Genomic DNA, 72,089 nt, shown 5'->3' on the forward strand with positions numbered 1-72,089 from the left:
CAAATAAAATGAAAAGGGACTCTTGGCCATTCCACCAGTAGGGTTATCTCTTATGTGAAGGCTCGTCGTATGGTCGAGAAGGGTTGTCTAGTTTATTTGGTTCATATTCGCAATTCTAGTGTGGATGTTCCTTCTATGGATTCAGTTCCAGTTGTCCGTGAGTTTCTAGATGTATTTCCAACAGATTTGCTGGGGATGCCACCCGATAGAGATATTGACTTCTGTATTGATTTGGTTCTGGGCACCCAACCCATTTCTATTCTACCATACCGTATGTCCTCACTGGAGTTTAAGGAATTAAGAGAATAATTATAGGAATTGCTTAATAAGGGCTTCATTAGACCCAGTATCTCACCCTGAGGTGCGCCGTGTTGTTCGTGAAGAAGAAAGATGGGTCGATGAGAATGTGTATAGATTATTGGCAGTTTAACAAGGTCACTATCAAGAACAAGTATCCGTTGCCAAGAATTGATGACTTATTCGATCAGCTTCAGGGTGCCAAGGTGTTTTTAAAGACCTACTTGAGTTATGGTTACCATCAATTGAAGATTAGGGCATCTGATGTTCCCAAGACAACTTTTCGGACTCGGTACGAGCATTATGAATTTCTAGTGATGTCATCAAATGCCCCATCAACATTTATGGGTTTGATGAATCAGGTGTTCAAGCCTTATTTGGACTCTTTTGTGGTTGTGTTCATTGATGATATCTTGATTTACTCCAGCAGTCAAGAGGATCATGAGCAGCACCTTCAGATTGTGCTTCAGACTTTGAAGAATAATCAATCATATGCTAAATTTTCAAAATGTGAATTTTAGTTAGACTCACTTGCCTTTTGGGGCATGTAGTATCTTCTGAAGGCATACAAGTGGATCCTAAGAAGATTGAGGCAGTTCAGAATTGGCCTAGACCTACTTCAACTACAGAGATCCGAAATTTCCTAGCTCTGGCAGGTTATTATCGTCGGTTTGTGGAAGGGTTTTCATCTATAGAATCTCCATTGACCAAATTGACCCAGAAGGGTGCCCCATTCAGATGGTCAAACGAGTATGAATTGAGCTTTCAGAAGATCAAGACTACTTTGACTACGACGCCAGTGTTGGTATTACCCACTGGTTTAGAATCTTATACGGTGTATTGTGATGCATCTCGCGTTGGGCTTGGTGCACTATTGATCCAAGATGGTAGGCTGATTGTATATGCGTTACGACAGTTGAAAGTTTACGAGAAGAATTATCCTATTCATGACTTAGAATTGGCAGCCATTGTTCATGCGCTAAAGATTTGGAGGCATTACCTTTATGGGGTCTTGTGTGAGGTATTTACTGATCATCGTATCCTTCAGTATCTGTTCAAACAAAAAGATCTCAATTTGAGGCATAGAAGATGGCTGGAGCTATTGAAAGATTATGATATCACCATTTTGTATCACTCCGGAAAGGCTAATGTGGTGGCCGATGCTTTGTGTAGAAAGGTTGTGAGTATGGGCAGCCTTGCTTATATTCCGGTTGGTGAGAGACCATTAGTTACAGATGTTCAGACTTTGGCTAATCAGTTCGTGAGGTTAGATATTTCAGAACCCAGTCGAGTTCTAGCTTGCACAGTCGCTCGATCTTCTTTATATGAGCACATCAGAGAGCGACAATATGATGATCCTCATTTGATTGTCCTTAAGGACACAGTGCGGCACGGTGACGCCAAACATGTTACTGTGGGGAAAGATGGAGTTCTGCAGATGCATGGTCGTATTTGTGTGCCTAATGTGGATTGTCTTCGTGAATTAATTCTTGAAGAGGCACATAGTTCCAAATATTCTATTTATCCGGGTGTCGCCAAAATGTATCAAGATTTGAGGCAACATTATTGGTGTAGGAGAATGAAAAAGGATATAGTGGCATATGTAACTCGGTGTCTAAATTGTCAACAAGTCAAGTACGAGCATCAGAGACCTGGTGGTTTGCTTCAAAAGTTAGAAATTTCTGAGTGGAAGTGGGAGTGTATCACTATGGATTTTGTTGTTGGGATCCTACGGACTCAGAGAAAATTCGACGCAGTTTCGGTCATTGTGGACAGGTTGACCAAGTCGGCATATTTCATTCGAGTGGCAGTTACCTATTCTTCAAAGCGATTAGTTGAAATTTACATTTGTGAGATTGTCCGCCTTCACGGTGTGCCTGTGTCTATTATTTCAGATCGAGGTACGCAATTTACCTCACACTTTTGGAGGGCTATACAACGTGATTTAGGAACGTGAGTTGAATTGAGTACAATATTTCATCCCTAGATAGACGAACAGTTAGAGCACACTATCCAGATATTGGAAGATGTGCTTCACGCTTGTGTTATAGACTTTGGAGGTTCTTGGGATACGTTCCTACCACTCGCGGAGTTTGCCTATAATAACAACTATCAGTCGAGCATTCGAATGGCTCCATATGAAGCATTATATGGGAGACGTCGTCGTTCGCTAGTTGGCTGGTTTGAACTGGGAGAGGCTCGGTTGTTGGGTACCGATTTGGTGCAGGATGCCTTGCATAAGGTCAAGATTATTCAGGATTGACTTCGCACAACTCAGTCTAGTAAAAAGGGTTATGTCGACCGTAAAGTTTGTGATGTTGCATTCATGGTTGGAAAAAGAGTATTGCTCCGGGTTTCACCCATGAAGGGTGTAATGAGATTCAAAAAGAAGGGCAAGTTGAGCCCTAGGTATATAACACCCTTTTAAAGTACTGAAAGGGATGGTGAAGTAGCTTACAGGATTGCATTACCACCTAGTTAATCAACAATTCATCCGGTGTTCTATGTGTCTATGCTTCTGAAATATCACGGTGATACGTCCCATGTGTTAGATTTCAGCTCAGTCCAATTGGACAATGATTTGACTTATGAGGAGCACCCGATAGCTATTCTAGACCAGCAGGTCCGACAGTTGAGAAAAAAGAGTTATCCTTTATTTTGGGTACAATGGAGAGGTCAGCCGATGAAGGTAGCTACCTGGGAGTCCGAGTGAGACATGCGGAGTAGATATCCACACATTTTCACCATCTCAGGTACTATTCTAATTTCGTTCGAGGACGAACGTTTGTTTTAGAGGTGGAGAATCTAATTACTCGATAGGTCATTTAAATTTAATCACTTATTTTTATTTTCTAAGACCTTAAATAGAACTATTCATCATTCCTTGACTTATGTGTGCAGTCCGTATAATTTTTTGAAAAGGTTTTATGTGAAAAATGGTTTAAAATGTGAAATAGTACTTTAAATCTCACTTAAGTTGACATCGGTCAATATTTTTAGCAAACGGACCCGGATTAGTATTTTGACAGCTCCGGTAGGTCCGTATCGTGACTTAGGACTTGGGCGTATGCCCGGAATTGAATTTGGAGGTCCCTAGCTCATATTGTCGCCATTCAACGAAACGCTAGAAATATAAAGGCTAAAGATTTCCAAAGTTTGACCACGGAGTTGACTTTATTGAATTTGAAATCGGATTGAGATTCCGAAAATTGAAATAGCTCTGTTATGTCATTTATGACTTGTCTGTCAAATTTAAAGTCATTCCGGATTCATTTAGCATGTTTCGACACAAGTTTTGTAAATTGAAAAGTTTGAAACTCATAAGTTTGAATCGAGGTGTGAATTATAATTTCGATATTGTTTGACGTGATTTGAAACCCCGAGTAAGTTCGTATTATGTTTTGGGACTTGTTGGGATATTCAGACGGGGTCCCGAGGGGCTCGGGTGAGTTTCGGGGTGGTTTCAGACTATTTCTAGGCCATTTTTAACTGCTGGGTTTTGGCTACAGCAGTGTACTATGGGATAGCAGGTGATTGGCCTCGATCACGATGAGTAAAATGGGAGAAATCGCGTAGAGGTAATTTCTGTTGCACTGATCCGACTTTGGAAGCTTATATCTCGCAATCTATAAGGAATTTATAGATGATCCAAAAATGAAAGTTGTAGCCCTTTGTGTCTAGTTTTAAGAAAAGCAAACCATTTGGAATTTGGGGTTGTGTACAAAAGGTCCCGGAAAAATATTGGGGTAATTGTTCCTTATCCTATATTATATTTCATGATTTCATACTCATTTACATCAAGAATCCGTGAAATTATGGAAGAAAATCAGATTTTTTTAAAAGCTTCCAAAAATGTAAAATTGAGATATGAAGGTCAATCCAATGTCGGAATTTGATAATTTTTGTATGGTTGAACTCGTATCAGAACTCCTGTTCAGATTTCGTGTGTTTTTCTGGGATTCGAGATGTGGGTCCCACAGTCAATTTTTAAAATGAATTTCGAATTTAATCTAAAAAATTAGTAAAATTCATATGAAATTAATTCCTACAATTTGTGTTGAGTATATTGAATTATTTGTGACTAGATTTGAAGCTTTCGGACACTAATTCGCGAGACAAGGGTGTATTGGAATCTTGAGTTGGTTGTAAATCGAGGTAAGTGTCGTGGTTAACCTTGACTTGAGGGAATAGAACCCTTGAATTATTTGTTATGTGAAATTCATGTGAACGACGTATAGGCGAGGTGACGAGTGTCTATACGTCGTCAAATTAATTATTTGCATAATTATTTGAAAATCATAATTTATTTTAAATCATGAATTAATTATTTTATTAAATGTTTCTATCATATTCCTTGCACAATATTATGCCTTGAATCCATGCTATAATTGCTACATGCTTATTTAATTTATGTGACTTAATTGCTACTTGATATTTAGTATATTAATTATTAAATTGCCTATTTCCTCCTTTATTTCTATAATTAATTGCTACATGTCACCACTTATTTTTAAATAGATCATAATTATTGTATGCTTTCTGTCTAATAATATTTTACTGAATGTGGTATTTATTGGAGTATTTTAATTATATTTAAGAATTGTTAAATCATATTGGTGGAGCGGGTTGTACACCGCAACGGAAATAAAAGGCAATATATTGGGGGATCGGGTTGCACGCCGCAACGGGATTATATTTTAAGTTTATATTGTTGGAGCGGGTTGTACGCCGCAACGGAAATTTATTGAAGAATTATATTGTTGGAACTGATTGCACGCCATAACAGAAATTGATTGAAATAATAGTTGGTTATGACTGCCGAGTTGGCTTCAACTGTTGAAATGAGTTACTTGTTTTATTTCTATTATTGTTGTTATTACTATTATTGCGTACATGTTAATGTAAGTGACCTGCCTTAGCCTCGTCACTACTTCGTTGAGGTTAGGCTCAACACTTACAGAATACATGAGGTCGGTTGTACTTATACTACACTCTGCACTTCTTGTGCCGATTCCGGAGTTGGTCTCAGCGGCGTACTGTAGATTGTGCTCGGATTCAGCTACCAGTGGATACTTGAGGTATAGCTGCACGACGTTCGTAGTTCTGAAGTCCCCTTCTACTTTATTTTAGTTGTGTGCTTTCTTTCAGACAACTTTACTTTATTCAGACCCTAGTTTGTATTATTCTAGAAGCTCGTGCACTTGTGACCCCAGTTCTGGGATGGTATTTAGACATCGCTATTATTATGGATTATTCACTTTATTTCAGACTTTATTTCCGCACTTGTTTCTTTGTTATTAAGAAATCTAATATTGTTAAAAAATGGTTTAAATTATTCTAACGTTGGCTTGCCTAACAAGTGAAGTGTTAGGCGGCATCACGGTACCGAAGGTGGGAATTTCGGGTCGTGACAGATTGGGGTAAGTGATTCTTACTTAGTTTTGGTTAAATTTCGTATTTATGTCTTCGATTTCATCATTTAATTAGTGATTTGGGTGGAAAAATTGGGGGGAAATGAGGAAAAGTCCTTAGGCCGAAATTTGGTGATTTGAGCGAGATTTTGGTATCGAATTTGTGCAATTCTTGTATGCTTGGACTTGATATCGAATGGGTGTTCGGTTTTTGTAATTGACCGGGTTCCAAGACGTGAGCCCGGGTCGACTTTTTTGCGAAAATTTTCAATTCTTAGCTAAGATCATTATTTCATTATTTAAATTAGTTTCCAATAGTTATATTTATAATATAAAATTGTTTTGGCTAGATTCCAGCTTTTCGGAGTTGGAAATCGAGGGAAAGGCCTTCTAATTGATTTATTGAGCATGGTCTGAGGTAAGTGATTTGTCTAACCTTGTGCGAGAGAAATTCCCCTTAGGATTTGGTTCTGTGACGATAATTTGTGATATGTGAAGGCTAAATGTTGGAATTCTGGTTTTAGCTACGTAGTTTCCTTTTTATGCCTTAATAGAGTTACTTTAGCATGTTGTAGTCATCATGTTTAGCCTTTTTTCACATATCTACTTGACTTATATCCTATTTGCAACTTGTATCACATGTTTAGTTGAATTACTTGCTTTTCTTGATTTCTGTAGTCATTACTTAACTATGGAATTCTTTACTTGAAATTGCTATCCTTGAAATATCTTGCAGTTGAGTTTGGTGTTGAATTGCAAGGCCGTGGTTCTTTTTAGGCAAGGTGTAAGTTGTGAAATACATTTATTTAGTTGTTGTATTTTGGATTTCGTATTACTGTTGAGGTGATTACTTGGTTGTTTGCACGAGATTTCTGTCGTGTTGTTATTATTATTGCACGAGGTTTCTGCTTTGTACGAGGTTTCTGCCGTGCCATTGTGATTATTGATATGCATGTGGTGGCATAAGGTTTGGGTGTTGAAACACATGCATTGAGAAAAAGATGGTCTTGATATGCGTGGCTAGTAGAGGAACTACTAGGAGCAGTGTGATAAGGTGGGCTAAAATGTTGGACGCTATTTCGGGAAAATGATTTTCAAAACCACATAAAAATGGCTCCCACGGTGATATAAGGAAATACTGTGAGTTATTTTATAATTCGGGACTACGAGGCAGTACCTCGGGAGTGCCCCTATTGATCTTCTTTATTTTTTATATTGTTTGATTGTTGTTATCTTAACATGTAAAATTCTTGTTTTCCTTTCGTGTTGTATTAGCTTTCCTTGATTCAGTGTTGTTCCTTCCCATAAATTCTTGATTGTTCACATCCCTGTCATTTTATTATATCATTATATCTTCTGTTTTCTTCTTATTATCTCCAGTAGGGCCTTGACCTCACCTCGACACTACTCTAACTAGGTTAGGCTTGACAATTACTAGGTACCATTGTGGTGTACTCATACTACGCTTCTGCACATGTTTTGTACAGATCCAGGTACATCATATCAACCTCGGTGTTAGCGCGTTGCGTGGCTTGCTATGTGGAGACTTCTAGGTACACCTGCATGCATCCGTATGCCTTGGAGTCTCCTTCTATCCTGTTCTTTTCTTATTTCCTTACATCTTTGTAGATAGTTATGTATATGTGTGTTCACTACTGTATCTAGAGCTTGTGACTTGTATTTACACTGGATTTTGGGAGATGTACATGTTGAGTTACAGATTTCATTTCATATAGTTGTTGATGTTTTGTGACTTAAATTATTATTCAGTTATTCTACATGTTTTGTTAGGCTTACCTAGTCTTAGAGACTAGGTGCCATCACAACATCTTGTAGTGGGGATTTGGGGTCGTGACAAGTTAGTATCAGAGCTCTAGGTTCATAGGTGTTATGAGTCACAAGGAGGTTTAGTAGAGTCTCGCGGATCGGTATGGAGACGTCTGTACTTATCTTCAGGAGGTTATGGAACTGTTAGGAAAAACTTCACTTCTTTGATTCCTTATCATGCGAAATCTTTGACTTCGGATTCTAAATTTCTGTCTTTCTATTCTCCCATAGATGGTGAGGACACGTACAACTGAATCAGATGTCCAGACACCCGCGCCCCCTTCTAGAGCCGCGAGAGTTCGGGGCCAGGGTAGAGGTCGAGGACGTCCACGCGGTGCAGCCAGAGAATTCGCACGAGCTACTATAGAGGAGCCACAGGTAGTTCCAATTGGAGGACAGGCACCTGAGACGCCAGTTACTATACTAGCCCTCCAGGAGACTCCCGCCTAGTTCCTGAGCATGTTCGGCACTTTAGCTCAGGCAGGGTTGATCCCACTTGCTCCTGCCACATCTCAGGCCAGGGGAAGAGCACAGACTCCCGCCGCCCGTACCCCAGAGCAACAGGTTCAGGTTTATCATGTCCAAGAGGTAATACCAGTAGAGCTGGTAGTACCAGTTCAGCCCACATTTAGGGCAACAACTTCTGAGGGGGAGCAACTCAGGCTCGAGAGGTACAAGAAGTACCACCTCCTACTTTTAGTGGCTTGGCGTCAGAGGATGCCCAGGGTTTTCTCGAGGAGTGCCATTGTATCCTCTGTACTATGGGTATTGCGGTGTCTAGTAGGGTTGCTTTCACTACATTAGAGCTTAAAGGAGCGGCCTATAAGTGGCGGCGAGCATATGAGTTGGGTAGTCCGGCCGAGGTAACTTCACTCACTTGGACTCAATTCTCAGATATATTCTTGAGGGAGTATGTTCCCCAGAGTCTCAGAGATGCTAGGCTCACAAAGTTTGAGTAGTTGCGCTAGGGTTCTATGACTGTGTCAGAGTATGCGGTCCGGTTCAGTGAATTGGCTAGGCATGCACCATCCTTGGTTGCTACTACTAGAGAGCGGGTCCGTCGATTTATCAAGGGACTTAACCCCAATAACAGACTTAGCATAGCCCGAGATTTGGAGATGGACATCACATACCAGCAGTTAGTGGGGATCGCTAGGAGATTGGAAGGTATGCTGACTTGGGAGAGAGATGAGAGGGAGGCCAAGAGGTCTCGAGAGTTTGGCACATATAGTGGTACTCGTGTCCTAGTTGCAGCTCATCATGGTAGGGGCTATGCGAGTCGCCCTATTCATTCAGCACTTCCAGCTTCCAGCGGTATTTAGGCAACTCCTAGGCCTCAGGCTCCTTATTATGCACCACCATTATCTAGTACACCTCCTGTACGGGATGCTTTCAGCGGTCAGTCCAGTCGATCAAGACCGCGCTAGCCACAACAACCATGTCCTCCGAGAATTTGTTTTGATTATGGTGAAACTCGCCATATTGTGAGGGATTGCCCTAGATTCAGGAGGGGAACACCTCCACAGACTACTCAAGCTCCGCGTATTCCCCCAGGTCCTCAGGCTTCTCAGTCCATGGCCGCCATGGCAGTTGCCACCCCACCTGCACAACCAGCTAGAGGTGGAGGTCGGGCAGGCAGAGGTCGCCCTAGAGGGGGAGGCCATGCTAGATATTATGCTCTTCCTGCTAGGATGGAGGCAGTTTCTTCTAACTCAGTCATCACATGTATTGTTTCGGTCTGTCATAGAGATGCATAATTCTTATTTGATCCAAGATCTACTATTCTTATGTGTCATCTTATTTTTCTCCGTATTTTGGTGTATCCCGTGATTCTTTGAGTTCTCTTATCTATGTGTCCACATCTGTGGGAGATTCTATTATTGTTGACCGTGTGTATCGGTCGTGTTTGGTTGTTCTTAGTGGTTTTGAGACGAGGGCCGATTTATTATTGCTTAGTATGATATAGATTTTGATGTTATTTCGTGCATGGACTAGTTGCCACCCTATCATGCTATCCTTGATTGTCAAGCCAAGTTTGTGGCGTTGGCTATGCGAGGTCTGCCACGGTTAGAGTGGAGAAGTACTTCAGATTATATTCCTAGCATGGTTATTTCATTTCTAAAGGCTTAATGGATGGTTGGGAAGGGGTGTGATGCATATCTGACATATGTGAGAGATCTTAGTGTTGATACTCCTACCGTTAATTCAGTTCCAGTAGTGAGGGATTATCCAGATGTATTCCCGACAGATCTTCCGGGCATGCCGCCCGATAGAGATATCGACTTTGGTATTGATTTGTTACTGCGCACTCAGCCCATTTCTATTATACCATATTGTATGGCCCAAGCAGAGTTGAAAGATTTAAAAGAACAGTTGCAAAAGTTGCTCGATAAGGGCTTCATTCGGCCCAGTGTGTCACCATGGGGTGCTCATATCTTGTTTGTGAAGAATAAGGATGGTTCTATGCAAATGTGTATTGATTATCGCCAGTTGAGCAAGGTTCCAGTGAAGAACAGGTATCCATTACCATGTATTGATGATTTATTTGATCATCTTAAGGGTGCCAGAGTGTTCTTTAAGATCGACTTGCATTCAGGCTATCATCAGTTGAAGATTCGAGAGCCGGATATCCCGAAGACTGCTTTCAGGATTCGGTATGGCCATTACGAGTTCCTTGTGATGTCTTTCTGGCTAACCAACACCCAACAACATTCATGCACTTGATGAACAGTGTATTTCAGCCTTATCTTGACTAATTCGTCATTGTATTTATTGACGATATTCTGGTGTACTCCCGGAGCTGGGAGGATCATGAGCAACACCTGAGGAGTGTGCTTCAGACCTTGAAAGAAAAGAAGTTATATGCAAAGTTTTTGAAGTGTGAATTCTAGATATATTCAGTGGCATTTTTGGGTCTTGTAGTATTGAGTGAGGGGATTAAGGTAGATCCGAAGAATATTGAAGTAGCGCTGAGTTGGCCCAAATCATCTTTAGCTACGGAGATCCGGAGTTTTATATGTTTGGTGGGGTATGACTGTCAATTTGTAGAGGATTTCTCATCTATTGCAGCACCTATGATGAGCCTAACCCAGAAGGGTGCTCCGTTCAGGTGGATTGAGGAGTGTGAGGAGAGATTTCAAAAGCTCAAGACAGTTTTAACCACATCCCTAGTTTTGGTGTTGCCTTCTGGTTCGGGGCCTTGAACTGTGTATTTTTATGCGTCGTGCATTGGTCTCGATGCGGTGTTTATGCAGAACGGTAGGGTGATTGCCTTCGCGTCTAGACAGTTGAATGTGCACAAAAATAACTATCATGTCCACGACCTTGAGTTAGCAGCTATTGTTCACGCCTTGAAGATTTGGCGGCATTATTTGTATGGTGTCCCTTGTGAGGTCTACACTGACCACCGGAGTTTACAATACCTATTCAAATAGAAGGATCTTAACTTGCGGCAGTGGAGGGGTGGTTAGAGTTTCTTAAGGACTATGATATCACCATTCTATATCATCCTGGGAAGGCCAATGTGGTGGTTAATGCCTTGAGTCACAAGGCGGAGAGTTTGGGAAGTTTAGCATATCTACCGGTAGCAGAGAGGCCATTAGCCTTGGATGTTCATTCCTTGGCCAACTAGTTTGTTAGATTGGATGTTTCTGATCCGAGCCGAGTTTTAGCTTGTGTGGTTTCTCAGTCTTCTCTTTATGATCGTATCAGAGAGCGTCAGTATGACGAACCCCATTTATTTGTTCTCAAGGACACAGTTCAGCATGACGATGCCAAAGAGGTCACTATTGGAGATGTCGGTATGCAAGGAAGGATATGTGTGCCCAATGTATATGGCTTGCATAAGTTGATTCTCCAGGAGGCTCACAATTCAAGGTACTCCATTCATCCAGGAACCGCAAAGATGTATCAGGACCCGATGTAGAATTGGTGGAGGAGAATGAATAAGGACATATTGGATTATGTAGTTCGGTGCTTAAATTGTCAGCAGGTGAAGTATGAACATCAACGGCCAGGTGTATTGCTTAAGAAGCTAGAGATCCCATAGTGGAAATAGGAGCGAATTACTATGAATTTTGTTGTTGAGCTCCCACGGACTTAGAGGAAGTTCGATGCACTTTTGGTGATTATGTATAGATTGACCGAGTCAGATCATTTCATTCCAGTAGTGACTACTTACTCTTCGGAGCAGCTGGGTTAGGTTTATATTCGCGAGATTGTCAGGCTTCATGGTGTGCCGGTGTCTATCATCTCTGACTGAGATACGCAGTTAACATCGCGGTTCTGGAGAGTCGTACAACAGGAGTTAGGAACTCGGGTGGAGTTGAGTACAACATTTCACCCTCAGGAGGACGGACAATTCGAGCACACTATTCAGATATTAGAGGATATGCTTCATGCACGTGTGATGGAGTTTGGGGGTTCTTGGGATCAGTTCTTGCCGCTTGTAGAGTTTGTCTACAACAACAGTTATCAATCGAGCATTCATATGGCCCTGCATGAGGCTTTGTATGGTAGAAGGTACTAATCTCCAATGGGTTGGTTTGAGCCGGGTAAGGCTAGGTTATTGGGTACAGACATGGTTTAGGTTTCTTTGGCAAAGATTAAATAGATTTAGGATTGACTTCATACAGCCCAATCCAGATAAAAGAGTCATGCAAATTGAAAGGTTCGCGACGTTGCATTCATGGTTGGGGAGCGGGTCTTGCTTCCGGTTTTTCCCATGAAGGGCGTTACGAGATTCGAGAAGAAGGGCAAGTTGAGCACTAGGTATATTGGACCTTTTGAGATTCTTGAGAGGGTTGGAGAGGTGGCCTACAAACTTGCACTACCACCTAGTTCTGTTGTAGTTCATCCAGTGTTCCATGTTTCTATGCTCTGAAAGTATCACTGTAATTTGTCTCATGTGTTATACTTCAGCTCTGTCCAGTTAGACAAGGATTTGTCTTATATTGAGGAGTCGGTGGCCATTTTGGACAGGCAGGTTCAAAATTTGAGGTCGAATAACATTGCTTTAGTTATGATCTAGTGGAGGGGTCAGCCAGTCTAGGAAGCGACTTAGGAGATCGAGCATCATATGCGTAGCCGTTATCCTCATTTTCTTACCACTTCAGGTATGTCTCTATACTCGTTCGAGTATGAACGTTTGTTTTAAGAGGGGGAGAATGTAACGACCCGGCCGGTCGTTTTGAGAGTATTTGCCACGATCCCCTAATAATTGCTCCCTCTATTTCATTTTATAGTTATGTGACTTGCCATGGTGTTTTGGCGGTTCTAATAGCTTTGTGGAGTTATTTTAGTCTTAGGAGCGTGTTCGAATGTTGATTTGGAGGTTCGTAGGTCATTTCGGTGTTAATTGGCGAAATTTAGAAGATTTTGGAAAGTTTGACCAGGAGTGGACTTTTTGATATCAAAGTCGTATTCTGATTCCAGAAGTTGGAGTAAGTCCGTAATGTCATTTATGGCTTATGTGCAAATTTTGATGTCAAACAGACTTGATTTGATAGGGTTCGACATCGAATGTAGAAGTTAAAAATTTATCAGTTCATTAGACTTGAATTGGGGTGCAATTCGTATTTTGATATTGTTGGATGTGATTTAAGGCCCCGACTAAGTTCATATCGTGTTTTAGGACTTGTTGGTATATTTGGTTGAGGTCCCGGGGGCCTCGGGTTAGTTTCGGATGGTTGACATATCAATTTTTAGACTTAGAGATATGCTGAAGTTTTCTAGTGTCTATGTCTAGTTTCATTGTATGCGATCGCGTGGGAAGGTTCACGATCGCGTAGGCTAATTGAGGCGGCTGAGGTATTTTTTTCTATGTTATCGCCAATTGTGTTATGCGATCACGTAAGCTGGAGGAGTCAGTGTATCGGGAACGCGTGGGCTAGGCCGCGTTCGCGAAGAGGAAGTGAAGCAGCAGCTGAGGTCACGCGATGTTCTTCGCGATCGAGTGAAGAGGGACGCGATCGTGTATGTTGAGGAGGTAGTTCACTGCGTTTGCGTGGACATGTCCGCGTTCACGTAGGGTTAATTTTTTGTACTGTTGAGTTGTGCTTTGCGATCGTGAAGGTATTTCCGTGATCGTGATTGAGTACTTCTGGGCAGAATATTAAATCTATAAAATGAGGGTTTGAGATCATAACGCAAATTGATTTTGGGAGCTCAGTGGGAGGCGATTCTTGGAGAGATTTTCAAGGGGGTGATTGGGGTAAGTAATTCTTACTTAGTTTTAGTTAGGTTCCGTGTTTATGTCTTTGATTTCACCATTTAATTAGTGATTTGGGTGGGGAAATTGGGGGGGGGGGAATGGAGGAAAGTCCTTAGGCCGAATTTTGGGGATTTGAGCGAGATTTTGCATCGGATATGTGTAATTCTTGTATGGTCGGACTCGATATCGAATGGGTGTTCGGTTTTTATAATTTTGGTCGGGTTCCGAGACGTGGGCTTGGGTCGATTTTCTGGAGAGATTTTTAAGTTCTTAGCTAAGATCATTATTTTATTATTTAAATTAGTTTCCTATAGTTATATTTATAGAATGAAATTATTTTGGCTAGATTTGAGCCGTTCGGAGTTGGATAATCTAGGGAAAGGCCTTCTAGTTGATTGATTTAGTGTGGTTTGAGGTAAGTGACTTGCCTAACCTTGTGGGGGGGGAGGGGGGAGGGAGGGGGAATTTCCCTTAGGATTGGGTTCTGTGGCGATAATTTGTGATACGTGAATACCGTGTACGCAAGGTGACGAGTGCGTACATGGGATAAATGCTGAAATTCCGATTTTAGCTACATTGTTTCCTTTTTATGCGTTAATTGAGTTATTTTAGCATGTTGTAGTCATCATGTTTAGCCTAATTTCACATGTCTATTTGTCTTATCTTCTATTTGCAACTTGTATCACATGTTTAGTTGAATTTCTTGCTTTGCTTGATTTTCATATTCATCACTTCTTATATATATATATATATATACACCATCTTGTAATGACGGGGGGTTTGACATCGACCCCTACAGATTAATAACAAAAGTTGAAGACATGAAGGAGTGGGAGATAAAACTTAACCTCCTCATAATATGGATAAGAGTTGGACATGCCCAACTCTTTACGATAAGCTTGCAAAAAATCGATGCTATAAAATGTAAAACAAGGTGGATAGTATACATTAAACATCCAAAAAGTTCTCTCCATAATGCATGTTAAAACTACGCCTAGGAAAACAATCAACAACATAGTTAACTTAGGCATTAGCATCATATACAAAAGTAGTCTTGGAGGCTCTTATTCTGAAGCTTGCTAATTGATCCTTGCACCATTTAAGACCAACACATAAAGTTAGTGATTCTGCAACATTATTAGTCTGGATACCAAAAGGAGTTGCAAATGCATCTATCACCTCCCCTTGGTGTCCCCTAATAACTCCTCCACCATCACTTTTACCTGGATTACCTTTAGAGTATCCATCAGTATTAAGTTTAAACATACCAGGCTGAGGGAGTTTCCAAGTGGCACGGATGATATTCAGCTTTGGCTTAGCTGTTTCACAAATGAACAAAAGTTTCTTCCAATTGGAGGCTACATCAATCTGTCTAAACTGTTTGTGAATGATTATAGTGGTATCATGGCAAATGGAATGTGCTACCTTAGGGATGTAGAATCTTTCTTGATCATACTTTTTCCTGCATCTCGCCTTCCAGATATGCCAATTAATTAGAAGGGGAATAACCTGTAACATAAGTTTTTGGATAGGATTCTGAAAGTTAGAAAACCACCATTCTAGCATGGTAGGTATAATTCCCCCTTCAGAGTCAATAATTCCAAATTGATTTCTAAAGGCATTCCAAATATTCTTGCTGAGATTGCTTTTTTTGAAAATATATTCCACATCCTCGCTCATAGGATTATCACAACAGTCACATCTAGAGGGATAAAGGTAACCAAGCTTCTTGATATTATCATCAGTAGGGAGTCTATTCTTTAATAGCTTACAATTGAAGAAAGAAAATTTAAAAGGAATAGCATTGCGCCAGAGGTTTCTGTTAACAAAAGTAATGCCTTGTTTCTGTCTCAAAATATTCTAAGCAGATGAGCACGCAAATTCTCCATCAGCGGACTCAGTCCATATTGCATGATCAGATTCATGTGATATGTCAAATTTGATCCCTTTGATATATTTGGTTAGATGATGTGGCAAGTACTAGGATAACTTAGCAATGTCCCATTTATTGTCAGATATGAACTCCGCTACTGTGACTTTATGGGGTACATCACAATTATAAATATTAGTAATGGCTCCGAAACCCGTCCAGTTATCCCAAAGGAAAGAAAAATTGCCCCTTTGGATCCTCCATAGAATGTTATGCTCTATATCTTTCTTAATATCCATCAAACTTCTCCAAGGTCCATATTTCTTGGCTTTACCTTTTCAAGCCACTGGATGTAATCTACTACAATATTTAACCTTAAGAAAAGAAGACCACAGAGAATTTGTAGTCCTGAATAGCCACCACAATTTAGCTATGAAAGATCTGGAGATGTCGTATAACTTCCTGAAGCCGACTCCTCTCTCCTAAGTAGGGTAGCATAACTTATTCCATGTTACCCAATGATATTTTGTATTACATTCCTGTTGTCCCCAAAAGTAATTTGCAAAGTATTACTCAAGAGTTTTAAATACAGCCTTTGGGGGTTGGCAAATAGAAAAAAGATGCATAGGAATAGATGAGAGAACATGTTTGATAAATATGGCTTTGCCTCCAGCAGAGAAGAATTGTCCCTTCCAATTTGTGATTCTTTGAATAATTTTGGAAATTATCTCAGAGAAATATTAGATTTTTTTCCTTCCATAATAAATTGGGCAACCTAAATATTCAAAAGGAAAATATTCCCTTCTAAATCTTAGGTGTCGTTCAATAATTCTAATCCTTTCCTAAGTACAATTCTGTCTCACAAGATAACAACTTTTCTTTAGATTCACCTTTTGTCCCGATGATTTTTCATAATCTGCTAAAATATTCTTGATCATTTTCAGGGACCTAATATTACCAGAGGTGAAAATGATTAGATCATCTGCATAGCCCAAATGATTAATCTGGGGACCTTTCTTGTGCATAGAGAATCCTATGAAATCTTCATTGTCATGCAATGCATTCATACCTCTAAAAATAGCCTCGACGGCAATAATAGATAGGGATGGGGACAAAGAATCCCCTTGCTTCAGCCCTCTTTCTGATTTAAAGAAGCCATGTCTCTTTCCATTTATGATAATGGAATACCAAATATTAGCTATAAGATTCAAAACTGTATTGATCCATTGTTCAGAGAAACTCATTTTTCTCATAACTCCACATAAGAAAGTCCGTGATAACATGTCATAAGCTTTATTCATATCCAATTTAATGACTACATTATTCCCTGTTTGCTTCTGGTTGATCCCACAGACAATTTCTTATGCCAAGAGAATATTCTCCCCAATGGCTCTCCCTCTGATGAATCCACTATGATTAGGAGATATAATATTAGGCAACAGACTAGAGAGTCTATTGTTGAGGAGTTTAGTGATAATTTTTTGGGTTACGTTGCTAAGGCTTATAGGTTTGGTATCAGAGAAAGACTGGGGATTATCAACTTTAGGTATCAAAATAAGACAAGTATGTGATATAAATTTGCTTATCTCTCTTCCATTTATCACTTCTAGAATCATATGATAAATGTCCTCCCCAATAATATCCCAATTATGCTGGAAAAATCTTCCATTGAAGCCATCTGGACCCCCTGCACTACTCGGATTAATGTCAAATACTGCATGTTTCGCTTCATCTATAGTTGGAGTATCCATTAAGAAATTGTTGTCCTCATCAGAAATAAGCTTTGGAATTCTATCAATGAATTGTAAATCAGTTCTCTGAGATTTCTGAGAGAAGATATTTTCATAATAGTCAATAGCAGCTTATGATATATCATCTTCCCTTCAATCCATTGGTTGCCCTCCCCCTTAATTTTATGTAAGTAAAGTCTTTTCCTTCTACCTTTTATCATTTTATAAAAATAGCTAGAGTTGCTATCCCCTTCAAGATTCCACTTTAAGTGAGCTTTTTGTCTCCAGAAATAATTCACTATCTTCATGTGTATAATATATTCCACCTTGAGCTTGTTAATCTCAATCCTCTCTGTATCATTGTCATCTATCTGAAGCGTTTGTTCTTTCTCATCAATCTTGCTTTCCATGTTCTTTGCCACATCAAAAATATTTACATTAACAACCTTAGACCATTGGCTTAAAGATTTGCTAACTACTTTAAGCTTTTGTTGAACTTTCCAGCAAGCACTTCCTTCTGTATGTGTATTCCAAGTCTGTTTGACTATATCTTTGAATCCCTCTTGTTCAATCCAAAAATCTAAGAATTTGAAGTATTTGGGTGATCCTCATCTCTTCGGTTGAATTAAAGGAGAAGTGGACAATGATCAGATCCAATTCTAGCAAGATGTTGTACATTTGATATAGGGAACAACTCCTCCCATTCATTATTTATCAAGAGTCTATACAACCTCCTCCAAATCTTATTATGCTTCTTTTTATGGTTATTACACCAAGTGAAGTTGTTTCCAGTGTATCCTGCATCCATAAGCATGCAATCATCCAAACATGTAATGAAAGGCATACTTTCCCTTATGTTAAAAGGATTGCCTCCTTTATTTTCCTCTTGAGTTGTGATGGTATTAAAGTCTCCACAAACTGCCCATGGAACTATACCTGAAACAATAAAATTTCGCATTTCATCCCATAACTCTTCCCTCTCATTAATAGTAGATTTAGCATACACAATAGAAATGTACATGGGTGAATCAATAGTATTATGCATAATCTTGCAATTGACAATTTGTTCTTCATTCTTCAAAATTTCACAATTGATATCACTATTCCAGAAGAGCCATATCTTGTTATTTGTATTGGACAAGCAATGTGGCATGCCAAAACCCCTGATGTAGTGGTTGAGGTTGGATTCTCCCACAAATAGTTCTTGAATAGCCAATAATGTGATTTTGTGTCTTTGAATAAGTGAAGTGACCCTCTCAGTAGCAGCTTGGGATTTCATCCATCCAATATTCCAATTTAGGACACTGATCATCGATACTTCTTTTTTGAGACTCTTTGGGATCTTTTTGGAAGATCTTTGATTTTGGTTGTATTCTTATTTTTGAAACTCCTTGGTGATAAATTCCCTTGTTGAACAACTTTGTTGATTTATTTTTGAACTTCCTGATCTTACCTTTGAGGTCCAGAAATCTGGTTAAGAACTTTAGTAGTTTCCTCTGAGCTTGTAATTGAACTTGTTGTTCACTGTCGTACCCCAGTCTCATCCTCTTCAACATTTTGTCCTGTATCACGTATCTTCTACCAGGTTCTTATCAGGAATAATTTCATTGGTTACTTGTCCTCCATGTAGTTTCACGTATAGTTGTAATCCCTGACTAGAATCTAGATAGCTTCCTTGCATATTTAAAGCTAACTCCTGCATTCTTTTCTTTTTCTAGCTTTGGAGCTTAGTGGGTTGTCTTCACTGTGAGTTGGTAAAGTATCTTGGCTGGTTTGGTTTTGGGCTAGCCTATTATATTGGATAGAGTTGCTATTGCATTGTATAGCATCAGGAGTAGTAATGCTACGATCCATGTGAGCCTTATTTTGGACATTATCAAGATTTAGTATTATATCAGTAGGTTTCTCTTGGATCATGGTAGTTCGAACCTCCTTGTTCTGGAAATCAATCTCCATAGGAATTTGTCCAGAGATATCCTTTATATCATCACCTATGTTCTGCATTTGAAAATTACTGGTGATTCAGGTACTTGCTCAACTATATCCCTACTGGTATCTTGAGTAGAGATAGGGCGACTAGACATAATTATATCCTTCATATTGCTCTCTGTGGTTGTAGATGGAGTAGTGTCCATATTCTGATTTTTAGATTTCTCAATAGCTTTTGTAATTTGTATCTCTATAGAACATCCACTTTCATCAACCTTCTGAGGAGTAATTGTAGATCTGTTCTCTTCCTCCGCTTCTAAGTTTGGTGTGACCTCTTCTCCACGGACAAGATTAGAGATAGTTTCCTCACAAACATGATTATGTTTTTCATTGGCTTCAGGTACATATCTTTGTATGATAGGTTTGTTTCTGTTTTGGTTCTTAAAATTTGGTTGTTGGTTGTTCGGATTTGTTTTGGCTCCTCCCTGCATAACCATCTTACCTTTTCCATTGTTCCTCATAGGTTGAGTCTGCCATTGTTCCTCTTCGTTAACTTGAGCTTGCTGGATAGTCGCACCTTGTTCCTTACCTGATGCATTTTTGTTATGGTGTTAACTGCATTCTGCTTTATATTTGCCCATTTCTCTTTGCTCTGTGGAATTTTCTTGTCCATGTCCCTCCTCATATGTTTTGGTATTGATGGAAATATCTATTGACTTAATTCTGCACTGGACTTCCTTGTGGCCTTGATGTTTGCAAAATTGACAATAGTCTGGTACTCCCTCATATTCCAGAGGTTTCCAGTAACCATCCTCATCTCCATCATCGTAACCAACCCAAACACTATCCGGTAAAGCATTGGTCAAGTTAATTTCTACTCTAGCTTTGGCTTCACAACTTCTTGTTTTGATCATTGTAGCTTTGTCTAATTATAACAATACACCTATTTGTTATACAATCTGATTCACTGCCTCCCAGTGATAACAATGCCAAGGTAGCATAGGCATAACTACCCAAATGGGGGATATTGGAGTTTCTTCTCCAGGAACAAAATCAGGTGTCCATTTCAAAAGTCTCAAGTGATATTCCCCTATATCAATGAAATCTTCTAAAGTATACCAAATTATAATCATATAGATTATCCACATCAATGTATATATGCTTGGAATCCACATGGTTAATTTTAACGGTAGCTTTGAAGCGGATTTGGGTAATGAAAAAGTTTCTAATAACTTGAATCTTAGGCATAGTGGAAGTAAATTTACCCAAAATTGTGAATCGACAGTCGGATGCTAGGATTTTGAAATAATCTTTGCGAGATAAAATTATAGCTGGTTTCCCCATCTTTGTTGTTTGTTTGGCTAGTGAAATTATAGGTCTTGTTTGCTGTGCAGGAGGGGCTGTAATCTTGGACTTGTTTGCGTATGAAGGTGCTCCAGCATCCATAGACGAAGTAGAAGGGGCAGAATTATCGATGAGGGTATTAAAATTCAGGTGGGGAGCAGAGTTATTGATGTATCTTCCTTCCGATTGAGCTGCTTGAGGATTGAAATCTTGTAATTGCTCAACGAAAGTGTTGGTATCAAGTGAGTGGTGGGTGGGATGGATAGCACCCGCCGGAATGGATCCCGTCGGCGTGTGAACTGCCATGTGATATGTTTAGAAGTTGGAGATGTGAATTGCGCGTGAGGAGCGTTTTATCATAAACTCATTTGACCTTTTAACATTAATTTCACTATCTATTATCCATATTCATTACTTAACTGTGGAATTCTTTACTTGACATTGCTATCTTGAAATATCTTGTTGTTGAGTTTGGTGTTGAATTGCAAGGCCGTGATTCTTTTGAGGCAATGTGTAAGTTGTGAAATATCATTTATTTAATTGTTGTATTTTAGCTTTCGTGTTATTGTCGAGGTGATGCGTGATTGTTTGCACGAGGTTTTGTCATGCCGTTGTTATTATTGCACAAGGTTTCTGTCGTGCCGTTGTTATTATTTGCACGAGGTTTCTGCCGTGCCGTTGTGATTATTGTTTCGCATGCAATGGTATAATATCTGGGTGTTGAAACGCATACAGTGAGGTAATGTGGGCTTTATACGCGTGGCTAGTAGGGGAACTACTAGAAGCCATATGATGTATTAAGGTGAGCTAAAACGCGAGATACTATTTCGGAAAAATAATTTTCTGTTTGCCTCTTATTGTCTCTAGTAGGGCCTTGACTAGACCTCGCCACTACTCTAACGAAGTTAGGCTTGGCACTTACTAGGTACCGTTGTGGTGTACTCATACTACGCTTCTGTACAAGTTTTGTGCAGATCCAGGTACATCCTATCAGCCTCGGTGTTAGCGCGTTGCGTGGCTTGCTAGGTGGAGACTTTAAGGTACACCTGCCCGCGCCCGCAAGCCTCGAAGTCTCCTTCTATCATGTTCTTTTCTTATTTCTTTACATCTTTATAGACAGTGATGTATATGAGTGTTCAGTACTCTATCTAGAGCTTGTGACTTGTATTTACACCGGTTTTTGGGAGATGTACATGTTGAGTAACAGATTTAATTTCATATAGTTGTTGATGTTTAGAGATTTAAATTATTATTCTGTTATTCCGCAAGTTTTGTTAGGCTTACCTAGTAGAGATTAGGTGTCGTCACGACATCCTACAAAGGGGATTTGGGATCGTGATAATTTTAAACTATAATTTTAAAATTATAGTGGGTTTATGGTAAGAGATTAAAGTTAAACCCGTCAAATATAAATTCTAGATCACCATCTTCATAACAGTGCACCCATACTTTTAAAATGCTGGATCCACCTCTCCTCCTCACCATTCGTGCATTCTCTATAATTAGCATAGAATTTTGACATGTCATTTTTTCAATCACGCTTTCACTCTAAAATTCCACATTCTTCGCTCACACATAAGCTGGTGGAAAGGGAGAGAAGATTTGGTTATGTAGTCCGTTACAAATGTTAATTTAGTCATATAATCCATCTAAAGAGAACAGTAAAAACTAACACAAAAGATTATAAATAAAACACATAAAATCTTCGTATTACATATAAAATCATTTGCTCAACAGTTTCCTATGAAAACGTGGAAAAGCAAAGAAGAGACTATGTACCATGAATGTGTTACATCTTAGCCTGCCTAACCAGTTCATATCATCAGAGTTCTTGACTATTGGGAATTCATTATTTATTTATTTATTTATTGTCCTTCGTTGTGATTATCTGGCGGCGCTCAATTTTATATTTTTAAAAACTTGTAGTATGATTTTTCTCTCTTTCCATAAAAGAGGAAGGATGAAAATGTAAATGTAAATGAAAATGAAAAGCTAGATGACGACGCATCACTAATTTTTGTTATTTTCCTTCTATTTATTTCTTTATTTTATTTTCTGACCATCTGGTGTATAATTGAATAGTTAGGCGGGGTTGGCTATGACAAGAACGACAACAACAAACCCAGTGAAATTGCGTTAGTGGAGTCTAGGAAGAGTAGTGTATATGCAGACCTTACCTTGCCTTACGAAAATAGAAAGATTATTTCCAATAGATTCTCGGCTAGTTCGACTATGATAAGTTATTAAAGATAAATTTGCAGATTTTCTCTACGAGATTTTTGATGAATTTTAACCTATAAGAGTATATCAGTTATTTATCAAAATAATTACAAAATAAATGAAATTCGACTATAAGTTTAAACCAACATGAATGTCGCAATATAGGAATTTGATTTATTACCGTTCTTGGGTTCTAGAAAACTGCTTAATTCTGCTTCCCATCTGATACTTGGAATATATTATATCGTTTATGTGGTCGTGATATCCACTTTCACTAATCAATTGGAGGTTTGGTATTTCCTCCATTTGTTTAATCCAATTTGAAATTAGAGTAGATTGTAAGTCTACTATGATTGTTGCTATTGTTATGAGTTGAGAACATAATTACTGATTAAAAAAAAACGCAATATAGTAAGAGACAACTCTAAAGTATTCCCTCCTTTTTCATTTTTATGTCTTAGTTTAATTATACATAAAATTTTAGCTATCATAAAAAGATTTTGAATTTTACTATATTTTTTAAATGTTTGTATAACATATAAAAAAATATCATTTATATCTTGTGATTTTAAACATGGCATGCTATTCATATAAAGAAGTCTTATTAAGGATAAAAAAATAATAGAATTATAAAATTAATAAATATGAATATGTAACTTTTTATAATATATTAATAAAACTAAAACATATAAATTGAAATGGAAGTAGTATAATTGATAGAGCAACGTCCAGATTACGGAATGCTCCAAAAACTTTATCATATCACAGCAAATTTCAAGACGAGCAACCATCTTTATCTTTGAAATAAATCTTATGGCACTCTTCTTTTGTTTAGAAAAGATATTAATTGTAACTCAATATTGCTATAAAAATTAGGGATAAATTTCATAAATGGTCATATAATTATGACAAAAAGTTATATAACTTTGTTTTCTCACACAAAAATCATATAACTATAATTTTTTCTCATCAAAGTCATATAACTTTGTTTTCTTACACAAAAATCATAAAACTTTCACTAACTCACACAAAAATCATAGTGGTCGAAAAATAAATTTTTCGGTAGTATTTTCTTATTTTATATTTTTTTTATTTTTTATTTTCAATCTAATAAATAATTATCCAATTAAAATAGGAGAAATATGAGTATATTTTTAGCCGTTCCCAAAAATAATAGCCGATAATATATATATATATATATAAATTTGTTTTCTCACACAAAAATCATAAAACTTTCATTACCTCACACAAAAATCATAGTGGTATATATATATAAATGCAATTAGTTTCTGCCTGCCGATTAATTTTATATTTTTCCCTTAAAATAGGAATGACCCAACAAAACTCATATACGTAAGTTAAAATAATACTAAAAGTGAATTCTTTCCCCATAAGAAACTTAGTTCGGAATGCATGAGATTCTGACAACAACAAATTAGGAAATAAAAGGTATAATTAGAGAGCACTTGAAATAAAAATGCTATCGATTTGAATAAAAATCTTGAAAAGAAAAATAAAAGATAGAAGTATCATGTTTTGAAGGATTTACAATTCACTTTTAGTATTATTTTAATTTTTATATATGAGTATTGGGTCGGGTGGGTCAGGTCGTGTTGGCTCATCCTTATTTTAATTGGATTATTATTTATTAGACCGAAAATAAGAAAATACTACTGAAAAAAATTATATTTTTCAATCACTATGATTTTTGTGTGAGTTAGTAAAAGTTTTATGATTTTATTGTGAGAAAATATAGTTATATGACTTTGGTGAAAAAAAGTCATAGTTATATGATTTTTGTGTGAGAAAATAAAGTTATTTGACTTTAGTGAAAAAAAGTTATAGTTATATGACCATTTGTGAAATTTACCCTAAAAATTAGTTAATCTAACCTTAAAAAGGGAGACACATTGCGACAAAAATGGCTCAACTCTGTCCCATATGGAATAGAAATGCACCATCAAAGATTGTAGCGGAATGAATATGACACTTTCGTCCTTAATTAGAGGTTTCGGGTTCGAGACCTACGAATGAATATGGTATGAAGCGCTTACCACATTAGTGCACATTACGCAGCATGAATCGAAATTAGTCGGAGCCCTAAAATAGATATCGGATGTCATACGAGAACGAAAAAGGCCAATAAATGTAAGAATTTAACTAAGTGGACTAGTTGATTCTCAAAATATTGGGCAGTCAGGTGCATGAAACTTCCCGCATTCAAGCAAGGTCCGAAGAAAGGCTGTACCCCAAGGGTGTAATATAGACAGTCTGTCACTAATATATTTTATTAGTATATCCTAAAAATAATTAAACTTTAAACTTATACTTTTATTCTTGATAACATGCTTTTATAGTCTTAAAATCTCATAAATATCATTAAGTCACGAGATCCAAAAATTTATATATATGTATTTTCTAATTTACATGTTCAATTCAATATCGTCACATAAATTAAAACGTAGAAAGTAATAAAGAATGTAGCCAAGTGGAGACTCACCCTTGAAGGAGAGGTCAGCACCGAGGTGCAGTATTCATTCTTTCACAAAAGACTTTCAAACCTCAAAAGCTATCTAATTTTCTTATGACGTTTTTCTTGATTTTCAAAAGGGACATGTATTTGGACACTTAAATATCCATTCTTCTCATGATAAATGACCTTTTATAAGGTTAATGAACCCCTTGAAATAATATAAAATTTACCTTAGAATGCAAAATGCAAGAAAATGTAACGTGAAGTAGTGGCAATTAGGATTATCTTTAAATTGGTTCACATGAATCTCTTAAAGTGGTGCAAATCCTTAAGACTGGAAACTGTTTCAAAAATCAAATTGAGATAAAACACGCAACTGGAAATGATGATTCATCCTATCAGCAGATTCTTGCCTCTATTAAAGTATCAATATGCAATTAATAATTAGTTTCTTAAACTCCAAACTTTCAAATAATATAATGTGGTGGCTTAAGTTTGGGAAACATTTCAAAATTACCACCAAAGGGTGCCGTGGGAATCGGGATGAACGGAATCCTTTCACACTTAACCAAAGACCTTGAGTTCGAGTTTTGAAAATGGAGAAATCCCTGATAAAAAGTGCTTCCTCTTAAACGGATGCTATACAACTTTGAATTAGTTGGGCCGATGAATTTCGATTACCAAATAATTAGACCAACAAAAAAAAATCCAAATGCCAATGAAGTATGGAAAGAACTTACCTGCACCGTACAAATATTAAAAATGCTCTTATTATATAAGGTTTAATATTTATTTTGTTTTAAAATTTTCTTTTAATTGTCATGAAGTATGTTTTCAACTATTTTATTCTATATTCAAAGTTAATTTCTTGTAAGTTCTAAAATTAATTTATGAAATATGATGCCAATAAATCCATATAAACAAGCAACAATAATAAACAATGATAATTATGCTTCAATCATAAACATTAGGATCTGCTATATGAATTTTCCTTAAGCATTTCTCCATTTAGTTTCATTCCAAGCCAATATTTTATAATACAAATAAAAATGAAAAACACTAAAAGTTCTCTATGTTCTCTTGTGGCATAAGAATCTCTAATAGGACTAAACGATTCCTTTAAATATAGAATCTAAAATAAACGTATTAACTAAATAACTAAATAAATTTTCAACTAATTAGTATCACCTATATAATTTCTAAATTAAACGCATTAACAATATGTCTAAATAAATTTTCAACTAATAGGAATCACCTGTATAATTTTCTCTCTCTTCAATTATACCCTATTTTTCGTTAAATCTACAATTGATTCTAATATATTATTTTTATTTAACTATCTAGTATCCAATATTCACTAACTTGACTAAACTTATTTAATAGGTGAACTCTTTCTACTAGTATTTTCTCCAATCATGGGACTCACATATAACCTATGTTGCTTTGCAGGTCCTCCTTAATAATACGACTAAGTATAGTTTGTACGTTCAAACTATTACGTGCATGGTAAGACTATTGAACTAGCTCGAAGAAATGGATTGAATTTCGAATTTATTTTTTGTAAAAAAATTGTATGTAAATGTTGTTTAGATTTGTTAGAAATAGTCTCAGGAGGTTATCGACAAAATTTGAAGTTATTCTGTAGAGATTTGGACTGGTTTTAAACTAGCGTTATAACTAAAAATCACAGAAGAAGTTTGTCAATATAACTAGCGATGTCACACTTTTATACATCGTTATATATTTTTATACAAAGTTAATGTATTTTCATACACTTTTAAATTACATTGTTTATATAGATGTATGAATACTGTATAATAATGCACAAAATAAAAAATATATCGCCGTTTCTAAAAGTTAAAATTCAAAAGAACAATAAGAAAGGTCAATAAAACTTCTTGGTTGCCGAAGTCATTCAAGACTTGTTTGACCCACGTGTGCTATTCGCACACTTGTCTAATTATCTCTAAATTAATTAATTATATTAAAGCCATAAAATAAACCCAAAACATCCTCCTTGGTCACTTCTTTTTCCTTCTGTCTTTTTCACCCTCAAATATTTTTTCCCAGCACTATTTTTCTCCCTTTCTTATTTGCACTCTTACTCCCTCTGCTCATGTTTATGTGATCTTTTTTTTTTTATATTCACAATTTTATATAAGGAGTAATTTATTTTTGAATTGTGAATAATTTAACTTAAACTTATCATGTTATTCTTAATGGAAGTTTTTATAATTCGTAAATGTTATTACATATTTAAAATTATCAATTTTTAAGAGTCTTTATTTATTTTTTAAATTTCAAACGTTTACAATCAAATATTTTTTCCTAGCACTACTTATTTCTTTCTTTTTTGCACTCTTACTCCCTTCACTTTTATTTACATTACCTTATTTTCTTTTAAACCTGTTTCAAAAATTAATTTTATTTTTAGATACGAGTACAAATTTAATTCAAACTCTCATGTTATTCTTAATTACAAACTTTTAGACTTTCCTAAATATTATTATATGCTTAACACCACAAACTTCAAAAGTTTTTTCTAAAAAAAAAAATCTATTTGTTCCTAGTCAAATATGTTCAACTAAATTTAAAGGGAGGTAGTATTTTATTTTCTTTTTTACTTTCTAGTAATATTACTGTCACACCAAATATATAAAATTTTATATTCTATCTAGATCTTCTTAGTAGGCCAGTCCTAATTAGGACTATAAAAGAGGACCAATCTTCAACAACTTTCTCCACATAACGGACTACTACTAAAACGGAGTATTCACCTCTTTCTTTGAATTCAACTAACATTTTGAAAAATAGAAACAATGGATTCTTCTTCTCTTAATTTGCTCTACCATCTGAATATCAACACTTCTTCCCTTCCTTTCAACGTAAACGACTCCGACGAGATGTTTCTCTATGGCTTACTTGCTCAAGAAACCACCTCTAGGGACGGTTATGGAATGCTGGCGAGTTCACGTGATTCCAGTAGCTACGAGGAAGTTAGCTCGGTTTCTGAGCCAAAACCCTCAAAGGAAAGGACCTATAGAGGCGTAAGGCGGCGGCCGTGGGGCAAATTTGCAGCAGAAATAAGAGATTCAACAAGAAATGGACTAAGGGTATGGCTAGGGACATTTGATAGTGCAGAAGCAGCTGCTTTGGCTTATGATCAAGCTGCTTTTTCGACGCGAGGTTCGGGGGCAATTTTGAATTTTCCAGTGGAAAGAGTTATGGAATCTCTTAATGGAATGAAGTGTTACGTAGAAGAAGGTTGTTCACCTGTGTTGGCTTTAAAAAAGAGACACTCTATGAGGAAGAGGAAAAATTATAAAGTAAGGGAAGTAAAAAAAGAGAATGTTAATGCAATAGTGTTTGAAGATTTGGGTGTTGATTACTTGGAACAACTCTTGAGTTCAAGTGATCAGAGAAGTACTAGAAATGAAACTTTTACCGAGGGATGTGATAGCATGAATGAGATCCCATCATCTTTAATCAACAATATTTGATTTGAGCCTTATGAATGGAGAAATTTCTGGCAGTGACGGCTTTCCCCTTAAAGGGGTTATATGAGTCATGAATTTGTAATTAGTCTGGCCAGTGAGTTCGCATATCAAATGGTTAGAAAAAAAACACTAAAATGGAATTTCTAACCCAATGTAAATCATAGGTCGATGTAACTCATTATTTTATTTTTATATTTTGAAGAAAAAAAAACATCGGGGGAAAGATTTTTGGTGGTGGCTTGGTGGCATGTAATACTCAATAATTTTAATGTGATTTTGGTTTTGATTGTAGAAGCACCTTTCATTACTAGGACTCTTTGTGTTTTATTTGAGACATTTCTTTTTAGTATGTTCGAACAAAATAACACTTGAAAACTAATTTAAATCTTAATTTTTTTATTTTAACTTAGTAACATGACTAGGGGCGGCAAACAGTCAGGTCGGGTCGGATATGAGCGGGTTAAAAATGGATAATATAAAAGCGAATAAATTATCCTACTCGATTCATATTTAATACGGATAAAAAATGCGTTAACGAGGGGATAATATGGATATCCATATGTAATAACCCGACCGGTCGTTTTGAGTATTTACGCTCCTTTCAACTATTTTAAGTCTTGAATAGTTTCATACGATGTATTATGACTTGTGTGAATTGTCGGTTTGCGTTTTTATGTGTTTTAGAATTTGTTTAGATGGATGAATTTATATGTTGAAGCTTTGAGTTGGAAGAGTTGACCAAGTTTCAGTTTTAGTATTCGACCTCGGATTTGAGTTTTGATGATTCCAATAGCTTTGTATGGTGATTTTGGACTTAGGAGCGTGTCCAAAAAATTATTTTGAAGTCCGTAGTTGAATTTGGCTTGAAATGGCTAAAATAGAAAGTTAAGTTTGGAAGTTTGACCGTGTAATGACCCAACCGGTTATTTTGACTTTTAGAACCCCGTTCTCTAAAAATAAAACTTTTCGTATGTGCTTTTAATGAATTATGACTTGCGGGGATGGTTGGTTCAGAATTTGGAAGTGTTTGGGTTGAAATCAGAACACTTGGTTCCTTAAGTTGGCTTTAAAAGACCAAGTTTGACTTCGGTCAATATTTTGAGAAAATAACCCCGGAATAGAATTTTGACGATTCTAACAGCTCCATATGGTGATTTTGGACTTAGGAGCATGTTCGGAATTTTATTTGGAAGTCCGTAGTTAAATTAGGCTTGAAATGGCTAAAATAGGAATTTAAGTTTGAAAGTTTAGACCGAGGTGTTGACATTTTGATATCGGAGTCGGAATCCAGTTCCAAAAATTTTCATAGCTCCGTTATGTTATTTATGACTTGTGTGCAAATTTGAGGTCAATCGAACTTGATTTGATAGGTTCTGACTAGGGGTGGCATGTGGGCCGGGCCCGGTCCTAAGTGGGCTTCGCGGGCCTGGTCCTAAGTGGGCCGGTCCTAGGCGGGCCGGTCCTAAGCGGTCCCGGTCTTCGTGGGCTTCTCGTTGGAACCGGTCCGGGACTGGGACCACGAACTAGCGGTCCCGTGTTAAGTGGGCCGGTCCCGGGCCTAAGCGGGCCCAAGTGGACCCAACGGAAACTTTTTATTTTTTAAATTATTTTTATACAAGTTAGAGAAAAAAATGGTAATAAAAATATCTAAGGCAATTCCTAGTAAATTATATTATAGAATTGTCACCTAAATTTTTTAATTCAAATTTAAAGACAAAAATATTGTAAAGAGATATTCAAAGCAATGCGTTATAATATATATACTATACTATACTATACTATATATACATCTTAAGATATATAAGCTATATTCGATTTAATATATATACATCTTAAGATTTATACATTACTATATATATACTATATTAAGATGTATATATAGTATATCGTAAGATGTATACTATCGAATATGGCTTATATACTATGTATATAGTAAGATGTGTGTGTGTGTATATATATATATATATATATATATATATATATATATATATATATATATATATATATATATATATATATATATATATAGTATATACTATATTATACTATATGTATAGCTTAAGGTATATAAAAAGACAAAAATATTGTAAAGAGATATTCAAAGCAATGCGTTATATTTTTATTATAGCATTAAAAAAATATGGCAGTATCTTTCTTAGTCTTCCTCCCCCTATGGAATGAGCACAACAAGGTGCTAATGCCACCATTGAGAAAAAAAAAAGAAACTAATCAATATGTGCCAAAATACAAGTTACATATTAATTTACATGGTATCTCTTACAAATTTCATAAATCCTTCAAGGTCCGGAGGAATTTCCGTTGGTGGTGGCGGAAATGAAGCTTGGTCATCACCGCTTCCAGGCGAAGCATCATCCCCCGCAAGTTCAGCTAGCATTTCTTCATAAGTTTCGTCTACCTCTGGTTGTGATTCAGCAAGTCCAACATTTCTTCTTTCCGAAGGGATCTAATCTCTGAAAAGTACTGATTTTTCCAAGCTCTCCCTCATAGACTCTCTATAATCACCGAGTTGAAGTCTTGCTTGACTGAAAACGCTCTCTGATGCCACTGTTGAAGCTTGAATAGTTAAAATATCTCGGGTCATCCTTGAAAGAATCAGAAAGTATTTTTCTTTGTCCTTCCACCATTCCAAAATATTAAAGGAGCCGTCGGGATTCACTTCCTCAATTCCCTGTGACAAATAAACTTCAAACTCATTTAGTTGTGAAAAATCACTAGTACTAGAACCTTGAGAACCCCTGAACCCTGCCCAAGCACTAAGTGTTCTTACTCCCGCAGTTCTTTTAGATGATTGAGAACTAGAAGAAGAAGGAGTTGGAATATTTGGTCTAGCATGATCTAATGCAACTTGATAAGCATTATAAATAGTTTAAACATTTATTTTAATTGAGGCTATTGCGTCCGCAAGTGTAGACAACTCCTCATCTTCAAGTACTAAACCATTATAAACAGTTTCATACCAAAATTAAGGACCTCCTAATTTCATAGTAGGATTTAACAATGCAGTAACACCATAAATAGGGGGAATAGGGAAAAAATATTTTTTAAATTTTTTTCTCATGGAATCAATAGCAAGTTGATAAATTTCCCCACCCTCTGAAAAATGATCAAACAAATTTGCAAGTTCTGCAATATAAACTAAACAGTTAGAAATAGTAGGATAATATTGCCCAGAAAATTTATTTGTAGCAATATAAAATTTTTCTAAAAAATCTACAAGCATTTTAACATTAGCCCAATCCGCATTTGTAAGGTGCTCATCATCATCACTTACATGAGCATTAAACGTTGAGTTTATGGGTTTCTATATTCATATGCAACAACTAAACTTTCATGCATGTAATTCCATCTAGTTGGACAAGGTTTAGGAACCTTTCTTTCTCTTAGGCCAAATTCATCGCATCTTTTAAAATATTCTCTAAGTTTACTTCTACGGTTTGAATAAAAAAGCCAATTAAGAGCCATTTTAACCTTTTTAATTTCAACATTTAAAATTCGCATACCATCACCCACAATTAAATGGTAAATATGACAAATATATCTAACATTAAAAATGTTACTAAATGCAGGATTTAGTGTAGTGGTAAGCAAGGCTACAACATTTGTGTTACTAGTAGCATTATCCATTGAAACTGACATTATTTTATCACTAATACAAAAATATCTATAAATATCTGTAATCGTGCTAGAAATAAACTGCCCCGTGTGAAGTGAATTAATTATTCTATAAGCAATAATGCGCTTTTACATTATCCAATCCTCATCAATCCAATGACTGGTAACAGTAAGGTAATCACAGTCATTACCACTTCTACCAATATCAGCTGTAATAGCAACACGATAATTTATATGAGTAATTAAATAGCGCAAATATTATTCATATTCATGTTTATATTTATAAATATCACTCTTTACGGTTGTGCGAGGAAAACCTTTATAAGTAGGATTATAAACTTTTCTAATATAATGTATAAAGTGAGGGTTAGAAGGAAAACTATAGGGTAAGCACATAACAGTAACCATTTTTGCCAATTCTTCCCAATTTCTTTTTGGATCATAATATAAAATACCACCGGTAACAGTGTTAATTCCCGGTTGAAATTGATTTGACCCGGTACTAAGGTCAGCCATACTAGGTGCACTTGTCCCCTCGGCCAAAGACCCTCCCCCCCGACTTCCAACATATTTAAAAACTAACTCTTTGCCACAAGTGTTACACTTAGCCCTATTTTTTTCTCTTAGTTGAGTAAAAAATGGCCAAACAAGAGATGTTTCTGCCCGTTTAGAAGGTTATCTAGAAAAAGTAGGGGCAGTAACAGGAGGGTCAGACGGGGGATCATTTGGATTATTATTAGTTGGGTTAACTTCAGGAGCAGGACTAGTGGGTGTATCGTCATCCGGTTGCGTTTCATCAAAATCTATTTCTTCATTATCATTTTCATCAATAGTTGGATTACCATAAAGAGCATTCATATATTCACGATTTAATTGTTCACCGGGTGCAATATTATGGCAAAATTGACTCTCGGTAAATTATAATAAACTATTATCGCTATCAAGAATAGCAAGTGTAGGACGGGTAACAGGTTTCGGTCGGGGAGCCGGGGGAAGTGGAGGAGGAACAGATTGGCCACTAGATTCACCACTCTTGGATTTTTTCTTATTTTTACTAAATATTTTTTTTAGGGAATAAGCCATCTTAATTAATCAAGCAAAGTAAATAAAACAAACAAAACTATAATATTAAAACTTAAGAGTTGGAACGAGTTTACCGAATTGACGAATAACTTGTTGAAAAATAATTATCGTTGAAGACCTGAAGACTTCAATTCACCAACTTCACAAATTTGCACAAATTGTAACAATTAAGTAAGCAATTATAGAAGAATATTAGAGAGAGATTGAGAGATATTGATGATTTTGTGAGAAAAATGAAAGAATGAGAGGGTATTTATAGTTAAAAATAGGGAAAAAGTATAATTATAAAAAGTTTGGGGTTAAAATAAAATTTTGGGGGTTAAATGGCTATTTTGCAAATAGCCAACGACTATTTTGGCAGACCAAACGGCTAGTTTTTAAATGGCCAAACGGTCAAAAATTTTTTTTTAAAAAATTATCCGTTGGGCCCATTTAGGACCGTTTGAACCGGCCCACTTCTGAGCCGGTCCCGGTCCTAAACGGTCCCGGTCTCGCGGGTCTCCCCTATGAGACCGGCCCACTACCCGGCCCACCACCCCACGGTCCTATCCGGTTAGGACCGTTTAGGATCACCGCCCATGTGGGCTCGCGGTCCTGGGCCGGTCCCGGTCCTAATCGGCCCACTAGCCACCCCTAGTTCTGACACCGAACGTAGAAGTTGAAAATCTTAAGTTTCATTAAGCTTGAATTGGAGGATGATTCGTGATTTTAGCGTTGTTTGGTGTGATTTGAGGGTTTGACTAAGTTCGTATGATGTTTTGGGACTTGTTGGTATAATTGGTTGAGGTCCCGAGGGGCTCGGTTGAGTTTCAGACGGGTAATGGATCACTTTTGACCTTTGGGAGACTACTGATAGCTGCTCGTATTTTTCTTCTGATTTCCTTATACGCGATCGCGTAGGCTTAATATGGGTAGCTGGAAATATTGTTCTATGTGATAGCGTGGGCACGTCCGCGATCGCGTAGGTTGGGACAGTCTGTGCATCACGATCGTGTGGCATTGTTTGCGACCGCGTAGGGGAAAATGGAGAGGAAGTTGGGCCACGCGTTTGCTCTATGCGATTGCGTGAAGAGGGATGCGATCGCATAGAGTTGGAACCTTGTGCATCGCGATCGCGTAGGGTTATTTTCTAGGCAGAAAAATTTGTGCTACACGATCGTGTGAGGAAGTTCGCGATCGCGTAGAAGGAATCACTGGTCAGAGAGTTTAAGTTCTGAAAATGGGACCATTTTTAACGATTTGGAGCTCGGATTTGGATGATATTTGGGAGATTTTCAGAGAAAACAACAGGGTAAGTGTTCTTAACTCAATATTGGTTAAATTACCCGAATTCATCAATGTTTTTATCATTTAAGTGGTGAATTGAGTTAGAAAAGTTTGAAAACCCTCTTGGATAGATTTGAGGATTTGAGAGCCGAATTGTTATCGGAATTTAGTAATTTTGGTATGGGTAGACTCGTGGTTGAGTGGACGTTCATATTTCATAACTTTCGTCAGATTCCGAGATGTGGGCCCCACAGATAAATTTTTAAGTTATTTCGAAATTTTTATTGAAAATGTAATATTTTCTTATAGAATTCCTATAATTTTTAGTGATTGTATCGAATTATTTTAGCTAGATTCGAGCCAGACAGAGTTGGATAATCATGAAAAAGGCCTTCTAGTGGATTAAATTGGAGCAAGACGAGGTAAGTCTCTTGTCTAATCTTGTGAGGGGGAAATTACCCCATAGGTAATTAAAGTAATAATTATTGCTAATTGTGGGGGCTACGTATGCACGAGGTGACGAGAGTCTGTGCGTAGCTACTATTAATGCTAAAGTTCGGGTAGTTTAGGACTCAAAGCATGAATTACTTGTGTAAATTGTATTCTTTATTAATTAAAATATTTGATGTATATAATTGATATATATAAATATATTGTGAATTGTCAGATAAAGATATTAAAGGATGGAAATCTCATATGCTTGATTTTCTGTTTAAAATTATTAATTGTTAAAAAAAATTATTCTTCCTCCCGAATTTATCTTATAATAAATATACTTTCCTTCCAGAGGTACATAAGAAATTGTCCTCCTTTCTTGTAGAGTGGGCCGAACGCCTCGGCAGGATAAATGCATCTATGGACCGCGTCGCATGCCCCTCGGCAATGTACACGATATTCTGGATCGGGCCGTACGACCTCGACAAAAATCGGGCCTAATAATAATAATAATTATACGATACTTTGATAGTTTATTTCAGCTTGTGAAGCTAATTGATATATTAAAAATCTTTGAAATTTGAAGAATTATTATCTCTGCTTGTTAAGGAATTATTGTTATTTCTGTAAATGAGGCTAATTGATAAATTGGAAATTTATTGGAATTGAAGAATTTTAATTAATATATTGAGAATTGTTGCATTTGAAGGTATTTAATTATTTCTACTGGTTAAATAAATTATTGTTATATTATGTGAATCATGCTAATTTAGATATTCTAGTTTTATTTCAAATATTATTATTGACCCATAGTGAGTGTCAAAGTCGGTCATCGCGTCTCTACCACTTCGAGATTAGGCTTGATACTTACTGGGTACGCGTTGTTTACGTACTCATACTACCCTTACTACACTTTTGTGCAGTACCTGAGGCAAGTACTAGTGGGGGACCTATCGTCTTGCACCCACGTTATCCAGAGGTATAGTTGTGAGCTGCCTCTCTGTGCCGTTCTCCAGCTACCAGTGCCTCTTCCTTGTATTTTCATTTTGTCTATTTTTATTTCAGACAGTATTTGGGGTTTTTGTATAATCTACTAGATGCTCATACACTTGTGACACCAGGTCTTGGCATACACATTATTAGAATTTGGAATTTGTATTATTTTCTTGAATTTAAATTAATCGGTATCTTTTCTATTCTCTTTAATATTGCTGGTAAACGAATAAAATTACTTAGAAATTTTTTCTGAAAATAATTGATATATATTTAACTTATTAGTTGGCTTGCCTAGCTGTAGTGTTGGGCGCCATCACGACCTATAGGTGAAATTGGGTCGTGATAGACCAGGGAGTTGATTTTTTTATATCCGGGTTGAAATCCGATTCTAGAAATTGGAATAGCTCCGTTTTGTCATTTATGACTTGTGTGCAAAATTTGAGGTAAATCGAACTTGATTTGATAAGTTTTGGCATCGATCGTAGAAGTTGGAATTTCCTTAGTTTTAATAGGCTTGAATTGGAGTGCGATTCGTGTTTTTGATACTGTTTGATGTGATTTGAGGGCCCGACTAAGTTCGTATCGTGTTTTAGGACTTGTTGGTACATTCGGACGGAGTTCCGAGTGGTTCGAATGAGTTCCAAGGTGAGTTTTGAGCGAGTCTGGGAATTTCGGCACTCTGACGAAGTTATGGAATAGTTAAAGTGCGGAGGGAACATTTTAGAGTGCAGAAGTGCGACCGCAAGCTCCCAAAGTGCTGGGGAAGTAGGAATTGTGCGGACCGCAGTTGAAATTGAACGGTCCGCAAAATTCTTCTCGCGGCCGCATAAAGGAGAGTTCGCAGGTTCGTTCGTTCGTCTTTGGAAGCTTATATCTTTTAATGTATAAGGCATTTGGAGATGATTCAAACAAGAAGGTTGTAGCCCTTTGAATCTAGTCTCCAGAAAGATATAGCATAAATCATTTGAATATTCGTACAGAAAGTTATGAGTATTTTACTGAAACCTGGTAGTGCAGTCACTGTGAAGTGCGGCTGCAGAACTTGGAAATATGCGGACAACATTTGAAAATATGCGGACCGCACATTGGGAGATTAGACGTAGTACTATATAACCGAGGGTTAGGTTATTAGTTCACATTTGGACATTGGGAACTCGGTTTGTGACGATGTTTCGTGGAGTTTTCAAGACATTCATCGGGGTAAGAGATTCTAACTCAGATTTGGTTAATATACATGAATATATCATTGTTTTCATCATTAAATTAGTATTTTGAGATGGAAATTTGGGGGAAATTGTAGAAATTTCATAAAAAAAACTTTGGGGATTTGAATATCGATCGAAGTCGGATTTGAGTGAAACTAGTATGGTTGGACTCGTAATTGAATGGGTTGTGGGATTTTATGAGTTTTGTCGAATTTCGAGATGTGGGCCCCACAGACGATATTTGAGTTAAATTTCAGTTTTTTTGGAAAAATTTATATTTTCATATAGAATTGATTCCTATAATTAGTATTGACTGAAACAAATTAATTGTGGCTAGATACGAGGCTTTCGGAGACCAATTCTCGAGTCAACGACATAGTGGAGTAAGAAATTACACGGTTTGAGGTAAGTAACATTTCTAAACTTAGTTCTGAGGGTATGAATCCCCGAATTTGGTGTTATATAAATTGTTTGGAGGTGATGCACACGATGAGTGATGAGTGTGTGGACGTGCACCATAGAATTTGTGATTTGAATAAATCCTGTGAAGTTGTAAAATTAAAGAATCATGTTATTATCTCAACAATTTCAATGTGTTAGCAACATTGAGTTGAGGCTCTTATTATAGATCATGTTTAGGCTACGTGCCGATTTTTTGGGACCCATAAAGTCGTGTTGCTGTTGAATTAATTGTTTTAAAAATGTACATTTCACACTCAATCATATTCGTCCATTGTGAGGATATTTATTGGATCCAGTTGCGCGCTGTAGCAGGACATATTGACATTATATATATTATTATCATTATGGGATCGGGCTGTACGCCGCAGCAAGCCTTATAGGCTTTATTATTATGGGATCAGACTGCACGCCACAGCAGGCCTTATAGGCTTTATTGTTCTGGATCGGGGATGCCCGCCTGCAGCAGGTCTTATAGGCTTTATTGTTCTGGATCGGGGCTGCCCGCCTGCAGCAGGCCTTATAGGCTTTATTACTATACGGAATAAGACTGTCCGCCTGCAGTAGGCCATATTGGGTTTATATCACGCTTGGGCTGAAGGAGCCCCTCTGGAGTCTGTATACACCCCCAATGAGTGTAGATGATTATATATTCGGGATGGACTTCCCAGGGCACGGACTTGCCTTACTTATTTGTATTGTGATGAATTTTTTCCTGGACATGGATCTTGTCCGTATCATTTAGATTTGGGGAATAAATTACCCACGACTGGATTGGCCTTATACGGTACTGAGTGACCGACTGTCAGTCGATGTGTATATATATACGGAATGGAATATCCCTGGGCTGGATTGGCCATAAACAATGACCAGTATTACATGAGGTCTTTCTACTCAGATGACATATTCCTCATATCATGCAGCGCTGATCTATTTCACTTGTATTGAGTTTAACTGTTGAACTTGAAAGCATGCATATATTTTGGTACCATTATTTATACTAGATTGTACCTGCGGAGCTCATCACTACTTTCAACCCAGAGGTTAGTCTTGTTACTTATTGAGTTTGTTGTACTCATACTACACTCTGCACCTCGTGTGCAGATCCAGGTACTTCCGGATACGGCAGTTGCAAGATTTGAGGATTTATCTGTTGGAGACTATCAAGGTAGTTGCTTGGCATCCGCAGACCTTGACTCTCTTTCCTTTCAGTTATTGTACTGTTCTATATTTTCAGACAGTGTTCGTATCAGTTAGACTTGGTTATTATTTAGATGCTCATGTACTCAGTGACACCGGGTTTAGGGAGTGTATTTTACATTAGTATGTGGGATTTTTCTATTAAATTTATATATTATGTTTTCAAACTTAAAAGAAATTATGACTTATTAAGGTTGTCGGCTTGATAGTATTGAAATAGGCGCCATCACGACAAGTGGATTTGGGTCGTGATAAGTTGGTATTAGAGCCTAGGTTACATAGGTCTCACGAGTTATTAGGAGGTTTAGTAGAGTCTTGCGGATCGGTACAGAGACGTCTGTACTTATCTTCGAGAGGCTGCCGAATCCTTAGGAAAATTTCACTCTCTTCTATTCTATCTTGCGGAATTGATTCAGCTTGAAACATAACTCTTTGAATTCCTTCCACGCATTCGTCTGTGCATGTGCGTTCTCAGTATCAACTGTGCATCACTGGCTTGTGATTCCATGAATGAGGTTCGAGATGTGTATTCTATACTTTGGTGATGGACCAGTCTAGAGGACTTGAGGCCAGGTTTAGAACGCAGCTTAGACTCGGCAATTTCGGTTGTGAGAACTTGTAAATTTTGACTCATATGTCTGGTAGTGTGCCCACAAGAAGCATTTGTGGCTCGATGATCGGTTAAATGTCTATATTATAAGTATGATGTGATTGTGGATGTGTTAATATGGTTTAAATGTGACGAGAAGTGTTTTCCTTTTGATGAAAAAAAAGGTGCTTGGTGTCTGTCTTGATTTGATGTATAGTCTCGAGTATGAATATGTTGAGGGTTCTTTCACGTTGTTAAATTGTGGGACAAATTAAATTCTCATGTCTTGTTAATGAGTTTGGATTCAGAAAGATTAAGTGATTGCGTAGTAATTGTGGCTGCGAAAGGGTATAACAAGATGCCAATTTGAGGCTAAGCATGTGGGTTATCTCCCGCGGAGTAATCTACGTAGGTGTGTTCCTTATAATGTTGGGTGGAGAGTTTCTTTTCTACCAGCAGAGTGTATGTGTTGAGATTTGAATTTGAATCTGGTTAAGAAAGTTGACTTGACTTCACGAGAATGAAGGCGAGCATAGTAGATGAATTGAAGTATTTTATTGTTTGTGTTACCTAAGCTTGTGAAGAATTTTCGTTGAACTGACCGCGGTATTATGGCAGTAATAGAGTATGGGTATTGGGAGTTATCAAGTGTTTTAATTTATGGCTTTGAGCCAAGTGGGGGAGCCTGCTATTGACAATTCAATTTTATGGTTATATGTTAAATTTTAATTTTGGTCTGAGGCATACTTGTGGATTAGTTATGACTTGCAGAGGTTGAGATCAAGGATGACTCGAGTACTGAAATTCCAAAATACGGGTTATATTGCGCTTTGTGAGTATATGAAAATCATGGGATGAGTGAATTGTTATTTGTGAAGGATGTAGTGCGCACAGAGTATGAATTTGATAGGTGGTGTTAAGGCAGGGTTACCTCTTTGAGTGTTGTTGTGCTAATGGGGCACGTGTCTTTCAGCCCGTTTGGGCGGTGTAATTTAGATTTAAGCAAAGTGGGTGACTCCAGAGAAGGTTATATGGGTTCGAGATTTATATATAGCAATCAAGAATTTTTTTGGATTTTTGTATGGATAGAATCTGAGATTTACATTTAATGGTGCCGGGACTTGTGGCAATTCTGTATGACTATGGATTCTACATTTTAGTATAAGAAAGGTAAGAAGAATAATTTTAAATCCACATAAGGTATTTTCAAAGTGAGTGTTACGGTTGTGGTATTTATGGAGGTGCTTAAGTTAAATACAATGGATTATGGGCTTTAGGCCGGCGTGGTTTTATGTTAGGATGTTTTGTAGTGAGCTTTGGGTAACGATCGTGCAGTTCTGACAAGGAGAAGTGTCAACTTGAGGGTAATTCAGAAGAAACTCGAAGTAAATAGGACAACTGGGTAGTATGCTAGACCAATATAGTAATGGTATGCTCGGTTCTTTTGGGTAATTATGATGTGGAGTCTTTACAGATGTTTTGGTGGCAATATTCTTGGGTTTGGTGACCTGCGTGGCTTGTTCGAGTTAGAGGAATTCTGTTCTGATAGCTTGGTTATGTGCAAATGGATTTCAAAGTGTTCTTGATGGTTTCTACCATGGTTCGAACTAGATATTTTCTACCGATGTGGGGGACATGTTGTGTATTGTGATTTCCTCCTAGATGAGAGCAAATAGAAGGTTTCTAACTAACCGGGTATGTAATTTGCCAGTGACTCAGAGTTGATAATGAGATTCTCGTGCTTTTCACATGATTGCATGATAGATGCGGTGTGTTGTGCAAGATTAAAATCTACATGTATAGGGTGGCAGTTCAGTCTTGAAGGGAAGGTCCCGAATTTTGGACAACATGGTCAGTTTCAGATATTTAGATGAATGTTATAACTGCTCGGTAATTCCTGAGAAGAGTGCGTATGTCAGAAGGCGCATTGTGTTTTGACTTACATATGTTCATTGATATTGCGGTACTCACCTAGTTGATAGACTGCTAATATTCAAATTATTACTATATGGCACAGAAGAAATATGGAAATATTCCTAGTGGGATGATCATGCATGAAGTATGTAATAGTCATTCGAGTGCTGGATTTGTGATCAGTTACGATGGTTCATGTGTTCTATAAATTTGGGGGGACTCGGAGTTCCCAAAGGCAAATTGTTTCAGGGTTGCGACCTGTTTGAGGCGAGTATTTTATTTAAACTCAGTGGAGGCACTAATTACGTTAATTATTTGTGATAGTTGGGCACTACGAGTGAGTACATATGTGAGGTTTGAGCCATGTGCGGGCATCAGGGTAAGTATTCATACTCGAAAGAATACTTAGACAAAGATATGCCTAGTGTTGACTGTTAAGCATAAGGTTATTGCATTTCTTGTATTCGTACCTTTGTCGAGAACTATATGGGCTACACTTGAGGTTACAAAGAGGCTAATTCCCTAAATAAATTGGGGCAGTTACTATTTCTGCGTTAACTTGCCAATTTGAGTGGTGATAGCACACTTTGCACCTACTTAATCTATGGCGTGTTATTTAAACCAGTCCAGGAGCATGAGAATCGTAATTCATTTATCATATACATGTGTACTTATATTATTGCTCATGTATGATATGCTTGGACTGGAGTCCTGTGACCATGCCAAGCGGATTATATTATTGGCACGTGAGTTGTCCTTGCAGATCTATATATTGATATTATTGGCACGTGAGTTGTCCGTGTGGGTCCAGATATTGATACTATAACTCGTGCGTTGTCCATGCGAGTGATGTTAATGTGAGCTCTAGAAGAGTTGGTTACTGTTATTAAATTCGTGTGTCTTGGTTCTACTATATATAATGAGCTTATAGCATTGAAGTTATGGTGGTGCTTGTTGAACTTGCAATACGGTTCTCTTCTTTGAGACATTTTCCATTTTTGGGTACATGGATTTCGCAGTTGTGGCTTGAGTTATATTGGTGTGGCATGTTTGTGGGATAGTTGTGTTTAATAATATAAGGTCATTGGACCTAGAATGGTTACTATCAGGTTTGATTACGGTATATTCGGAAGGATAATATTGAATATCGACTTAGAAAGTGATTATGGTTCTGGTTGGGGCGAGAGAGCTCCATGACTTGTTGATCTGATAAGGGGTCATGAGATTCCGCGTGTTTCTTTCATTATCAGCAGTGTACGAAGGTTTTGGAACGAGGTTTTGTTTGATATGAGGTTTAATACTAGTACCAGGCTGGTTTTGAGTAGTTATTGTGATCGGGAATAGTGCTGTGAGTATGCGAGTTGTGTAGTATGTTATGTGATGAGATGAGTAGTTATGTTTTGGTTATGGCTTGATACAACTTGTTCAAACTTATAGAGTGTGTAGATGTGAGACACGAGTCTTGTAAGAAATTTTGGATATTGGAAATTGGGTTCTAAGTTTTACGGACTAAGGTTAATGTAGTGATCTTCAATTGTGTTGTCTTGTCAGGTCTATGGAATAGGGTGGCGTGGGATCACCCCCGGATATGTGCGTGGTAAGGTGGGATAGTGAACTGATGGCTTGGAAACAATTCTTACCACGTTCGAGGACAAACATATATTTAAGTGGGTGAGAATGTAACAACCCGATCGGTCGTTTTGAGTATTTACACTCGTTTCAACTATTTTAAGTCTTGAATAGCTTCATACAATGTATTATGACTTGCGTGAATTCTCAGTTTGCTTTTTCAGGTGTTTCAGAATTTGTTCGGAAGAATGATTTTTTATGTTAAAGCTTTGAGTGGAAGAGTCGACCAAGATTGAGTTTTAGTATTCGACCTCGGATTGGAGTTTTGATGATTCCAATAGCCCCGTATGATGATTTTGGACTTAAGAGCGTGTCCGAAAAATTATTTTGAAGTCCGTAATTGAATTTGGCTTGAAATGGCTAAAATAGAAAGTTAAGTTTGGAAGTTTGACCGAGGAGTTGACTTTTTAATATCGGGGTCGAAATCTGATTCTAGAAATTGGAATAGCTCTGTTATGTCATTTATGACTTGTGTGCAAAATTTAAGGTTAATCGGACTTGATTTGATAGGTTTCGGCATCGATCGTAGAAATTGGAATTTCCTTAGTTTTAATAGGCTTGAATTGGAGTGCGATTCATATTTTTGATATTGTTTGATATGATTTGAGGGCCCGACTAAGTTCGTATCGTGTTTTTAGGACTTGTTGGTACATTCAAACGGAGTTTCGAGTGGCTCGAATAAGTTCCTGGGTAAGTTTTGAGCGAGTCCTGGCATTTCGGCACTCTAACGATGTTATGGAATAGTTGAAGTGCAGAGAGCACATTTTAGAGTGCAGAAGTGTGGCCTCAAACTCCCAAAGTGTTGGGGCAGTAGGAATTGTGCAGACCACACTTGAAGATGTGCGGACTGCAATTGAAATTGTGCGGTCTGCATAATTCTTCTCGCGGTCGCAGAAAGGTAATTTCGCAGGTTCGCTAGTCAAACTTCGGAAGCGTATATCTTTTAATTTACAAGGAATTTGGAGATGATTAAAAAACTAAAGTTGTATCCCTTTTAACTAGTCTCTAGAAATATATAGCATTAATCATTTGGATATTTGTTCAGAAAGTTATTGGCATTTTACATAAGCCTGGTAGTGCACAGTCACTGTGAAGTGCGGCTGCAGAACTTGAAAATGTGCGGACAACACTTGAAACTGTACGGACCGCACATTGGAAGATCAGACTTGGTACTATATAACCGAGGGTAAGGGTATTATTTCACATTTGGGGTAAGTGATTCTAACTCAGATTTGGTTAATATACATGAATATATCATTATTTTCATCATTCAATTAGTATTTTGAGATGGAAATTTGGGAAAAATTGTAGAAATTTCATAAAATAAATTTTGGGGATTTGAATGTTGATTTGAAGTCGGATTTGAGTGAAACTAGTATGGTTGGACTTGTAATTAAATGAGTTATGGGATTTCATATTTTTGTCGGATTCCGAGACTTGGGAGTTGGGTCCCACAAATGATTTTTGAGTTAAATTTCAGATTTTTGTGAAAAAGATTATATTTTCATATGGAATTGATTCCTATAATTTGTATTGACTGAAACAGATTAATTGTTGCTAGATACGAGGCTTTCAGAGATCAATTCTCCAGGCAAGGGTATAGCGGAGTAAGAAATTACACGGTTTGAGATAAGTAACATTTCTAAACTTGGTTCTGAGGGTATAAATTTTCGAATTTGGTGTTATATAAATTGGTTGGAGGTGACGCACACGATAGGTGATGAACGTGTTGTGAGCACCTAATCTTTGCCCCACATAGGAAATTACTCCTAAAAATAATCCAAAAATAATTTTTATTATTTTTATGAATTTTAAGAGTTTTTCTTTATTTGTTTTACATTTGTTCGCATTGTTTATGCATGTTAGGAATATCATAAATCATAAAAAATCATAAAAAATGTTCAAATCTTAATTTCATAGCATTTTAGATTTTAAATTGTATTTTTAGGACTTAGTTACATATTAAGTGCATAATTAATACATGAAATCAAAAAAAAAATGCATATCAATCACTCTTGCTTTGTTTTTGCATATCAACCCCAAAAATCATCCTCCAGCCCAAGCCCATTCACCAAAAACCCTCACAATTCTATACACAAAAAGGGCAGCCTTGCCATCTCTTTCTTCAGAGAACGGAGGAGCCCCCATCCCCCCTTCCTCTCAAAAACGGTAGAGATTCCCCCATAGAAGAACCCTAGCTGTCACCTTACAAACCCCTTCTTCTCAAAAACCCAATTCCACACTTTCCTTCTTTTCGCTCCCTTCCTATTCTTTGAATCTATCTTTATCATCTTTTTCGATTAGCCATTCGACTTTGATCAAGCCCTTTTGAATCTTGGCTCTCGACTCGCGCTGCCCTCTCTGACTTTGACCAATTGGAAAACGATGTTGAAGTTGCTGAACAACCCCATTTTTCTGAAGATATTAAGCCCTTTATTGGTATTTTGCCTTTCAATGTTGACAGTGCTGCTCTTGCTGGCCTTTTCAAACGTGCTGGAAATATCGAAATGGTTGAGCTGACTTTCAAGGTTAAATTGAGTTTTAAAGGGGTTGTTTGTTGCTGTTGCGTTGCAACTTTGTAGAGGCTATTTGTTGATCTGCTTCATTGTTTGATGTTCAAGTCATAGCTGAGTTTCTACATTCTTCTTGGTCAGACCTTGTTTGATTATTAAGTGCTTGTTTTTCTACTCATTAGGTATGTGAACATTCCCCTATTTTCACTTGTTTGAACTTATGAACGAAATTTGGTTTGCCCGTATTGCATTTATTTTGTTTACTTAGATTCTGATTGTAATGATTTCTTATGAACTAAATATATCTAGGATGAGTTGATATAATGCTAAAAACATAATGTGAAATTTAAGTAGTGAAAAAAAAAAAAAATTAATTGTAAAGAGTAATTCCATGGTTTAAAATTAACTGTTTAAATTCTAAATTTTTCTTTTGTTATGTGAAAGTTTGGGTCCGCAAGGATAATCCAGTGGCTACTCTCGCGCAAATTAAATAGGCCCTGCGGCATACTGCCCAGCAGTTTTAAGGCCATAATGGACATGTCCCTTATTTTCGACTTCGATTTTAATTTGTTGAAATCCATAACTGGGATATTTAAGTGCTTATGACTATTTCATCTTGCGGTAATTCAAATGTGTGGATTCTAACAAAGTTTCCCAACAACGATTCAGTGAATTGATCAACATCGTAAAATGCTTTATACGCATTCTAATCTCTTTTCGTGATTGTGTACACGTTCACGAGACATAATTATTGATTTCCAAAATAAATCAAAGTACACGTTCACGCGACTTTGGTCAAACATTCTTAATAATTAATAAAGCGTGATTAATTGTGTACACGTACGTGTGCCATGATTCTTGACATGCCAAATGAGACGAGTACACGTACGCGTGACTCTCTTTCAAGATAATTCCATAATTCCATAATCCAATAATCAGGTAGTTAGAAGCGGCAAAAGGTAAAATACATATAAGTTCTAAAACACATATTTAAACAATAAACTAAGACATGTATGATTAAAAGTGACCCTGCTAAAACCATGGAACCTGGGAATGCCTAACACCTTCTCCCAGGTTAACAGAATTCCTTACCTAGTCTTCTAGTTTTGCAGTCTTTAAACAGAGTCAAATTTCCTCGATTTGGAATTTGAAATAAACCGCTGACTTGGTACACCATAAATTATCCCAAGTGGTGACTCTGAAATTGAATAAAGTAATCTCATTTCGATTAGTGTCACTTAAATTGGAAAAACTCCCTATCCCCTCGGAAAAAAGGAGGTGTGACAGCTCTGACGACTCTGTTGGGGACAAGAACCCAGAACCTCTAGTTCAGGGTTCAAAATTCGAGTTTGTTAATGTGATATATACTTGGATTTATTGTTTATTGATATTACTATGTTTCTGGGCCTAATGTGCTAATTGCCGCTCATTTACCGCTTTGATATTATTTGAATTGTATTAAAATGTCTTCTTAAGCCTCCCTTCTAAGTCTTCTAAAAATATGGTGCACACGTACGCGTGGCCCAACTTTCTGTTAGAGGTCATACCAAATAGAACGAGGCTGGATTAGCAACTAGGCCGGGTATACTTTCGTGCTCCCGATACGTTGCCCCCAGCTCGACTTGAGTTGTCCGTTTGGATAAGCCATGTCTAGAACACACCCCCATGTCGGATCCCTAGTAGGAACATTTGTTTGCATCATGTGCATTTGACTTTGGGGACTCAATACAGGAGTTGGGTCCGTCTAGGACAGGTGTACCTAAAATAAAAGACCATCCTGATGCATCTTACGTGCTATTTGTGCATTTATCTGTTTCAGCTTGCATGTTGATTGACTAAGGAAAGAAAATCAATAGAAAAAACCAAGACTGAGGTAGGAGAGAAAATTCATCCGGTTATGAAAACCCTGGTATTTGGAAACGACTTGAAACCCTGCCGAAAGTTTTATAAAACAAAAAAGAAGATGAAAAATAAATTTCAAAATGAGTAAATATCATGTTCTCCCAGTTATGTCAAAATTTTCGAACTACGCAGGTCTGATTCTCACCGGATGTGAAATACGTAGGCAAATCTCATCGGTTCAGGCCCTAATTTTTAAAAATCCAAAAATATTTTTCTTTAATTCTTTCTTTAGAAGTCTTTTCTTAGAAATATAAAAAAACATAAACCCAAAGTATTTTTCTTTCTTTTTTAGAAGTTTTTCATTCGAGAAAAAACAAACAAATCAAATCAGAATCCAAAACAATATTTTCTACCTTTTATTTCTAGAAGTCTCTTTCCCAAATAATTCAAACAAAAAAAATCAAAAATCCAAAAAATATTTTTCTTTCTTCTTTAGAAGTCTTTCTTTTCAAAATTCTCAACAAAAAAAAAAAGCAAATCAAATTCCAAAAAATATTTTCTTCCTTCTTTATAAGTCTCTATTTCGAAAATTCAAAAGACAAAAAAATAAATTCAAAATTCAAAAAAAAGAGTTAGTTTATTTCATTTATTCCTAATCTTCCTGAACTACATAATGATCTGAATCATGCGGCGTCATGATACGTAGGCAATCCCCATATGATTCAATCATATCCATAAAATTAATTGAGTGAAAATAAAAAAAGAAAGGAAAAGAAAAATTAAGTGAAAAAGAAAGAAAAGAGTGACAAAAACAAAATGAGGAAAAGAGAGTGCCAAAAATAAAAGAGCGACAGATACAAAATGAGAAAATCAAGAGCGATTTAAGGGAGGCAGAAATGAAAGAAAAAAGGTACAAAGTGAAAAGGGGTTAGTTAATGCCGGGATGAAACATGCAATTGTTTAAACACATGGTAGGAGCGTTTAACTATTTAAGTGCATTGCATCCCAACGTGCGATTTTCTATTTGTTAAGCGTCTCAAAACTAACAAGGTTGTTGGATGTCCAAATAGCCAGGTTCAGTTCAAGTGGTTAGTTTGTTGGTATTCTAGCGAGTCATCCATACAACACCAAGTCAAAGCATAAGGCAATCATGACTAGCAAAGAATTGGGCACAGGAGTTGTTGACCCCTCGAGAGAGATTGTGGAGTCGGAATCTGAATTGAAAGAGGAGGTCCAAAGGTTGAAACAACAGATGGCGGAAATGTATCAGGCTTGGATCGGGGGGTATCCTCCACGCTCATTTCCCGCTAACTACACTGAAAACCCTGCCTTTATCCCACCACTGTCACAAGCTCAGGTTCCCACTGCCGGTGATCTTTCCCCTCAACATGAACCAGGCTTTACCCCTTACCACAACTACCCTGGCACCTCGTCTCAACCTTTCCGTGCTCCACCAGCCAAAACAACCTCACACCCTACTCCAACATCCACTCATGTCTTTGTAGCCCCTCCACAATCTACCATCCATCAATCTTCTAGTGCACTAGCGTTCAAAGTTCCAGATTCCCAATACTATGCTCTAGAACCAACCCTCAAGGACCCAGATCCTTATTGTTACACCCCTCACTTATAGCCTCCTGTTGAAATCGAGAAACCATCTAAGAATGTGGAGCAAGATGAGATATTCAGGAAGGTGAAGAGCTTAGAGAAATATTTGAGGAACATGCAAGGTATAGGAAGCCAAGTAAGTGTGGCTTACAAGGACTTGTGCTTGTTGACGTCCAACTGCCCACCGAGTTCAAAATGCCGAGAGGTTATGACGGACTTGGAGATCCCGTGGCCCATTTGAGAGGTTATTGTAGTAAGATGAGAGGCGTTGGTGGGAAGGATGAGTTGTTGATGAACCAGTTTCAGCCAGAGTTTGAGTGGGGCAACCTTGGAATGGTACACCCGCCAAGATACTAACAGGTGGTATACATGGGACGATGTGGCTTAGGCCTTTGTCGACATTTTTAGTACAATATAGACATTGTCCCGGATCGCCTATCCCTGACCAATATAGAAAATAAACCTAATGAAAGCTTTTGGGAATACTGGTTCAGATTGAGAGAACAAGTTGCCCGAGTCAATCCGCCGATGAAAGAAGACGAGATGATTGAGTACTTTCTTCAAGCTCAAGAGCCTACTTACTTTGAGCATTTGATCTCAGTCGTGGGTAAGCCTTTTAATGATGTGGTAAAAATGGCAGGAATGGTAGAAGATGGGTTGAAGTCAAGCAAGATCATGAGCTATTCTACCTTAAAAGCCACAACACAAGCAATTCAGAACGACACATGAAGCTTGCTGGGGTCAGAAGAAAAAAGATGATGTTGCCATGGTTGTCTCAGGATTACAACATCGCTCAAAGGGTTCGCCTCACCAATATACTCAGCCTTGACCCCAACCCCAACCTCAAACCTATCCCCGAGCTCCATATGATCCTAGCCAGTATTATCCTCCGTATAATGTCCAGTCATTTGTTCAACTACTGGGTCACTCCTTATGGCGAGCACCAGCATCGCAAAATACTTGTTCGCCTTCACAATATTTCCGAGCACCCAATAACCCTAGAAAATAGGGGCATGGAGGGGAACAAAGACAAAGAGATAGTTTCATGCCAATCGGGGAATCCTACACAAGCTTGTTTGAAAAGTTAAAACATTCTGGCCTGATTGAGCCGCTCCTAGGCTATGCCCCGGACCCGTATGCAAAAGGTTTTGATCCTACTGTACGGTTCATGTACCATTCTAATGTCCAAGGGCATAGCATTGAAGATTATCGTGCTTTGAAAAGGGAAATAGAAAGAATGATTCAAGAAGGGATAATTGTTATCCAAGACAGTGACACCCAGAATATGGCGCAGAATCCTTTACATGCACATGATGATGCACACTTTGTGGGGATGATGCACGGTGACACGGAGTATGAGAATCCTCTCGGGAACTTGCTGACTAAAGTTAATAATTTTGAAATTGGAGAAGGCCCTGGTGATTCTAATGAGCAAATTTGTGGCTAAGTGTTAAGCTTAGCAATGGAAAGGTCATTCTCTTCTCACTAGGAAGGAATCTTGGTAGTTTGTTTTGATGTTTTTTCTATTATGTAGGTTATTTTAGGGTTGTGATCCATATTTTATTTATTTTATTGAGTCAAACCCTTCTATCCCTCTATTTGCGTGAGTCTTGTCTGTATGTTCTGTTGTTATTTTCATTATCCGGGTTATTTTAGGGTTGTAACTCGGATTTTAGGTTGTTTGGGTTGTTGTTAAACCCTTTCATCCTTTACTCAGTGAAATACAGTTTGTCCTTTTATGTCATTCTGTGCTTAGTTCTTTTTCCGCTAGTTCTAGTGACATGACATACATGCAGAGTCTTTAGCAAGATCTTGAAAGCCAGTCTAACCATAGAATAATGAAACATAATTTTGAATATTGTAAAAAGATACATTTGAGGAAACAATTACAGATTCACGCATTCTAAGATAACCTTAAGCTTGAATTGAGTGAAATTGAAACAGTTAGTCTGGGAAATCAAGAGGTGGATAAGAGCATACAACAAAGAAATGTCTCTCAAGCAGTTTAAGGCAGATCAGTCAGTGATGAAATGTATCCTTCCACATCAAGATAAGGTTGAGTCAAGTCTGCTTTGAACTGGCAAAGGTCATTCATTGGGACGAAGGTATTGCCCATTGGCATTTTTTGTTTGTGTTGATGCCATCAATAGATACTATATATGATTTCTTTGCTCATCTTCAATTGCATGTTTGTACTTGGTATTTTTAAAGTTTGGAATGATGAAGGCATTTTATTATGCTACGCCAAACACTTTTATCCTTTGCTACCCCTTTTGTGCCTTATTAATTTTCTTTCATACCCTTTTTTGGAATCAGAAGTAGAGTTAGAAAATAGAAAAGAAAAAGAAAAGAAGAAAAAAAAAGAAGAAGAGAAAAATAGAAAAAAAAATAAAAAATAAAAATAAAATAAGCAACAAAAACAAAACAACTCTTAGTTTGTAACTACGTTCAACCTGATTCCTTTTAAGGATACGTAGACAGCCTTACTCTGAGGTTCGGTCCCATCAAAATAAAAATTCAAAATTTCCCAGACTCAAATAAACTGGGGCAGAGGTTTTAGTTTTGTAAATAGATCTGATTTCAAAAGTTGTAAGTTAAAACCCCTTTCATTTTAGTTATTTTGAGCCTTTATATCATCCTTTATTTTTAACCCTATCCAAAGCCTGCATTACGGTCCAAAGAAAGACCTTGCGACCAATCTTTAAGGATACCAAATCAAGTGTGTGGTAAAAGTATGATCTTCTTGTATCATGGGTAATACCGTGTTCTCAGCACAAAGAGAGAAAACAATAAAATGAGAGAGTCTTATCGGTGAAAACCCTCATGGGCACTATAAGGCGACAATGAGTTGAGAAAAAGAAAAAAATGAGAGATGCTTGATGGTGAAAACCCTTCAGGGCACTACAAGTCGGCTGAGGGTCGTGAATCATATAGGACAATTGGAGCACTAAAGCCCAATCTCACAGCTTAGAGGTATAAAAAGAGTTGAAGATTAGACTCGTTTGACATATCAGGTTGTATAACAAGAGTTGAAGATTAGACTCGCTTGACAGATCATGCCGCTTAATCCAAAATGCATGTCATGATCAGTGGAGCTGGCTTTCAAATCAGATTAGTTTCTACTTTGTTCTTTTTCCTGGGTAAAATTTTTTCTTCTTAGATACCATCTCTTTTCGTTATTCTCCTTACTTTGTTCCTCTTGTTTTGTTTAAGTCCCTCTTGAGTCTATTTTTGTCGAAACAACTGAGAAATAACTTCAAAATCTGCTACCGGCTTTTTAATCACACAAAGCAGAGTCTGGCAAGCACATCAAAATGGTATAAGACATAGGAGAATAGTGTGTGCACTGAGTTGGTGATAATAGATGTTCTTTGGTATTGATGTAAGATGCAATGATTTGGTGAATGTTAGAATATGAGTGCAATGCATCGGGTATAAGGTATTGGACTTGAACGAATCAGGACTATTTCTTGTGATAAGGGTTGTCCCGAGAAGTGGTTGGCTGATAACAAGCGTTGTCTTCCAAGTTGAAGTCCAAGTTGATCATGACAAGTGCAAGAGAAATCTCCCTCGAAGTCAAAGCCACAAACTAACCACCATGTTTAAAACTCACAGGTTTTCTTTGTCTAAAACAGGGATGAAGGCTATGTTCATATCAAATCTTGGAAGATTGAATGTTTCAGTTGTAATTCCCCAGTTCTGCTAACACAAAGGCTATTGAGAAGATCATACCTCCTAGGCATGTTCCCTAGTTGAAAGCACCATACCTCCTAGGCATATCCCTAGTTGAGAGGAATCTTTGGCTTTTCTTAAGTTTTGGAGTCCTTCTTGGAGAATAAGGTTAGTTTTAATTTTCTTAAGTTGTTAGTCTTTAGCGTTCCTTAAGTTCAGGGGTCCCGCCTGTAGAATAGGGTCATTTTTAGTAATTTTTAGTTTTCTTAAAGTTTAGGGGTCCCGCCTGAAGAATAGGGTCTACTTTCAATTTCGTTAGGTTGGTAATCGTTAGTTTTTCCTCGAGTCAAGGGGTCCCGCCTGGAGAATAGGGTTAGTTTTTATTTTAGTCAAGCTTAGTTTATAGTTTTCCTCAAGCCCAATCCCACATCCAGGAGACACACTTTCTAGTTTGAGTCATTCAAGTTTTATCACTAGGAGACGCACTTCCTAGTTTGGGTCTTTCAAATTATACTTTTTAGGAGATACATTTCATAATTTTGGTCGCTTAAGTTCATCCCTAGGAGATGCACTTCCTAGTTTGAGTCATTCAAGTTTTATCCCTAGGAGATGCACTTCCTAGTCTGAGTCTTTCAGGTCATACATTTTAGGAAACCCACTTCCTAATCTTAGGTTACAAGTTTCATCCCTAGGAGACGCACTTCCTAGTTTGAGTCATTAAAGTTTTATCACTAGGAGACGTACTTCCTAGTCTGGGTCTTTCAGATTATACTTTTCACAAGACACACTTCTTAGTTTTGGTCGTTTAAGTTCATCCCTAGGAGACGCACTTCCTAGTTTGAATCATTCAAGTTTTATCCCTAAGAGACGCTCTTCCTAGTCTAAGTCTTTTAGTTCATACTTTTTAGGAAACACACTTCCTAATCTTAGGTTACAAGTTTCATCCCTAGGAGATGCACTTCCTAGTTTGAGTCATTCAAGTTTTATCCCTAGGAGACGCTCTTCCTAGTCTAAGTCTTTCAGTTCATACTTTTTAGGAAACACACTTCCTAATCTTAGGTTACAAGTTTCATCCCTAGGAGATGCACTTCCTAGTTTGAGTCATTCAAGTTTTATCACTAGAAGACACATTTCCTAGTCTGGGTATTTCAGATTATACTTTTTAGGAGGCGCACTTCCTAGTTTTGGTCGTTTAAGTTCATCCCTAGGAGACGCACTTCCTTGTTTGAGTCATTCAAGTTTTATTCCTAGGAGACACATTTCCTAGTCTGAGCCTTTCAGGTCATACTTTTTAGGAAACACACTTCTTAATCTTAGGTTACAAGTTTCATCCCTAGGAGACACACATCCTAGTTTGAGTCATTCAAGTTTTATCACTAGGAGACGTACTTCCTAGTCTGGGTCTTTCAGATTATACTTTTTAGGAGACGCACTTCCTAGTTTTGGTCGTTTAAGTTCATCCCTAGGAGACGCACTTCCTAGTTTGAGTCATTCAAGTTTTATCCCTAGGAGACGCACTTCCTAGTTTGAGCCTTTGAGGTTATACTTTTTAGGAAACACACTTCTTAATCTTAGGTTACAAGTTTCATCCCTAGGAGACACACTTCCTAGTTTGAGTCATTCAAGTTTTATCACTAGGATACGTACTTCCTAGTCTGGGTCTCTCAGATTATACTTTTCAAGAGACGCACTTCCTAGTTTTGGTCGTTTAAGTTCATCCTTAGGAGATGCACTACCTAGTTTGAGTCATTCAAGTTTTATCCCTAGGAGACACAATTCCTAGTCTGAGTCTTTCAGGTCAAACTTTTAAGGAAACACACTTCCTAATCTTAGGTTACAAGTTTCATCCCTAGGAGTCAGACTTCCTAGTTTGAGTCATTCAAGTTTTATCACTAGCAGACGCACTTCCTAGTCTGGGTCTTTTAGATTATACTTTTCAGGAGACGCACTTCCTAGTTTTGGTCGTTTAAGTTCATCCCTAGGAGACACACTTCCTAGTTTGAGTCATTCAAGTTTTATCCCTAGGAGACGCACTTCCTAGTTTGAGTCATTCAAGTTTTACCTCTAGGAGACGCACTTCCTAGTCTGGGTCTTTCAGGTTATACTTTTAGGAGACACACTTCCCAAATTGAGATTTCACCCCTAGGAGACGCACTTCCTAGTTTGAGTCGTTCGAGTTCATCCCTGGAGATGCACTTCCTCATTTGGGTCATTCAGGATTTTTTTAGCAGACGCATTTGTTAGTCAAAATTTTCTTGGTTTTACTCATAGGAGACGGACATCCTAGTCGAGTCTTTAATTTTACTCTCATCATTGAATCCTTCATCAATAACATAGGTGATTTATAGTTCTGCTAACAACTCATAAATCTTCCTAGTGCAAACTGGGGCAGAAAAGTTTCTTTTGTTTTGTTTGTTTTACTGTAGTAGCAGGCGCCCACCTGGAGAACGAGAGAATTCATTTCAGAGTTACTTCAAATTTCAAGTCAGTAGCAGGCGCCCACCTGGAGAACGAGGGAAGTCATTTCGGAATTCACTTCAAATTTCAACTCAGTAGCAGGAGCCCGCCTAAAGAATAAAGTCAATTCAAGTTAGAAGTAGCAGAAGCTCGCCTCAAGAATGCGAGTCGACAGGGTTCGAGATGACCAAAAGAAGTCTCAATCCAAAATAAATAAAAGAAAAGAAAAAGAAGTGAATCCAAAATACAGAAGCGGAGACAAGATGTGGATTGCTCAAGACATTACTGAAGTCACCAGTTCTGCGTGTCCCGTATTAATCCGAAAAGCTGAAGAAGAATGAACTAGCACCTGCAGCTAGCAAGCATCAAGGTTCAGATCAGAGTCGCATGAAGAACCAACCAATACTCAAGATCAAGCTTTAAAAGACTTATAGATAGGAACCCTGTAACTCATAGTTGATAGGCTTTTTTAGTTTCTTTTGACTTTGGTGTAATAAGAAGCTCATCAAGCAGTAACAACAGTGAAATCACAGCTTCTCGGTAGTCCTAGCTACCAAACTTTTCAAAACTACACTGACCTGATTCCTTTATAGCCAAGGATATGTAGGCAACCTTCGAAGCAAGGTTCAGTCAAACCGTTTTCAAAACTCTTCTGAATGGAGTGTCAAATGGGGAAAAATTGCTCGTAATTGCTCACTTTATCTTTGCTCGAAAACTTTTCGTGTTTCCGAGCAAAGAGGGGCAGCTGTGAGCACCTAATGTTTGTCCCACATAGGAAATTACTCCTAAATAATAATCCAAAAATAATTTTTATTGTTTTTATAAATTTTAGGAGTTTTTCTTTATTTGTTTTGTATTTGTTCGCATTGTTTATACATGTTAGGAATATCGTAAATCATAAAAAATTATTTAAAAAGTTTAAATCTTAATTTCATAGCATTTTAGATTTTAAATTGTATTTTTAGGACCTAGATACACATTAAGTGCATAATTAATACATGAAATAAATAAAAAAAAATACATTTCAATCACTCTTGCTTTGTTTTTGCATTTTTAGATTCAATTAGTTAAATAGGTCATTTTTTGCCAAATCAATTTGAAATTGGGTGTTTTAATTAATGGTTTAATTTTGAAATACAAAGAAAGAAGGAAAGGGTGATGTTTCTTCTTCATTACAACTCGGCCATGCATTTGTATCGACCTAATTCTCGCCCCAAAAATCATCCGCCAGCCCAAGCCCATTCACCAAAAACCCCCATTATTCCATACACAAAAAGTGCAGCCTTGCCATCTATTTCTTCAGAGAACGGACAAGCCCCCATTCCCCTATAGAAAAAACCTAGCGCCCCATATTTCCGCCCTTCCTCTCAAAAACAACGGAGATCTCCCAGTAGAAGAACCCTAGCCGTCACCTTACAAACCCTAGCCCTCTCTGACTTCGACCAATTGGAAAACGATGTTAAAGTAGCAGAACAACTCCGTTTTTCTGAAGACCTTAAACCCTTTGTTGGTAATTTGCCTTTCAGTGTTGACAGTGCTGCTCTTGCTGGTCTTTTCGAACGTGCTGGAAATGTCGAAATGGTTGAGTTGGCTTTCAAGGTTAAATTGAGTTTTAAAGGGGTTGTTTGTTGCTACTGCGTTACAACTTTGTAGAGGCTATTTGCTAGTCTCCTGCATTGTTTGATGTTCAAGTCGTAGCTGAGTTTCTGCATTCTTCTTGGTCAGACTTTATTTGGTTATTAAGTGCTTGTTTTTCTACTCATTAAGTATGTAAACATTCCCCTATTTTCACTTGCTTGAACTTATGAACGAAATTTGGTTTGCACGTATTAAGTTTATGTTGTTTACTTAGATTCTGATTGTAATGATTTCTTATGAACTGGATATATTTAGGATGAGCTGATATAATGCTAAAAATATAATGTGAAATTTAAGTAGTGAAAAAAATATATTAATTGTAAAGAGTAATCCAATGGTTTAAAATTAACTACTTAAATCCTAATATTCTTCTACTGGTTTGGATTGTTATGTGAAAGTTCGGGTCCGCAAGGATAACTCGATGGCTACTCTCGCGCAAATTAAATGGGCCCTGCGGCATACTGCCCGACAATTTTAAGGCCATAATAGACTAGTCCCTTATTTTCGACTTCGATTTTAATTTTTTGAAATCCATAACTAGGATACTTAAGTGCTTATGACTGTTTCATCTTGTGGTAATTCAAATATGTGGATTCTAACAAAATTTCCCAACAGTGATTCAGTGAATTGATCAACATCGTAAAATGCTTTATACGCGTTCTAATATCTTATCGTGATTGTATACACGTTCGCGTGATATAATTATTGATTTTCAAAATAAATCAAAGTACGCGTTCGTGCGACTTTGGTCAAACATTCTTAATAATTAATAAAGCATAATAAATTGTGTACACGTACGCGTGACATGATTCTTGACGCGCCAAACGAGACGAGTACACGTATGCGTGACTCTTTTTCAAGATAATTCCATAATTCCATAATCCAATAATCAGGTAGTTAGAAGCGCCAAAAGGTAAAATACACATAGGTCTAAAACACGTATTTAAACAATTAACTAAGCCATGTATGATTAAAAGCGATCGTGCTAAAATTACGGAACCTGGGAATGCCTAACACCTTCTCCCGGGTCAATAGAATTCCTTATCCGGTCTTCTAGTTTTGCAGAGTTTAAACAAAGTCAAATTTCCTCAATTTGAGATTTGAAATAAACCGGTGACTTGGGACACCATAAACTATCCCAAGTGGCGACTCTGAAATTGAATAAAGTAATCTCATTTCGATTAGTGTCACTTAAATTAGAAAAACTCCCTATCCCCTCGGGAAAAATGAGGTGTGACACATGTGGACGTGCACCATAGAAATTGTGATTTGAATAAATCTTGTGAAGTTGTAAAATTAAAGAATCATGTTATTATCTGAACATATTCCACGTGTTAGGAAAATTGAGTTGAGACTCTTATTAAAGATCATGTTTATGCTACGTGACGATTTTTTGGGACCCATGGGGTCGTATTGCTGTTGAATTAATTATTTTAAGAATGTACATTTCATACTCAGTCATATTCGTCCATTGTGAGGATATTTATGGGATCGAGCTGCGCACCGCAGCATGTATCGAATATAGCTTATATATATATATATATATATATATATATATATATATATATATATATATATTATTATTATTATTATGGGATCGGGTTGCACGCCGCAACAGGCCTTATAGGCTTTATTGTTCTGGATCGGGGCTGCTCGCCTGCAGCATGCCTTATAGGCTTTATTACTATACGGATCGGGACTACCTGCCTGCAGTAGGCCATATCGGCTATATATCATGCTTGGGCTGAAGGATCCTCTCCGAAGTTTGTACACACCCCTAGTGAGCGTAGATGATTATATATTCGGGATGGACTTACTAGGGCATGGACTTGCCTTATTTATTTGTATTGTGATGAATTTTTCCCTAGACATGGATCTTGTCCGTATCATTTATATTTGGGGAATAAATTATCCCAGGGCTGGATTGACCTTATACGGTACTGAGTGACTGACTGTCAATCGATGTGTATATATATACGGCATGGAATATCCCTGGGATGGATTGGCCATAAATAGTACCGAGTGACCGAATGGATTTGTGACCAGTATTACATGAGGTCTTTCCACTGAGATGACATATTCTTTATATCATGCAGTATTGATCTATTTCACTTGTACTGGGTTTAACTATTGAACTTGAAAGCATGCCTACATTTCTGTACCATTATTTATGCTGGACTATACCTGCGGAGCTCGTCACTACTTTCAGTCCAGAGGTTAGTCTTGTTACTTATTGAGTTTGTTGTACTCATACTACACTCTGCACCTCGTGTGCAGATCCAAGTACTTTCGGATACGGCGGTTGCCAAATTTGAGGATTTATCTGTTGAAAACTATCAAGGTAGCTGCTTGCGTCCGCAGACCTTGACTCTCTTTTCTTTTAGTTATTGTATTGTTCTATATTTTCAGATAGTGTTCGTATTAGTCAGACTTGGTTATTATTAAGATGCTCATGTACTTAGTGACACCGGATTTTGGGAGTGTATTTTACATTAGTATGTGGGATTTTTCTATTAAATTTATATATTATGTTTTCAAACTTAAAAGAAATTGTGGCTTATTGAGGTTTTCGGCTTGCCTAGTATTGAGATAGGCGTCATCACGACATGTGAATTTGGGTCGTGACACCATATTAGCCATGACTTCTTGAATATGATCACTTTTGGGAGAATTACTAGTCTTCTAAACTTGAGGAACCCCAATTTGAAACTTTATAAACGTAAAAGTTAAATTGGTTATCCATTTTCTAAGTGGATAATATGGTTCTTAATTCTATTTGACCCGTTTTTAAAAAGTTCTTTATTCAACACATTTTTAATGGATAATATGGGTGAATAACTGTTTTCTTTTAACCATTTGGCCACCACTGGACATGACTTAACGAGATCCTTCTTATATAAAAGTTCAGACGAGGACAGGCAAACTTGTTTAAGCCTTCCAATTACGGACCTCTTAACACCATAAATATACTATTCTATCAACTGTGTCAGAGGTACATGATCGTTCCAATTTCAATCCACACATATATATATATATATCCCAACTCCAGCAATTTCACAAACTCTAATTTCCTCTTCTTTCCAATTGCATCACTTTTGGTGTTAGATTTGGCGCATGATTGAATCTTGCTTCTAAACAAGCAGAAATTCAAAGAAATATATGATGAGAGTACGTGTCTCTTCTGAAGTGAAAATATACGAAGAAGAAGGAGGATCAAGCAAAAGAAGGATAACTTTCTGCATACTGGAGGTTCAGCCTCTCTTAAAGAACTGATACCTCTTCGTCACAAAATTACTTATATAGCTAGAAATATTTTTTTATTTATATATACTATATACATCCCTTGACTTATTCATATATTTATTATTTTATATTTTGATATACTTTAGTAAAAATCCTGATTCCACTAAAGCTAGCAAGCTATTAAGTATATGTCACATTATATTATCAGATTTTAGTCAACTTTATTCTTTGTGCAGGAAAATGAGCTGAATAGACCGTTGGTTCACTGTTAAAAATTCGGCAAAAACTGATCACGGTCGACCGATCAATTTTGGTCGATTTTTCATTTAAAATAAATTAAAATTAATATTTAAAAAAATCGACCGAAATCGGTCGGTTAATTCGGCCGGTCATTTTAAAAAACCGACCGAATTCGGTCGGTAATTTTATTTTTTAATAAAATCGACCAACTTTGGTCGGTTATTTTCGTGCGAAAATACAATTAAAGAGTATAAATAAAATAAAAGACAGTTTTAAAATAAAATGCAACAATGGTCTAGTGGTAGAATAGTATTCTGCCACAGTACAGACCCCAGTTTGATTCTCAGATGGTGCATTTTTAATTATATAATTAAAATACGACCAACTTTAGTCGGTTTTCGGCAAATTTTTTTTTTGAATTTATTTGACCGACCAAAGTTTGTTGGTAATTTCCGATCAACTTTGGTCGGTATACTCTTCCGACCTTCAAAATACTGTCCACATGTAAATAGTCGCGTTTTGGACGGTTATTAGCCATTACCGACCCATCGTGATCAATTTTTTTTGGACGATTTTGCCTGAATATTTAGTAGTGGCTTTTAAGTTGAGGTGTGGATGGACAATGAAATAGAAAAAAGTGGAAGAAAATCAAAAGTTTGAAAAGATTCCATTTTGCTAAGGAATAGATTATTGCAATTATATATAGAATCACTTCTTCTAGTTTTTAAGGAGTCAAATGCACGCCTCGCTCGGTTGATCTGATCTATATTATTTCTTGTGGGTGCATATTATCTTTGACCGGCTTTAGTAAATTTGCAAGATAATTATAAAAATATTTAGACAAATATTGAGTAAACACCCATAACTATAACTCTTTTTTCCTTTTCTTTTAGAATTTTTATCGACGAGCACCCATGACTATAAATTCTAGATCCTCTACTGGTCTCAACTGTGTTCGAACAGTGCTTAACAAGAATTTGAATTTTTCTGCCGAAAAGACACCTTTTCTTTGAGAAGTAATTGTTATGTATGATCGGCAGATCATATTCATTATTTATGTTAGTTTCTTTTCCGTTTGATTATTTGGTGAGCACCCTCCATTTCCAACCAAGAGGTTGTGAGTTTGATTCACCCCAAGAGCAAGGTGGGGAGATCTTGGAGGGAAGGAGCCGAGGGTCTATTGAAAACATCTCTTCCACAGGGTAGGGGTAAGGTCTGCGTACGCACTACCCTTCCCAGACCCTACAAGTGAGATTATACTGTGTTGTTATTGTTGTACTAGTAGTAGTATTTCCCTTTATCCGATCATCTCCTTTTTATCTTTTCACCTTTCTTTTTTATTTAATTAATTCAATACTGCATCTTCTTTAATAGTAAGTCAACACAAAAGCATAAATATTCCAACTATAACATTTGACCATTTTCTCATTCTAGAAAGATACTAGAACAGTTCAACTTTTACGATCTCTTTCCAAAATGGAATGCAGTATTCGGAACCAATATCTGATATCATTATTAGGGTCCGATTAATCGTGTTTTATTCTTTTCTATAACATAAAGAAGATGGGAACTGAATAAAAAATAAGGTATAAACAGCAGGAAAGTCCTGTTAAATCTCACGAACAAACACCAAAATCAAAACTGCACCAGATATAGACCACAAATAGTAGAAATTACCAAAAGTGCTCATCCTTCAGATGTGAGTTCACGTTAAATCTTTTCTTTTTTACAGTTTTCGGTAAATTTAACAACCAGAATTTGTTAAATATTTGACAAATCTTAAAGTGCTCACTTTTAGCAAACATAAAGATAAAACTGAAATATATATAAACGACAATTTTAAACTTATCAAATATAACCACTATTTTGTTTTTATCATTTTCTCGAAAATTGGAAAAGCAACAAGTTAAAATGTTACAAAACTTAATCTCTACTTTCTTGTCATCTTTTACTCTTCCGATCCAAGAAGCTCCTCTAATACACTATCATCAAGATATTCAAACTCAATAATTTCTTTATCTTGATTTCCAATTGATGAACTTCCCTTCTCTAAACCTCTTCTAATTGGATTAATTATGTTAAATGAAGTTGTACGATAGTGATAAGGAGGATTAGAAAGCTTAGAATAATACTCATTAGGGAAATTCAAGGTAGCAAGATGTCCTCTTAGGTTAAATGCCGCCTTATCATACGCCCTCGCCGCGTCCTCCGCCTTGTCAAACGTCCCGAGCCACTGTCGGGCGCCTTGCCTCGTCGGATCACGTATCTCCGCCGCAAATTTCCCCCACGGCCGCCTTCGGACGCCTCGGTATTTGATTTCTTCCTTCCCTTTGTTGCCACTTTCCTTCTCTTGCATGGCCTTCTTTCCCTTAGGACTACTACCCTCCATATTAATTACCTAGTTCTAAAAATAATACGAGAAAGGTGAAAGTCTGGGTGGATGGATTTAATGAAAAAAAAAAACTTAAGTTTGAGGTTTCAAATTTGGAGGAATAAAACAAAGGTCTTTTATTTGGCTGGTGAATTGACATTGTTTGGACATATCAATATCTATTTATATTGAGCAAATAAGATAGTGACTTGTAAGATTGTAGAATGAATGTTACGTTTTCATTTGTCTTTAAATCGAATCGATTATTCTATCAAATCGAGTATGCGCAATATTGAAAGAGATAGTTCAAGCTGCTTTTTACTGCTAAAACTTTATATCTATATAGTGTTTTTGTTTGAAACTTTTTCTTGGAGATAGATTTTGTTGTTCAAACTAAGTAATAGTGAAGTTGCGTGAATATTGTGAGGTGGTAATGAAATATTCCAAATTCAAAAAGATATATGCAGTTTGTGTTTAAGGCCCAAAAAGTTTTTTTTAAAAAAAAAATTAAAAAAAAACTCATAGGAGATTACCTGGCAAGAAATTGGATAAGATTCTCAAAATCTCCTTGGATCTTACTTTAGGAAGATTTGTCCTGCTTAGTTAGAAGACTGATATAAATTAAAGTATAGTTTATACTTTTAGATCAAATTTAACTATGATAAATTTAAATATACATATAATGATTCTTAGGGATGCAAAATTGACACTGTAAAAATAAGATGAAGACATAACTCAAATGAAAGATAAACTAAAACATACATTTGTAGGTTATTTAGAGCCTTAAAATGAAGAAATTACTGTAATCATTGTAAATAATAAGAAGTTGGATTTTTTAGGAAGTAAGTACTAACGAAGATTAGCAAATATTGGTGGGACCATCTATATAATTAAAGTTGTTTCAAATATTTAAGAAATAGGGAAAACTTCGTTAAAAGCAATTTCACCTCGAGAAGGTAATAGATTTGAGGATTATTAAGAGCCAATTTGGATTAGCTGACCGTAAATAGTTGATAAGTTTGAAGTGTTGAAAATTATTTTTAAATGCTGAAACTAATTTTTTAAATAAACATTTAAGCGTTTGGATAGATGTGGTGAAACTGATAATAATTAGTTGATATGTTTGGTAGAAAAGTATTGATAAGTTGTTCTTTTATTAAAATGACTAAAATTTCCTTAACAAATTTAAAAAAGATTATATTTAAAAAGTTCCTTTGTAAAGAAAAGGATGAACAACGAATATGGAAGGAAAAGAAAGTTAGAAAATTTATTTAGGAAAAAATATTTTGTGAATTAAAAAATATTATTAAGGATAAACTAGTAAAACCTATGGTCAAGCTAAAAATGCTTATAAGCTGAAAAATCATAAGTTGGGGGTGACCAACTTATGACTTATGGTTGATTTTAGATTATAAGCACTTTAAGTATTTGTCAAACGCGTAGATAAGTCAAAAGGTGCATTTAAGCCAGTTTGACTAGCTTATAAGCTTAGCCAAACACTCTCTAATTTGGTCACGGAGATTTACCTTGAGGCAAGCATGTTATAGAACTATCATTTCGTCGATTTTTTTATATTATATATATATATATAAAACAAGCAAAATGAAAATATAAAAATAGATTGAGAAAATGACACAGCTTGAAACAAGATTGCTTGTTGATTTGCTGGTAAAGTTCTTTATTTATATAGAGATCAAGGAATCAAAAACCCTAAGATTTTTTTATTTTATTTTAATAAAAATAGAATTAATAAAATAACAAATATGCCCGATCATTTACAAGAATAATAACAACATAGACAATAAAGTAGGTATAGTATAAACATAGTGTGCGGATAACATTCTTATATGAAATGTATTATACAACAATGTAATATTATTGAAACAATAGAACTACTAGAGACATGTTTTATTGAATAAATTAGCTAGCACATCTTGTAACAATTTGTTTTTTTTAAATAATCTCTTAAAACAAATACGGCCTGGTTGATTTCGAAATATCATTAATTCTCACATACTTTCCCATGAAAAAACCTTTTTTTTCTTCTTTTAGTATCAAAGAAGGACAAAGAAAGTGGCATGAGGAAGGATCACATGTTATTTGAATTTGATAAATAATGCAAAAATTAGGGGCCACTAATTTTATATAAGAGATTCTTTGACATTTCTTTGCAAACATTTTGTCCACATGTTAATTGTAAATGAAAAATAATGTAAAAATTAGGGGCCACTAATTTTATATAAGTTACTTCTTAGGCGTTTCTTTAGAATGGAATTGTCAAGTCAAGTAAGAAAAGGAAATTGAATTTGGTTAGTTGTATTAGCAGAATATATAAGGATGCGACAAGATGTTGAACTTTTTTTTTTTTGGTTGGATTTTAAATATTTTTTCTCTATTAGAAATTCTTATGCCAATAATAAATTTAGAGAACTTCTCGTATTTTTTAATTTTTAATTTTATCTTGTAATATGTGGCCTGAATAGAATTTAAATGGTGGGATAATAATATTATCAATAATAATATTATCATATAACCCATCCCAATTTATTTAGAAGTAAGGCGTACTTGTTACATTTTGAATATTTTTGTGGAATAATATTATCTAAAACTCCAAGTGTGAGTATGATGATAGTGACGACAATGAGTCAAAGGATCTTGCTTACTATTGGCACGTGATTTTCTCTTTTTATTTTTCTTCCACAAACACGGAGAATAAGAAAATATAGGAATATAATATTTTGGATATAAAGTTATTAAATAGCAAAAAGGATTACAGAGAAAACAGTTATTGTTTATAATTAGAGAATATAACAGCAGTTTCACTAGCAATTTTGTCACTGATTTAAATTTTATTTCGCCCGATGATATCTACATTTTTTAGGATATTTAAAGATGGTTTAAATGTGTGATACTATTGAATTTGGTGAAAATTACAATTTACTTTTCAATTAGTCATATGTTAGAAGAAAAAACATTTCAAGAAGTTGAAAAGTTGATTATTTTGATTATATAGCTTCTTCTTTTTTTGGTAACTAAAATTTTATTAATCACCAACGTATCCTTACAGAATCAAAGCTTGGCCAAAGGAAGCAGTTACATATATTCCTAATACCTCGAGGGCGACATTACTTTGATTATATAGGTTATTGGTATACGATTTGACTTGATCTTTGTGGGTCCTTATTATGGCCTTAAATTAATATATAATAAATAAATAATCACCATAGTGTACAGAAAAATAATTATAGATATTTAATGAATATTTTTAAATTTATATAGGGTCAGAGCAAAAGTTATTGGATTCACGTGAATCTATATATATAATTCATTATCCGCCCCTGTGAGTTAACCCGATGCTTTATGATTTTGGTAAAAAATTACTTGTATTTAGTATTTACAAAAATTCAACTTAATTAATTCTTAACCTTAAAAATTAAAGTGAGAATATATCACACTTAATCATCATAAAGTATATAATAAAACACTTACATTCTTTAATTTGATGCAAGTATTGAGAGCGAATGTAAATAAACAAATCTCTGATATTTGCTTTCAAAGGATTGAGGGGATCAAGTTCGTTGTCTTAAGAATCTTAGAAGCAATAGTAAATCGTGAGTTTTCATTCATTAATTTTGTGCATGAAATACAACATCAATCACTGATCCTACTTGTTGTGGATGTTTGAGAGAGCACTTCCCACGAGTCGTGGAAGCAGCCATTATTGTGTTTGCATTAGTGTATACTGTCTACGACACACTCTTGGAGTGCGGTCCTTTTCTAGAACCTACGTAAATGCTGAATACTTTATGCACTGAATTGTCCATATATATTAGTCGGTATACATAGATTATCTATCGATTATAGAATAGATAGTTGCGTGAGCAACTATTTAGGTTAATTCTTCTCTTTCTCATTGTAGCTGATCTCTTGTACTTCAACGAGCTAATGTACCCACACAGTGTAAATGGTTAAATAAATATTCAATTATATTTCTGCCTACTCAAAAATATGTTTGCACTTTTTAATTTCTTTTAGTACAAGAAGTCAACCCAATATAGGAAGAAGGAGTTTTAAAGAAATAAGCAGTGAAGAAGAATGGGTAATTCCTTTATATGTTATTTTATTGGCTGCTTTTGAGAGCCTTTAAATAGATATGGCTCAGACTGCTTGAAAGAAAATTTAAAAGAAGTGGTTTACATATGAGAATGAACACAACCTTTTGGCTTTTAGAAAGACGCAACAAATCAGATTAAATTTCTTCCTTATTATTTATATAATATTATTAGATAATACTCATTGTTATTGTTATTGCATTTGAAAGATAGTTGAAAAAAGAGGAATTAATCTAAATAGTCTCCTGCAACTATTTAAATTAAAAATAGCCGGTAAATGTGTATAATACATGCATAATACGTGTATAATTATGATGTATAATTAGGATATAATCTATGTATACCGATTTTAAAAAATAAACAATTAATCTGGTGGCTATTATTGTAAAGAATAAAAATATAAGCATACAGATGTTCTAGTCATACAAATTGTTTTGGCAAAGCAAATGAAGTCATTAAGATGTTCTAGAATCATCAACAGCCTTCATTCCAGATCAAACCACGACAAAACTAAAACTAATTATATGTCTTAGTTTGACTGGAAAGTAAATAAAATTTTTAAATCTTGTGATCTTAAAGTAAAGAAGTATGTAATGTACCAAAATATCCTTGAATCTCATGGTCTTAAATATGTCATGTGGAATGTTAAAGAGTTAGTACTAAATATAGAAAGCGTCATTCTTTTTTAAATAGACTAAAATCGATAGTAAGACATATAATTAAAATGGAGGGAGTACTAATAATTAGCACACATCAATTCGAACGGTCACGTACATAATTTGGAATATATATACATCAAATATGCCATATAAAAGGACTCCTTCTCTTATGTGCATATATAGTTCCATATCATGACATGCACCACCGATATTGTTAAGAGTTGGCCCTTCCAACTCTAATTATAGGCTATGAGAAGGTAAGGTTTTATGTGCCCCTCCTTCGTGCAGAAGGCGGATTTTTATTGAAAATAAAAACCTGATTTGTGATTTTGCTACCACCCAAACAACGTGTTGACTTTATTAATAAAACCTTTTAAAGTGTAAGTAAGGACGACTAGACTTTACCTTACTAATCCTCAAACGTCTAAGGTTTATTAGTAGATGTTACGCGAAATACTTAGCTTTATAGTGATACAAGGGATGTTAATGATACTTCACTTCCTCTTGTTAACATGATCACAATCAAGAAGTTCCTCGAGTAACTTATTATCCAGATACTCAAGTTCAAGAACTTGCTCGTTTCTCTCGTGCATTGAAGATGAAGCCATTGACGAACTTGTTGAAATGAGAAGAACTACTAGGCAAATTATACTCCTCTGGAAAATTTAGAATTGCCAAATTTCCTCTCATGGAATAAGCAGCTTTATCATAAGCTCTAGCTGCATCTTCTGCAGTAGTAAATGTCCCTAGCCAAACTCGAACCCCTCCTTGCCGTGAAGTATCGCGAATTTCAGCAGCAAATTTCCCCATGGCCTCTTTCTAACACCTCTATATTTCACCTCTTCAGTAATGTCCTTAATTTTCCCTCTTTCGTCCATGTTTAATATATTTTTTTTCATGCAATATGGTTTTTTTTCAAGGTGGCTAACCTATAAAGGGTGCAATTTTGCACAAAAAGTGCTATAGTTTGGCAAAAAGAATGGTGAGAATGAAATAGGTGGAATATCTGAGGGGCCAAATGTGTTCAGAGTGGATAAGAACCTTTTATAGAGACCAAAAAGTTATAATGCAAGTGTATTTGATTGATCATATGACGGCTGTAGAAACTCCATTCTTCTTTCCTTCATCTACTTTAATCTGCATGCTTTTATTTCATGTTTTATTTTGAAAATAAGTTATATACACGAATAGTGAAAAGATGTTTTATACTATCAGTATGTTGGGCTAAAACGGCCCGAAGATACTCTTAACATTGTATAATATTGTCCGCTTTGGCCCGAACCTGCACGGTTTTCCCCAAAAAGCCTCATACAATTAAGAGTATCCAACTCCTTATAAGTAGAATCTTTTTCCTTTCTACTTTACATGTGGGATTTTGTTCACACAACAACAACAACCACCCAGTGAAATCCCACAAGTTGGGTCTGGGGAGGATAGTAAGTACGCAGACCTTATCCCCACCCCGAGAGAGTAGAGAAGTTGTTTCTGAAAGATTCTCGGCTCAAAAAGACGAAATAGTGTGAACACAACATTAACCACTAGTAATCTAAGACGAAACCCTATCAGATTAGCCTCACACTCGGTACGAAGTAGAAAAATGCTCAACTACCTCCTAACCTACAACCCTAATGCTCGGCCTCCACACCTTCCTATCAAGGGCCATGTCCTAGGAAATCTGAAGCCACTCTTTGTCCTGCCTGATCAACTCTTCCCAATACTTCTTAGGTCACCCTCTACCTCGTATCATACCCACCAAAGCCAACCGCTCACACCTCCTTACCGGGCCATATGGGCTTCTCCTTCGCACGTGCCCGAACCATCTGAGCCTCGCTTCCCGTATCTTGTCATCCATAGGAGCCACACCCACCTTCTCCCGAATAACTTCATTCCTAATCTTATCTATCCTAGTGTGCCCTCACATCTACCTCAACATCCTCATTTCTGCTACTTTCATTTTCTAGATATGTGAGTTCTTAACTGGCCAACACTTTTTCCTATACAACACGACTGGTCTAACTACCGCTCTATAAAACTTACCTTTGAGCAACAATGGCACTTTCTTGTCACACATGACTCCATATGCTAACCTCCATTTCATCCACCCCACCCCTATACAGTATGCTACATCCTTGTTTATTTCCCCACCCTTAGTTAACTGACCATAGGTACTTGAAGCTGCCTCTCTTGGGGATGACCTATGATTCAAGCCTCACGTCCATGCCCACTTCCCTCGACTCGGTGTTGAACTTGCACTCCAGGTAATCTATCTTAGTCCTACTTAACTTGAAACCCTTAGACTCAAGGGTCTTTTCTCCGAACCTCTAGCCTCTCATTAACGCCGTCTCGCATCTCATCAATTAGAACTATGTCGTCAGTGAATAACATACACAATGTCACCTCCCCTAGAATATGGTGTGTCAGTGCATCCATCACCAGAGAAAATAAGAACGGGTTGAGCGCAGATCCTTGGTGCAACGCCATAACAACCAAACAATGCTCAAAGTCGCCACCTACTGCTCTAACCAGAGTCTTAGCTCCATCATATATGTCCTTAATTGCCCTAATATAAGCAAATGGCACACCTTTTGCCTCCAAGAATCTCCAAAGAACCTCCCTAGGCACCCTGAGGGAGTAGAGAAATTATTTCTGAAATATCCTCGGCACAAGAAGACGAAATAGTATGAACACAACATTAACCACTAGCAATCTAAGACGAAACCCTATCAGACTAACCTCACACCTAGTACGAAGTAGAAAAGTGCTCAACTACCTCCTAACCTACAACCCTAATTCTCGGCCTCCACACCTTCCTATCAAAGGGCCATGTTCTCAGAAATCTAAAGCCACGTCTTGTCCTTCCTGACCACCTCTCTCCAATACTTCTTTGGCCTCCTTATACCTAGTATCATACCCACCAAAGCTAACTGCTCACACCTCCTTACCGGGGCATTTGGGCTTCTCCTTCGCATGTGCCCGAACCATCTGAGCCTCGCTTCCCACATCTTGTCATCCATAGGAGCCACGCCCAACTTTTCCCGAATAACTTCATTCATAATCTTATCCATCCTAGTGTGCCCTCACATCCACCTCAACATCCTCATTCTACTACTTTTATCTTCTGGATATGTGAGTTCTTAACTGGCCAACACTCTGCCGCATACAACATGACTGGTCTAACTACCGTTCTATAAAAGTTACCTTTGAGAAATAATGGCCCTTTCTTGTCACACATGACTCAAGATGCTAACCTCTATTTCATCCACCTCACCCCTATACGATGTGCTACATCCTCGTCGATCTCCTCACCCCCCTGGATAACCGACCCTAGGTACTTGAAACTGCCTCTCTTGGGGATGACTTATGATTCAAGCCTCACGTCCATGCCCGCTTCCCTCGACTCGGCGCTGAACTTGCACTCCAGGTAATCTATCTTAGTCCTACTTAACTTGAAACCCTTAGACTCGAGTGTTTGTTCTCCAAATCTCCAGCCTCTAGTTAACGTCATCTCGAGTCTCATCAATTAGAACTATGTCGTTAGCGAAAAACATACACCATGTCACCTCCTCTTGAATATGGTGTGTCAATGCGTCCATCACCAAAGAAAATAAGAACGGGCTGAGCGCAGATCCTTGGTGCAACCCCATAACAACCGAAAAATGCACAGAGTCGCCTCCTATTGTCCTAACCCGAGTCTTAGCTCCATCATACATGTCCTTAATCGCCCTAATATAAGATACTGTGATCACCTTCTACTCTGTAAATATTTTCAGAAATTTAATATATATATTTTTAGCTTTGTTACACTTATATATATATATATATATATATATATATATATATATATATATATATATATATATATATATATATATATATAAAATAATTTAAAAGGTCAATTATTACTATTAGTATTATTTTTATTTTTAAAATAAAATGAATTAAAAAACCGAAAATAAATAAATATTAATTTTTTTAAAAAACCAAATTTCGGATGGGAATTAAAAAATAGGAAAATTAGAAATATAAAATTAAAAAGTAAAAGTAAAAGTATGTAGAAATTGTTTAATAAAAAAAGTAAAAGAAAGTGGAAAATTTAAAAAGTAAAAAAATGTGGAAATTTAAAAAATAAAAAGTAAAATAAAGTTGGAATTAAAAAATAAAAGTAAGGGTATCTGATTTTCTTTTTTAATAAAAGTAAAAGTAAGTGGAAATAAAAAAATAAAAAAAGTAAAATAAGTGGGAAATAAAAAAAAGAAAAGTAAAAAAAGAGGGATTTTAAATATATTAAAAGTAAAAAAAGTGAGAAATTAAAAAAATAAAAGTAAAGGAAAGTGGAAAATTATTTTTAAAAAAAAATAAAAAATGGGAAGTGGAAATTCTTTTTAATTAAAAATAATAAATAGAAGAGAAATGTGAGGAAAAAAGGGAGAGAGAGAAAAAAATAGGAAGGAAGGAATTGAGAGAAATTTATTTTCTTCTTCTAGGATAAGGAAATTTCTATTCGTGTCATTCTTTC

At 36.5% G+C, this 72,089-nt stretch overlaps 1 protein-coding gene across 1 annotated transcript; it reads left to right on the forward strand.

The window, feature by feature from the left end:
- Positions 1-28,074: 28,074 nt before the first annotated feature.
- Positions 28,075-29,071, forward strand: LOC107823004 (ethylene-response factor C3-like). The gene has a single exon (XM_016649586.2). The coding sequence runs from the start codon at positions 28,132-28,134 to the stop codon at positions 28,810-28,812; it is 681 nt and encodes a 226-aa protein (XP_016505072.1). The 5' UTR covers positions 28,075-28,131; the 3' UTR covers positions 28,813-29,071.
- The last annotated feature ends 43,018 nt before the right edge of the window (positions 29,072-72,089 follow it).

This window comes from Nicotiana tabacum, chromosome 14, assembly GCF_000715075.1.
Source record: "Nicotiana tabacum cultivar K326 chromosome 14, ASM71507v2, whole genome shotgun sequence".
Classification (NCBI taxonomy): Eukaryota; Viridiplantae; Streptophyta; class Magnoliopsida; order Solanales; family Solanaceae; genus Nicotiana; species Nicotiana tabacum.

Bases quoted from the DNA above. Each gene is read 5' to 3' on its own strand.
- LOC107823004 (XM_016649586.2), top strand. From the start codon at position 28,132: ATGGATTCTTCTTCTCTTAATTTGCTCTACCATCTGAATATCAACACT.